This window comes from Saccopteryx bilineata, chromosome 2 (assembly GCF_036850765.1).
Source record: "Saccopteryx bilineata isolate mSacBil1 chromosome 2, mSacBil1_pri_phased_curated, whole genome shotgun sequence".
Taxonomy (NCBI): domain Eukaryota; kingdom Metazoa; phylum Chordata; class Mammalia; order Chiroptera; family Emballonuridae; genus Saccopteryx; species Saccopteryx bilineata.
The window spans coordinates 324969199-325041287 of NC_089491.1; positions in this window are offsets into that span (position 1 = coordinate 324969199).

The following is a 72089-nucleotide window of genomic DNA, read 5'->3' on the forward strand; positions in this document are numbered from 1 at the left end:
CTCTCCTCTCCTCTCCTCTCCTCTCCTCTCCTCTCCTCTCCTCTCCTCTCCTCTCCTCTCCTCTCCTCTCCTCTCCCCTCCCCTCCCCTCCCCTCCCCTCCCCTCCCCTCCCCTCCCCTCTCTTCTTTCTTTCTTTCTTTCTTTCTTTCTTTCTTTCTTTCTTTCTTTCTTTCTTTCTTTCTTTCTTTCTTTTGTGACAGAGACAGAGAGGGACAGATAGGGACAGACAGGCAGGAAGGGAGGGAGATGAGAAACATCAATTCTTCCTTGATGCACCTTAGTTGTTCATTGATTGCTTTTTCATATATGCCTTGACCTGGGGGGCCTATAGCAGGGTGAGTGACCCTTGCTCCAGCCTGTGCCCTTGGGCTGAAACTAGCCACTCTGGGGTCCTGTTTATGATCCCATGCTCAAGCCAGTGACCCTGAGCTCATGCTGGTGAGCCCACATTCAAACTGGCCACCTCAGGGTTTTGAACCTGGATCCTCTGTGTCGCAGTCCGACACTCTATCCACTGCAGCACTGCCTGGTCTGGCCTGGATTTCTTTTAGTAGAAAATAAATCATTTGATTTAAGAATTGAAAGTATCGATGCTGCTAAGCAGAAAAACAAACAAAACTTTATCTGCTAGTATCGTCCTTTCCTACCTGCATCCTCTCTTTAATTTCTCTTCAGCCATGACTGTTAGAATTCTTTTCCTTCTCTTTTCCCACAATCCCAATTTATCTCCTTTTTTCTTTTATGTGAATGAGTTTGTGCTGTTATGATACATGCTCTTTTTTTTTCTCAGGTTAGTGGGGTTAAGAGATTAGAAGGAAATGGGTTCTATTTCTAAACAAACCATTTTATATTTATTTATAAAATCATTGTTTCTAGTGCCTAGACACTGGTTATACAATTAAGAATGGATCCACAACATATACTCACAATGTTCTGAATTTTCTAGTGGCAGATTCAGGAATGTGACATAAAATTATAAGGTGACATGTGCTATGATAGACCTGAGTATTAGGAGAGCAAAGAAGGTATAGATGATAGTGGTGCTCAGGAATTCTTTGCTTTATTACCACCCACTAGTCCAAGTTCTCTCAGTAGCAAAGAAAGAAAAATTTACACCAAATAGTTCAGATAATTTTTATGACACACAAGTAAATAGAACCCAATGGTACAATACGTTTCGGTCTCTTAGAGCTGGTAGCCTGAGAACCAGTCTGCCTTGAGGATCACCTTTCACCTCTCTTCTTAAGACTACATGGTTTCTTTCATCTCCACTTATTTCTCTCTGTTTACATCTTTTTACTCTTTTACCATCTTCATCTGATTTCTGCTTCTGTGCAAGGTGCTTTATAAGGAATCCTCTTTAATTCAACATTATTACAGTTCATCACCAGGATCTACCACTACCTGTGTGCTGCCTTTGTATTTCTCAGAAGAAATGACTCATGTAAACAGAAAGAATGATTTTTAAAAAACACCAAGATTTCATAATATATAATTCATAAATAATTTTTAAAAATTACAAAAAAAACTATATATATTTTATGTTTACAATTTCATGAGCTTGGATATATGAAAACACTCATGAAACCATCATTGCAATCAAGACAATAGATATATCCATCACCTCCAAAAAGTTTCCTTCTCTTTGTCTCTGTGCCTTTTTCTGTCTCTCTCTCAGATGGGCATTTAATGTGTTATCTAACCTCTTAATAACATTTTAAATGCACAATACAGTACTGTTGACTATAGGCACTACTATGTCTTTCATTGTGTTAACATGTTATTTCTTCTTTTAATATTTTCTTATTCTTTCATCCTATCCGTGTCATTTCACTTCGTTTGTTTTTGTAGAAACCTCATAATTGAGTCAAATTTTGAAATCCTTTCTTAAAATCTCTGTCTTTTCTTTGATGTGTTTAGATCATTTACATTTATTAGAAATATTTATATTATTGTTTGAAGTTGGTACAATTGTTTTATTGGCTTCCTGTTTATTTTGTTTTCATTCCTCTGTCTTTTTCAGAGGGGTATTTGAATGTGACTTATTATTCATTTTTGGTTTATTTACAGTGATTTTGTCTATGTATTTTATAATTTTTAATGTTTTTCTCTAGAAATAACAATATTTACTCTTAACAGTACATGAGTCTATCTAGAAACAATGTTTTACCACCTCAATTAGAATAGGAAGAAGTCTTACCATTATATAAGATCTTTTTAAATATATATCTCTCAATAATCACTTTAAATGTAAATGGATTAAATACTTCAATCAAAAGATATAGGATAGCTGAATGCATAATAAAACAAGATCCGTTTATATGCTGTCTTGATGAGACTAATTTTGGATAAAAAAATACACAGACAGAAAGTAAAAATAAGGAAAATGGTACTTTATGCAGATGATAAGATTTTGTTTTTTATGGTTGAATAATATTTCATTTTAACATGTATCACAGCTTTTTAATTTTTATCCATTCCTGTATAGAAAAGCATTTGGGTTGCTTCCATATCTTGGCTATTGTAAATAATGCTACAGTGAATATCGAGGTGAATATATTCTTTTTTTTTAAAAAAAATCTACCTATCAATAATTACTTTATTTTTTATTTTTAAAATTTTTTTTACAGAGATAGCGAGAGAGTCAGAGAGAGGGATAGACAGGGACCAACAGACAGGAATGGAGAGATGAGAAGCATCAATCATTAGTTTTTCGTTGCATATTGCGACCCCTTAGTTGTTCATTGATTGCTTTCTCATATGTGCCTTGACAGCAGGCCTTCAGCAGACCGAGTAACCCCTTGCTCGGGCCAGCGACCTTGGGTCCAAGCTGGTGAGCTTTTGCTCAAACCAGATGAGCTGGCGCTCAAGCTGGTGACCTCGGGGTCTCAAACCTGGGTCCTCGGCATCCCAGTCCGACACTCTATCCACTGCGCCACTGCCTGGTCACGTGAATATATTCTTTTTGAATTAGTGTTTTAGGTTTCTTTGGATATATTCCCAGAAGTGGGTGATAAGGCAATTCCATTTTTAATATTTTGAGGAAACTCCTGTTTTATATAGTGGCTGTACCGATCTTTATTCTCACCAACAGTGCACAAGGCTTCCCTGTTCTTCAAAAAAATTTTTCCAGTTGTTTTTGTTTGTTGATTTATTGATGATAGCCATTCTGACATGTGTGAGGTAATATATTATTGTGGTTTTAATTTGCATTTTGTTGATTGGTTACATTGAGCATCTTTTTATTTATCTATTGGCCATCTGTATTTTCTCTTGGGAGAAGTATCTATTCAAGTCCTCTGCCCTTTATTAAAATTTGTTTGTGTGTATATGTTAAGTAGTATAAGTTCTTTATGTTTCGTGTATTAACCTTTTATCACCTGTATCATTGGCAAATATCTCCTCCCATTTAGTAGGTTGTCTTCTCATTTGTTGATGATTTTTTTTCTGTGCAAAAACTTTTAAATGTGATGTTCCATTTGTTTATATTTTGTTTATTTCTCTTGCCCAAGGTGATATATCAGAAACAAATATTGGTTGAGAGAGTTCAGAGATTTTATTGCCTATGCTTTCTTCTAGGATTTTTATGGTTTGAGGTCTCACATTGAAGTCTTCAATCCATTTCGAGTTTATTATTGTATATGGTGTAAGAAGGTGAACTAGTTATATTATTTGCATGTGTCTTTCCAATTTTTCCAACACCATTTATTGAATACCCTGTCTTTACTGCATTGTAATTTTTGCCTTCTTTATAATGTAATATAATTGATCATACAGACCTGGGTGACTTTCTGGGCTCTCTTGTTCTGTTCCACTGATCTATGTGTGTGGTCTTATACCAGTCCCATGTTGTTTTGGTTGTTTTAAGCTTGTAGTTTATAGTTTGATATTAAATAGTGTTATATCTCCAACTTTGTTCTTCTTTCTCAATATTTCTAGTTATTTTGGTTCTTTTGTGGTTCCATATACATTTTTGAATTATTTCTTCCAGTTATAGGAAAACACCATTCCTAATTTTATATGGATTATTTTGAATCCACAGATTCAAACTTCTCCAGGGATTTTATAATTTCATTTACTCCAAATTTAATTTATGTTCAGGTACATGTTTTCCACCCATATCAGACTTTTGAGGTACAATTTAGACAAAATAAAACGCATGGACCTTACATGGACATCTGAATACATTTTAACAAATGTTTACAACTATGTAACCCTTCCAATCAAAATAGTAAACACTTTCATTATTCCCAAAACTTTTCTAGCTGCTCTTTTGTCACATTCTTTACCTCCAGTCTTAAGCGAATACTTATCTGCTTTCTTGTCAATATTAGTTTTACCTGTTACAGAATTTCATGCAAATGAGATCTTACATCATTTGTCTTCTTTTATTCCACACTCTGTTTTTGAGATTAATTTACATTATTGTATGCATTAATATTCTACTTTTAGTGTTGTTCTATACTATCTCTGTGTATACAGACCATAATTAGTTTATTCATTCACTTTTTTAAAAATTGGGTTGTTTCTATTTTGAGACTATTCTTAGTAAAGCTGCTATGGAAATTCATTTACAGGTTTGTGTATATGCATACACTTTTTCTTGGAGAATATGTAGAAATGCAAGAGCTGGGTCATATAGTAAGTATATGATTAAACTCATAAGAAACTATTTTCCAGAATGGTTGCAACCTTCCCACAAACAATATAGAGAATATTTCTTAAGTCTCCAGCTTCATTTTTGTAGTGGTGTCTTTTAAAGAGCAGAAATTTTACTTTGAGATTATTATCTAATTTTTCAATTTTTCTCTATTTTGTTGTTAGTGCATTTTGTTTAACCTAATGCTGAGAAGTTGTTTACTATATTTTCTTCTAGATATTTAGTAGCTTTAGCCTGTATACTGGCACCCCATTATTTTAGTCCTACTTTTGAGATAAATCTTCTTTTCCTTAAGAATTCTCTTGATATCTTTCTGCAAAATGAATAAAAGTTTGTTTCCATCTATTTTTGAACTCTGTAATGCTCCCTTTATGTAAATGACTATCTTTACTATAATATTATATTGTCTTCACTGCTGTAATTTTAAATTAATTATTGAAATCAGTTTAACTTTGTTTTTTATTTGCAAAATTAGCTTGACTGTCTAGGTAATTTTTATTTGGATATAAATTTTTAGAAAAAAGTGACAACTTCTTTAAAATTTTTGCCGAAATTTTGATTGGAATTGCATTAAATCGATAGATGAATTTTGGTAAATATAAATACCATAGTGAAACTTTAGTTCTCTGAATATTGTATCTTGCCATTATTTAGATCCTCTTTAATTTGTATTGACAATGTTCTATAGTTTTTAGTTTTTTGGTTTTTCCTTGTTCTAATGCTGCATCACAGACCATCTCAATGCTTAGGGTTTTAGAGCCACATTTATTTTGTTTGGGGATGTGCAATTTGAACAAGGCTCAGAGGTGAGCGGTTATTTATAGTCTTCTCAGTGTGAGTTGTGCTGTCTCAAAGGCTGAAGAATGGAATCATTTGACGCTTCAACACTACCTTGCAGTTGGTGCTAGCAATGAGCTGAGATGTCATCTGTGGCTTTCAGCCAGAACACTGGCTCGCACATTCCCTGCCTGTGCTATTGGAATCCTCATTAACTTGGAGGGGTTTCAAGAGTGAGCTAGGTCAAAATGTAATCCTTTAATTACCTATGTTTGAAAGTCATATAGCATCACTTTTATTATACTCTTGTTAGTGAGAGTAGTTACCAACCACTGCCTGTAGGAAGGCAACACAGATCTGATCTCTTGATGGAAAGAATATCAAAATCATGTGTACAGAAAGCATGAAGAATTAGATATACTGTTGCATTCATTTAGGAAAATATACTTCATCAATGTAGAGGTCTTGTACACATTTTTAAGTACTTTATGATTTGATGTTTCTGTAAATACTATTTAAAAATTAAATTTTCTGGTTCTAGTATCTAGAAATACAATTAGTTATATTTTAGTTTTATAAGACTTTGCTAAATACATTTTTGCACATTTTCAGAGTAGTTATAATAAAGAAAAATATTAACACAACAGTGAAGTATATACAAATTTGATGATTTTAGCAGCCCAGAGAAGATATTTTAGTGAGGCAAGGGCTACTAAGTAAATAGTTGCCTATTTTTCTACATATATTAGGCTCTAGGCACCCATTTAACTATTAGCTGCTTAGTTTGGAAATGAAAATGAAGAACTATTTGATCTCTTACATCAGAAAATCTATATTAATAATCTTGCACATCTTTATGCATTTTATATGCTATAACTAATAGAAAAGTCATTTCACATGGGCTTGTTTTTATAGTTCATCTCAGTAGAATTTTTCTAAAACATACATACACACACACACATATATATAAAATGTAATTAGCATTCAGTCCAAGTATCAACTCCTGAGTTTAAGGCTAGAATGCTTTATCCTTAAGAGGCAAGAAATCGTTATACTTGTGTGAGTTCACGTAGTTTATAATTCTTTCCTCCACCTTCTCCGAGGAAGTCTGTCTCATCTCAGGAAGCAGAAGCTTGCCTAGTGAGTGCCTAAGGGTGGTAGTTTGAGCTCAAGCAAGCCCTTGACATGTCTCAGTTGGGAAGAGTCAAGTCTTCCCAAACTTCTAGTAAAATCAGCTCTTCAAGGTTTCCAAAGATTATTAAACCTTGCTGTAATCAATAACTCTTATTGTATATACAGTGTCTTTCTTGGTCCTCAGCATTTTGCTGTATTAGAAACTTTATCTTTCATTTCCTATTTTATTAAGAGGAGCTTTAGTGAGTATTAGCTCCATACTCAACAAAAATTTTTAAAAATGACTATGTTTCTTGGTACAGTTTCAGAAATTAATTATAGCATCTTGGAACAGCAGATTATTGCCTTATTAGAGACCAGTCTTTGGGGGAAGAACTATATTTTTATGTCTAAAACCACAGCACCCAGAGATCTTTGATTATTTAGGTTAATATTCTTGCCCAAGAGGTAATTTGTGCCTTTACCAAAAGTACAGGGGAGGCAAAAGTATGTTTACAGTTGTGAGTGTGCAAAACAGAATTTATTCTTGTCTTATTGTTTATGAATTATTGTATTATTTTCCATATGAACAACTCTAAACCTACTTTTGCCCATCCTGTAGTATTTAAAGAATTATGAGAGACAACATGAATGCTATGCATATTTTTAAAAAGATGCAAATAAGGACTATTTGTCCTACTAGATATATAAAAATATTAAAAAGAAGAAAATAATAAAACCTTTTATTGACAGCATGTAAGGACTGGTTGAAAACAGAGTGAAAGAGTCTGGAGGTGCACCCTGGTGTATATGGAAAATTAATGTGTGATAAAGCTAAGTATAGGAAATTTATATAAAATAAAGGAGTTGTATATTAATTAGAAATGGAAGAAGTAGATTTAAAAAAATAATGATATTGGGAAAATTAGAATAACATTTGTAATCATATCTACCTTCTGCAAAATGGTATATTTCAAGTAAAGCATAAAAGTAAAGCAAAAACAATGATGTAGATGAATATTTATTTAGTCTTTGGAGTAATAAGTATTTTTAAAATATGTAATCATTTGTTTCTTGAGGGGAAAAAAGATATATTGTAATTACATAAAATTGTAAAGCAGTGTACTTCTAATGTTGTTATTTTAATATATAAATTTCATACAAGTCAGTAGCACGAAACCCCCTTAGGCTGGATAAGTACAGAAATATTAAAGACAATGAATAGGAAAATTACAAAAACTGAAATACATATACCAATATACAAGTGAATATTTAACCACAAATATAGCAAAAGATTAAAATGAACAATTGAAAATAAAAAGAGCCATAAAACTTTTAAAATGTATTGAATTAAAATTAGTTTTAAAATATAATAACAGTAATAAATTTGTAGTGAGATAGGTCATAATATACTGCTATGGGAGTTGACACTCAAAGTTAATTTGAAAAAATTTGGACATATGCACCTATATTTTAGGTGCATCTACCCTTTTACCCAGTGATTGTAAGACTCCAGCCTAAAAATATGCTCAGGATATCCATTGCAAATTATTTATAATGATTAAATCAAAGAAATAACTTGGATGTCCAACACTGGAGTGATGACTAAAGTGTGACATCCTAATATAAAATGTTATGTAGCTTTTAATAAAGATTTATGAAGAATGTCTTATGGAGATGGAAAATATTCATGCAATAGTGTTATATGGGACAAAAAGTATAGAGCATGCCCTGTTGAATATTCATAAACATATTTTTTCCATACATCTCAATTAGGCCAACTTGTAGAAGTATAATTAATGTGTATACATATTTTAATGTTTTTTATTCATATCAGCTGTAAGACCAGTGTCCACCACCATGGCCATGCAGGTTCTCATTGGATTCGGGTAGACAGTATAGGAACTGTGGAGCCAGAAAATGGTGGGCCATTCCATTTATTAGAGTCTCCTAATGGTGGACCAGCAAGCAGGCAGGGAAGACCGCTTCCCTTTCTCCCATCTCAGGACCCCACCAGCCTCAGCACTCCCCAACCAACACAGGCCAGGACAAAATCAGGGCTTCCAATCCTTGACTCAGTCTCCAGTTCCATAACCCAGACTCATTCTCCAGATTCACCCTCCAGACTTACAGACCCCTCAGCACTCACTAGGAAAACAGGCAGGGGCGGGGGGGAGACCCCCTTCTCCAGAAAACAACAACAATCACGCCTCCCCATGGAGGCAGGCAGTCCACAACTGGCAATCTGCTGCCCTGAGGGCAAGTACCCACAGCCTTCCACAGACTACACACACTGTGGTGCCCCAATACAAACAAGCAAACCTAAAAAAACCTTGTTACAAACTTATTTGCCCAATATCAGCAATCTCTGTCCAGAAAGATTATGCTATTATATACTCTTATCAGCAGTGTATGTGAGTATCTTCTGCTATGCATGTCTGTTTCCTCACAATAAAGGTACTAGGAGTCTTTTTTTACGTTTGCAGATGCTTAGGTAAAAAGCAGCACCTTATTATTTTTAATTACATTTAAATTTAAGTTTGCATATTTTCATACATCTTTCTGTGCATTTATGAATACCCTATTTGTGAAATACATTTTGTTATCTTATTTTTATTTTTAAGAACAACATATATTGCAGAGAACACATCTAATCTCAAGTTATTGTACAATTTTGTCAGTCAAAGCCCAAAAAAGGATGTTAAATTTTTTTTTCTAATTGACTCAGCATCTATTTATGAAATTACTTTATCTGCAAGGCCCTCTTCAGTGTGCTATTTGGATCATGCGTATTGTTAATCTAAAAATCAAGGGCCAAAGAGGGAGGCAAACAAGATTTATTTGTTGTCCAAAGAAATTCTGGGACCACTGATTCAGGCAGAACACCAAACAGTGTTCTGATTAGGAGGTGAATGCAAGGGGTATTTACCAAGAAGGTGTTAGGCAAACCAATGTGTTTCAAGAATGAAACAAGTGAGTTAGGTTTGCCCACTTGTATTTTGCATTGGCGAGCACCATGTGTGTGTGGTCTATGGAAGGCTGTGGGTGTTTGCCCTCAGAGTGGCAGATTACATATTGTGGATTGCCTGCCTCCATGGGAAGGGGTGATAGTTTGCTATTATTTGCCAGAGAAGGAATATTTCCACCCGGCCTATTTGACTAGGGAAGGTTGAGGGGCTTGGGAGCCCTGCTGAGGCTGGTGGGGGGCCTGTGAGTCCAGAGGGGGTCTGAGCTTGGGATCCCTGAATGAGAGGAAAGCGGTCTCCCCTGCCTGTTTCCTTGTCCACCATTACGAGACTTTAACAAGTGGAATGGCCCACCATTTTCTGGCTCCACAGTTCCTTTACCATTTGCCCGAATCCAATGTGAATCTGCATGACTGTGGCCATTGGCCTTACAGGAGGGAAGGAGAAGAGTTACATGGATTGAAGGAAGGAATTTCTGTGGGTACAGATATACTCACATAGAGATGCTAATTCTAAAGAATGTCTTTAATTTATAATCTTGTAGTCATAATATCTGCTTTCTTGCTCTCTTGGCAAACTGTTGGTTTTTCCCATTCCAAAGGTCATTTACCCCGATTTTAACATTCAAAAGGATCAGGGAGTAAGCCCTACAGGACAGTTTCTCTAGGATGGCACGTCCTCAGACTCCATTTTGAAGTGGTTCTATTTATATTATGTTTTACAATATGAGTAAGTTATAGTTCTTAGATATAACTGACTACAATCTAAGCAGAGAGATGGATGTAAACAAGGCACCTAGGCTATGCAGGGTCATGTCGTTAATTCTGACTTTGACTGTTAGTGCTGGTTTTATTGATTTGTCCTTAAGCTGAGCCTCAAAGGCAGAGGATGGAGTCTGTTTCAGTTGGAGGAGAACATGAAGGGAAAGAAAGAACAGCTGTGGAAGACAAAGGTGTGACCACTGCAGTAACCTGGTTACTCATTCCCTCAGTCCTAAGGTTGTGTTCACCTTATGCTGTATCACTATATGGATATGGGCTTTTAGGAATCATGATTCAGATACTCCATTATATCAGTGTGCTTAGTAACGGTATGCAGGAAGCTGACTTATTATCAAAGCTCAGAAAGACCTAATCAGAAAAAAAATTTAAAAAAAGGATTTCAGCCTGTTTATTTGTAATAATAAATGTAAAAGCAATTTGCTATTTGTGTTCCTCAAACTACTGCATTTGATAGGGGAACCCTTGCATTTCAGATTTTAGCTTTAGTTGTCCTTAATAGGCCTAATGTTTAAGCATTCAGTTTTAGTCTCAAATTATCAGCATCGGGATTAACACATGTAAAAAGTTGTTGTTCCAGTCACTTAACTATTTGTTTGATAAAAAGACTGAAATCAATCAAAGTGGTGTCTGAAATGCTGAACCTGATCCTGAGGCCAAGAAGTCTATGGGCAATTAACCTTCTGAATTCCAGATGCTTTACTTATAAAAAGGCTGGCTTGAGACTTTTAGCTTACATAACTCACTTTCTTAGATCCCTGACCATCTGAATAAAGTGTGTATGAAGATTCTTTCTTTGTCTCTACTTAGTTGGCTATGTTGTGACAGGACACATAATGGCAGGTTTTTCCAGTTTTACAGTCACTGGCAATAAAGCATGCCACATCAGATGGTGTTGGGCAAATGAGTATGTAAAATTTATATTTTTGAGTTTGCTCAATTTTATTGTTAAAAAATGGCAGTGGGCAGCCACATTTGTGCTTGCCCTCAGAACAGGGCATTTGACTACAAATTGTGGATTACCTTCCTGCTTAGGAGGGGCCATTGCTTTGCTAATGTTTGCAGGGAGAGCAGAGAGAATGCAGAGTGAAGAAGAAGCCAGTTTGTGCAGAGAGAGAGAAGGTGTGCATATGGGGAACCAGAGCTGAGAGGCTTTGGGAGCCCTACTGAGGCTTGTGGGGACCTCTGATTCTAGGAGGAACTAGAGAAGATTCTCTGGTTGTGGAACCAGAGAATGTGTCAGTGGCTTTGGGAGCCCTGAATGAAAGGTGCCATGGACCAGTGTGGTTAGTAATTCTGGGTCCTGAGGGATAATGGTGAGGAATTAAGAAAATAGACTCACTGAGAGAAGAGGATGAGATCTGGAGGCCTCTTCAATGCTATGGCAATATCAGAGAGCCCAATAGCCCCCAGTGTTTATTATATAGCCATATGCAAATAAGGAAGTCTTTGATACAAAGTCACACACCTGAGGCAAAAATAGGAACTCTCTTAAGGCATAAACAGGAATCCTCCCTCCACACATAAGTGAAATCAACCAACATCTGAACAAACAAATGGTGAGAGGAAGGGTATGTAAATTGCTTCCAGCCACTTAAGCAAGTAACTGAAGTGGGGCTATGGGATGACTGCAAATACTCAGCTTCATAGCCAATATGGAGGTGGTGGTAGGGAGAACTTAGCCTTTTGCTAAGCCTCGAACTTACAAAGGCTTTTTGCTACTTCATCTACCACAGAAAGGGAAGTATTTTCCCTAGGTGTTTGCTCATTGGCTGATGCAAGACTTTAATAAAGGAATGACTTACCATTTTTTGGCTCCACTGTTTCTTTACCATCTGTATGAATTTAATAAGAACCTGCATGTGAATGGCCATGATAGCCATGGCCCCTGGCCCTACAGATGGATCGCATATCCTGGGAATGAATGGAATCAGATCAAGGATATTTTTCTTTAGACTCAATATTTAATGGCAGGAGGCTACAGAAGACATATTTCTGCCAGATTATGACCAGTTTGTATTTCTGTGCTAAGCTGTACTTGAAAGATAGTTCACATTTGGCCCTGGTAGAGACTGAATATAGAACAGCAAATAAACTTGCATCCTGAGTAGCCCATAAGTGAACTGGGTATTATTTAATTCAACAAGCAAAGAGGTATTTCATCATCCAACTGGGATATATAAATCATATTTAGGCAATTCTGAAGGTTCAAGTAAGAGTCAAAGGCAGGTAGCTGATATTCTCTATGACCCTCTTCTAACTATTGACATAGTTCCTTTAACCCTTACTTTCCTAAGTAAGGAAATTATATTTTCCAAGTTTAACTGACAGGATTGGGATCCAGACATGACATATAAGAAGTACTGGAAAATAAGTCTCCATGACATTTCTACATGTCTTATATCAACTTTTGTTCTGGATTATGTTTTCAATGATTTTAGTATAGGAAGCAACCTTGGAAAATAAAGATACAGTCTCTCTCCAACTCAAAGGCCAGATTTGATCCCTCACTATGATAACAATGGTAGTATCTTCCTCAAAGACAAAGATCAGAAAGGCTTTCTATCAGGTCCTTGGAAAAAACTGATACTTTCTGTTAGATTCAGGGAGTACTGGTATGCTAGGGCTGCCAAGAGTGTAACTATTGAAAGAACAGGGAGTGCTGATAGGGCCCCTGTGAGGCTGAGAACAAAGAAGGTCAGTGACCCTTATCAGAAGTTTATGTTTGAAATTCGCCACTAAGCTAAAACCAGCCCCTGTTGCTATGCCGGCCCCTGTTGCTATGTTGCGTGCGACCTCCCTAGCCAATAGCTAAACTGCCACATATGCTTCTGTATAATGCTTGCTCACTTAGGATATATAAGGACCTGGCTGTAAGCGCCAGGCATGGCTTCCATTTGCAGCTCCTCATGAGCACAGTGTCTCCAGACATCTTGGGAGTTCACCCCTGCGCAGGTTAAACTGGCCAATAAAGTAACATCTAAACTCCTGAAAGTCTCCGACGTTTGTTCTCATACCTGGTGTATGCAACACTTTCTAACTTTGGAATTCTTCAGCTGTGGCACAAATATATGTGGGTGAATCTTCCATTTGAGTCACTCATTTCTCCCCTATTGTATTTAGAAAGCAAGGACAAAATGTGAACATAAAGCTAATGCTGTTTGCTGTGATGTGAATAATGAAGCTCTTGCCTCTGACTCAAGAGTCCCAAGTTTTCTATTGTCCTTAAAGTTAGGATGACTCATCTTCTGTTATCTTAAATATAAGCTTTAGGCTCCAACCCTTCAACGTTTTTGAAAAGATGAAGGGCCAAGCCCAGGAGAACACTGTAGTTTTATTACTGATGACTGGAAGTTTTTGTTCTTTTGTTCCATGTTAGAAGCAAATTTACAGTGAAGCTATTGATTGAGCCAGAGGCACAGAAATTTGGAGCAAGTTGTAGGGAGATGAAAAGTTAAATTTTGGTTTCTTGAATTTTAAATACCAGTAAAGTATCTAGCTATTAATATTGAAAAAATGTTTGGGATACTAGATAGAAGTGTGGAATGCCTGAATATATATAAGAAACATCTGCATAAAAAATGTAGGTGTTGGGTAAACAACTATGTTAGGCTTGCTCGCTTGTACTTTGCCTGATTGGTACATGAGCATGGGGCAGCACCACATGTGTATAGTCTATGTAAGGCTGCGGGTGCTTCTCCTCAGAGCGGCAGATTGTAAATTGCGGATTGTAAATTCCAAATGGCTTGCTGCCATTTGGAAGGGCCATTGTTTGCTATTATTTGGCACAAAAGGGTTCCCCCCCACCACCTGTTTGCTAATCAGCCTAGAAAGGAAGGAGAAGTTTCACCTGCCTGCTTGCTGGCTCGTTCACTGTTGCAAGAATGTAATAAATGGAATGGCCCATCATCCTCTGGCTCCACAGTTCCTTTACTGTCTGCCCGAATCCAGTGTGAACCTGCATGGCCATAACCACCAGCCTTACTGCATAGTCTGCAGGATTTGGATCAGATCAGTGGAGCTACTAACGCCCTTGAAGTGTGGGATAAAGGAGTGATCGTTGCTCTACAGTGTATGGTTCCCCATGGCTCTCCTTTTGGGGGCCATGGGCTGGGTGTTCTTTGCAACTCTGCTGTGCGGGAAGCTGCCTGACGTTGAGAGCTTCAGAATGAGCTCCAGATTGAGTGGCAACAAAGGCATAAGCTAAAATGGTCACTGGAGAAAGAGCTGCAGGTCCAAGAACTGCAGGTCAGGCTACAGGCTGAGAACCAGCAATGGCTTGAACTGCAGCAAGCACTGGAGAAGGAGGCCAGTCACACTCAGAAACTACAGTGTGAGATGCAGGCTGAACACCAACAGTGCCTGGCACTGGAATGATTTCTGGAGATGGAGTTACAGGTTTGTGAGCTCCAGGTTTGTGAGCTCCAGTTTTCCCTGGAAATGGGACACTGGACTGACAGTTGGAGATGCAACTGCAGGATCAAGAGTTTGAGTCTCAGTTTCAGGCCAAGAGCCAGCAGCTGCTGGAGCTGAAACAATCATTGAAGAAGAAGCATCCATGCCAGCAGAGTGGCTCTGAGCTGATGGGAGCAGATGTTTTCAACTTTTCTGAGGAGGAGGTTCAGGCTGAAGCTGCCATCTGCAGACTCAGAGCCCAGCCAGTGGTTACACAGAAGAGAAAAATCCAGCAGCAAAGAGTCCCTCAGGGGCAGTTACAGCCCCCTCTGCAGGTAATGGAGCACTCTGTGGTCTGGCCCTACACCCAGGCAGAACTGATGGAGTTGGGGACACAGTTCAGTCAGAAATGCACTGAATACGTGACAGTCCATTTGTTGCAGTTGTGGGACATAGGGGTGTATGGCATTATGTGGCATCATGCTCTTCGGAACAGAGATGGAGAAATTGTCCACCATTACCACACACTCCTCTTTAAGGTAGCATCTGAAGAACTGCCATGGCAACCCAGGAAACCACACCCTATTAGAACGGGTGATGGCCACAGTTTGTACTGTCTGGCAGACTTCAGGACAGTTGCTGGGGCAGTGAGTAGGTAGCATTGCTATAGTGAACTAGTTAAGGTCCTTTGGGAACTAGGTATGAAAAATGCTGCTCTTAACCCGAGGTCCTGTGGGCCAGATGAAGAGGTGCTCACGGCAAGGATGAGGGACCTTGTTTTCTGCAGTGCACCAGCTGCCCTTTTTGGGTCACTAGTGGCTAGCTTGGGCCCCTATGTAGGGCAGCCCATCAATGCAGTTATGCAGATGGTAGCGGATTTGGGAGAGCTGGAAACAGCAAAGGATCATAAAGCAATGAGGGCTGCTGCCTGTGCTGCCCTTTCCCCCACAACTAACAAGAGAAATGGGCCTGTAAAGGTTATCTGAATGCAGATGTGGGTAGATTTGATTGCAGCCGGGGCAGATAAAGAGAATTTGGATGGCAGGTCTAATAGAGTCCTGTTAAAACTTTGGCAGCAGCAGGAGAAGCGGGTGGCACCAGCAGCTGCCAAGAAAATAGCTGACATTTGGGTTGCACGGTTGCAAGATTACTTGTTGGAGACAGCTGTGAGAGTGGAGGATCTTGCCCAGGACCCATTGTTCCAGATTGACTAGGACAGTGGTCGGCAAACTCATTAGTCAACAGAGCCAAATATTAACAGTACAATGATTAAAATTTCTTTTGAGAGCCAAATTTTTTTAACTTAATCTATATAGGTAGATACATTGTTATTAACTTAATTAGAGTACTTCTAAGCTGGCCTTTGCCAAAAATGTCCCCAGTCTGAGTGAAATACATTTGCTGAGGTTGACCCCTTCCAACTGTCCCATCCGCACCCATCTTGTATACTTGTTTCGTCTATCTCCTTTAGTTCATCCTCTCTGTATGTCCAAACCATCTCAGCATACCTTTCTCAGTCCTTGACACTACACCCTCTTTCACTCCACAGCGTTCCCTAAAATTAACTTAATAAACTTTACTGAAAGTTTTAAGTTTTAAACTATAGGTATGTTGAATAAAACTTGATATCATACTTAATAAAGATATTATTGATTGATAAAATTAAATTGTAAGATATACATAAAATTAATCATGACAATGACTGACAAACACTAATGTGAACAATGGCCTTGCATCTTCTTGGAAAGTTTAGGTAAGGCAGGTTTGTATGTTTTTGTTTTTAATTTTAGGCACAATTCCAGGTTCTCATCAATAAGACGGCTTCTCAATTTACTCTTGATAGGGTTCATGCTTGAAAATGATTGTTCGCATGAATATGTAGACCCGAATAAGGAAAGAACAGCAAATGCTAGTTTTTTCAGCTGATTATATGAGTCAGAAATACTATTCCAGGTGTTAAAAATCAACATATGTTCCTTCTCCAGGTCTTTCAAAGCAGATCACTTGTGTTGTGAATTAAGTTCAATTTGTTTTCTCCAATATTTCTATATTAGCACAAAGGCGTTCAAATTTCAAGCTCCACAATTCTTTGTTTTTTAACCCAGCAATTGCATTTCAAAGTTGTTAACGTCAATATTAAAGGGAGAAAAATTTAATTCTGTTACAGTAGCATTAAGAGGTTTTTTAACAAAGGCTAATGTCACTTTGCTGTTTCTGAGTTCCTGAAACCTGTTGAGAAAAACTTTTCTCATATTTATTTATTTATGTTTTTGTATTTTTCTGAAGCTGGAAACGGGGAGAGACAGTCAGACAGACTCCTGCATGCGCCCGACTGGGATCCACCCAGCACGCCCACCAGGGGGCGACGCTCTGCCCACCAGGGGGCATGCTCTGCCCCTCCAGGGCGTCGCTCTGTTGCGACCAGAGCCACTCTAGCGCCTGGGGCAGAGGCCAAGGAGCCATCCCCAGCACCCGGGCCATCTTTGCTCCAATGGAGCCCCGCTGCGGGAGGGGAAGAGAAAGTCAGAGAGGAAGGAGAGGGGGAGGGGTGGAGAAGCAGATGGGTACTTCTCTTGTGTGCCCTGGCCTGGAATCGAATCTGGGACTTCTGCACGCCAGGCCGATGCTCTACCACTGAGCTAACCAGCCAGGGCATACTTTTCTCATATTTAAAAGTGTTGTTTTGAAATAGCAAATGTCAATATCAGAATTATTTTCTTGGCGATGTTTCAACAGGCTTGGAACGTGAATCAAAGTTTCTTTTTCAAAATCTTGAGCAAAAAGAGATAATTTTTTTTTTGAATGAAATAACTTCTAACACCAAAAAAATTGTGTTTCCTTTCCCCTGTAGTTTACGATTAAACTGATTTAGATGAGACATAACGTCTACTATGAAATAAATTTTTGGATCCACTGATCGTTCATTAGTTCTGTATAGTGAACACCCTTCTCAAGGATAAATGCTTTAATTTCTGTTAATAAGGAAGCAAAACATTTCAAAATGTTTCCTCTTGATAACCAATGTACCTTCTTATGCAGCGGAAGATCTGTGTACTCTCCATTTCAAATAAAAATTCTTTAAATTGGCAATAATTAAGAGCTTTAGCTATAATAGAGTTGATAATCTTTTTTTTTCTATTTAATTTTTTTTTATTTATTCATTTTAGAGAAGAGAGAGAAGGGGGAGGATCAGGAAGCATCAACTCCCATATGTGCCTTGACCAGGCAGGCCCAGGGTTTTGAACCAGCGACCTCAGCATTCCAGGTCAATGCTTCATCCACTGCGCCACCACAGGTCAGACTCGAGTTGATAATCTTAATCACCAATTCTATATCTTTGCAAATTTCTTCTGGAAATGTCTGCATACAAAGCGCTTCTTGATGAATAATGCAATGGTAAGTAAGTACCTCATGATTAATTTTTTCTTTCAAAATAGCAACAAGCTCATTTCTTAGGCTGGTCATACTTTTCACCCCATATGTTGAAATTGAGACAATTATATCAAGTGGAATATGATGTTTTTCAATGCACTCAATTACAGCATTTGCTATATCCTCTCCATTGTGTTTAACTTTTGAGTGGCAATAATCCTAAAAGTTCTTCTTTAGGACCTGTAGATGAAATAAATCATACAAAAAGTGAAACTTGTGCTGTATCATTTATGTCACAAGATTCGTTGAATGCTATTAATAAAGCTGAAACCAATTTAAGATCTTCGACTTCCTGGTTGGTTATATTTGAAGGCATTTTGACTGTTCCATTTTTCACTATTTTAGCAGACAATGGTAACTCTTTAAGTTTTTTTAGAATATCTGCTTTGTTCTTAAAATCCTGAAATAGTTCTTTGGATGCATTTATAAAATAACTTTTTATGTATTCACCATCTGTATATGGTTTTCCTCTCCTAGCAGTCTTTTGACTAACCACAAAACTTGCAATATTAACATTGTTGGAAGATTGCATCCAGTAATTAAATACAGAACTTGATTTTTCTTGACTCCACTGAAGTTCCTCAACTGCTTTCTTCCTCCATTAATGACAGGATATTTAGTACTAAATGACACATGTTTAGTTGTAAAATGTCTCTCCAAATTTGATTTCTTGTTATGTGCTGATTTTTCCTGACAAATAAGACAGGTCAGAAGGCCATTTAAGTTTTGAATAAACTCAAAAGTCTCGGTCCATTCAACTTTAAATTCACGGTTTTCGTTGTCTGTTTTCTTTGCTTCTTCTTTGTAGCCTTGTCAGACAGGGTACCTAAAAAATGTTTCATTTTATAATAATAAAGACACCAACAAAAAATAATTATAATTCTTAAATTGATGGCAAAAATACCTGTAGGATTTGCAGCTGGTTAGAAAAATACAGGTAACTTTATGCTTCGAATAGGTACTTATGTCACCTGTGCGTGACTTGCGGGCGGGACTAGCACTGACCACTGCACATGAGACTGCTGACTGACGGGCTCACTCAACTTGTGCATGAATCGCACGTGCCTCCTCCACGCTGCATACCCTGTGGCCTGCCAGCACCTGTCTCCCGTCGCCCGACACCCCTGCGCGTACCTGCGCACCCACACATGGTATTTTGTGGAAGAGCCACACTCAAGGGGCCAAAAAGCCACATATGGCTCATGAGCCATGGTTTGCTGACCACTGGACTAGCAGGAAGACCAAGAGACCCGCCTAGCAGGTATGTGCGGGGAGGCTATATGCCTTATATGGAACTGACAATCCATTGACCACCTTATAATGTGCAGCAGGTGTTGATATTAAAAGATAATAGGTGTTTTTGTTTTTTGTTTTTTTCAGCAGCAGCAACAGATAAGAGAACTATCAAGGTGGCACAGGTCTTGAATATGTTTGACCCCCACCAGGCCCTGTAAGCTTGCTAAAGGGTTTGGATGGGGCTTGTGGCAATGGACAAAGTGCTTATGGAAAGGTGCTGCTGTCTGTTAATAGAGAGCTGTATGGGTAGTTGCCTGTAATGGACCATTACGTTGGTGACTTGCACAGACAGCTGGGCTGTCTATCGTGGACTGCAACCAGAGGGGGGCACCGGCTCCCTTATTGGATGGACATGCCGCTTTTGGACAGTATGAGAGACCCTGATGGAGGGGCCCAGCTCCAGTGGAGGCCCTCCTATACCGGGAAGCTGCTCTCATCCATTTGCAGAGACACACCAAGGACACTTTATGGTTTTCATGGACACAGCCCTGGACTCTGCAGGTCCTCCCACCTACCGTGGAGTAGGGGGCTAGAGATGGGCCTCCAGTTAGCGCTTTGGGCAGAGTGCTCAGGGAGATATTGTGAAGGACACCTTTGTAATTATTATAATTGTATAACTTGTGCTGCTGCTGTAGTTGGTTTGTTTATATAATGTACCTCACTCCTCACACAGGGATGATTGCAGAGATTCCTGTCATGTAGGTTGTGAAGTGAGCAGCCCTAAACGGGTGGAATGTTGGGCAAACAAGTGTGTTATAAGGGTGTCAGCCTTGCTTGTTTGTACTTTGCCTGATTGGTGCATAAGCACAGGGCAGCACCACGTTTGTATAGTCTATGTAAAACTGCAGGTGCTTGCCCTCAGGACAGCAGATTGTAGATTGCAGATTGCCTGCAGCCATTGAGAGGGGCCATGTTTGCTATTGTTTGCTAGAGAAAGGGTTTTTTCCCAAGTTTGTTTGCTCTTCATCCCAGAGAGGGAAAAGGAAAAGTGGTTTTCCCTGCCTGCTTGCAGGTTCGCCATTGTTAGACTCTAAAAGACAGACTGGCCCACCATCCTCTGGCTCCACAGTTCCTTTACTGTCTGCCCGAATCCAATGGGAACCTGCATGGCCATGGACACTGGCCTTACAGTAGGTAAAGCCCATGAAAATAGTTAATTTCCCACACAATACATTTGGTTATAATGTCTATCTCCAATCAAGATGGACATTTTAATGGAAAACGTCTTTATTTAGTATTTTCATATTTCTATTTTACTTGCAAAATTAGGTATTAGCTGAGAGCCGGTAAATAACCAATTGCCAAAACTCTCAATTCTGCCTTTATACTGCCTCTCAAATAACGTCTTTGTCTTTTTATGTGCATTGTTCTGCTATAGAATTAGTCCTTTATTGCTTCTCACTTAGACAATTGAGGGAGAGACCCTAATAACCTTCTTATCTTTTATTTCAACTCTTGTCTCCTCTCTGAACTCAAGATACTTTCATTCTTTTGCAGGATTAGTGCTTTAAAATATAGTTTTGGATTAGTGCTTTAAAATATAGTTTTGGCCATGTCATTGTTTTCAAAAACCTTTAAAATTCTCTCATGACTTACTCATAGAACCCAACTTAACTTTATAAACAAGATTCTTGGGTCTCAGAAATGTGTTCCTCTTCTGTGGTTTCCTGCTAGATTTCTGATTCCATTTATTGCACAGTGCATCTCTGAGCCACTCGTATATGAGCATTTTTTAATACATTTAGATACTAATCCAGTTTTTTATTTTTATTGACTTTTGATTACTTATTAAGATCTCTGTTTATTGCCTCACATTATGGGCTTCTAAAACTTGAGTAACTTAATTAAATGTCATCTATAGTGAGTGCCTATTATTGTGTCTTGTACATGTTAGGCATACAGCAAAATTTATATAGTGAATGAATAAGTGTAATTATGCATTAATGTCTCTGTGTAAACATTGAGACACCAAATTGGTCTTATTCATTAATCGATTGACTATGCCATTCTTAATGTTTACTAGTCATGTTTCAATTAATATACTGATACCTGATCTGCATATGTATTTATTTATATATTTTTATTAAAGTTTCTGGATTTCTAATAAACTCTAACCTTAAGAAACCAACATCATTAACTGCATGAGTCAGTATTTTGTTGACTAAACTAATATAGAAACTAATGGAGAATTAGTTCAAACTTTATTCTGAAGTAAATGAAGGAGAAAAGATAGATAAAAATATGATACCAAATACCAATTTATCTATTAGATGGGAATAAATAATAATAAAGAAATTTAGGAAATCATACATGATTTAAATATGTGAAAACCTAGACAAACCATAAAAATTGACAAGAATATATCTGCACACATTTAATTTGAAAGCTAAATGGATGAGATGATCTGTAGTGTTTATAACGTGTGTTGCTTCACCACACTTTTAGCAAAGCAGTTCATAAAGATGTGTCTCTAACTATGCTTTTAATCCTCAAATTGATCACATAAATCTCAGAGGAAGCTTGACTAAACCTTGAGCACAATGGATAAATCATGAAAATTCTTTTGATGTAAAACGTGAACATTCAGCAGTTTTGGAAAACTTCTGAGAGTCTCAATTACACTATAGAAGTGCTCAATTATAATAATGGCAAAAATTTCTATGTAATATTATCAAATGCTTAAACAAAACTGTTTTATCATTACTCTTTTCTTTAGGTCAGTGAAGTTAATTATTATATTTTCTGAAGTACATAGACACTGTTCAATTTTACTTCAGAGGCATACGATGTAGAGAATACAAATATCTGATATATGCAATCTTCAATCAGTGTTAATTCTGTATAAAAATTCTTAGGTTATAAATTCTGACTGATTATGTAGAATCTGAGCATAAATATTTTCTCTCTGTGGATTGAAAAGCAATGCCGTATTTACGGACTAGGATTTGGAGATTTTGCCAATGTAATAATTCTATGATTAAACTAATGCATAAAATTTACAATTTGTTAGCCCACTACTAAATTTCAGGGTCTTTCAATACATAATGAACCATCTTCAAGTAAACCATGCAAAGCATTGCTTACTCTCATCATTTTACAGATATAGAAACCACAGCTCAAAATTTCACTCATCAATATTATGTAGCTAGTAAGTGTTCAATCAGGTTTGCCTCTAGTGTCTTCCAGACCATTTGTTCTGTTTTTACACTTGATTCAGACTGTGCATAGTGATCAGTGGGATGCTGATATTCTGAAAAGAAAGGCCCTTTTAGAAGTAAGTACATTTGAAGGTTTTACAATTTTATTTAGGTATAGATGTATTGGCCAGGTATGTTAGTCAGGATTCTTCAGAGAAATAGAACCAGTAAGATATATAACTGTGGTCATTCAAGTGGACATATAAAATTGTGGTCATTCAGGTGGACACATAAAATTAACCATCCTACTAAGACCTACAGATACTCATGACAAAGACCTGAGGTCATTTACCTTAAAAGAGAATAAGTTTTGAAGGAATAAATAAGAGGAAAAGTTAATAGATAATAAAAATAGACAATGTGATATGTGGTGTAAGTAATTTACAATAATATGTAAATGACTAACTTGATTAAATTAATACTGATTAAAATATTCCCCCCAAAATTTGTCATTTAAAATTATCAGCCTGACCAGGCAATGGTGCAGTGGATAGAGCATTGGACTGGGATTTGGAGGACCCAGGTTTGAAACTTCAAGGTCACCATTTTGAGCACGAGCTCATCTGGTTTGAACAAGGCTCACCAGCTTGAGCCCAAGGTTGCTGGCTTGAGCAAGGGGTCACATGGTCTGCTGTAGCGCCCCCCTTCAAGACACATATGAGAAAGCAATCAATGAGAAACTAAGGTGCTACAACAAAGAATGGATGCTTCTCCTCTTTCCCTTCCAGTCTGTCTGTTCTTATCTGTTTCTCTCTCTCTCTCTCTCTCTCTCTCTGTCTATCTCTTTTTTTGTCACACATACACAAAAAATATTACAAACTAAATCACTGCTCTGAAATGTTGGATTCATAGAATTTTTTCTCATCTCTTACATTAGAATAATGTCCTAGCATCATGGTCTATTATCCATTTGGCTTCTGAATTTAATATACTTGTTGATGCACAGCCTCAGTGATTTTCAGTCATCACAGTGAAATGATTTAAATAGAGAACTCTTTGAAAAAGAAGTGAATGCATTTAAAAATTAGTTTATTAAAATAATTGTAATCAATGATTTTTGTCCCTCTTGCACCATAGTTCAAAGCATAGTGTCTTATAGCAGTATCTTTGCCCTTAAGACCCTTTTAAAAACCCTTTTGCAGACTGAAATTTTCTTCCAGTTGACAATTTTCCAAACAGGTTGGATAATTTCTATTTATCATGTCTGATGAGGAAAGAAAAATTCTTAGTATATTGGATGTATCATTTGGCTTGTCTAATGCAAGGATTGTATTTATAAATATTGCTGAGATATTCATGTCCAAGAGCACTTTTAATTAGTGCATTGACTTTTTGGAAGGTGTTTTATAATTATGAAATCACATTTAAGTTCATTCTTGGTGGATCTGTTCTTGTCTTTTGATCTGTCTCTTTTTGGTCAGTATGCAATCTTTTTTTTTTTTTAATTCATTTTTAGAGAGGCGAGAGAGAGAGAGACAGAGGAAAGAGAGACAGAGAGAGAGAAGTAGGGGAGGAGCTGGAAGCATCAACTCCCATATGTGCCTTGACCAGGCAAGCCCAGGGTTTCGAACTAGCGACCTCAGCATTTCCAGGTCGACGTTTTATCCACTGCGCCACCACAGGTCAGGCCGGTCAGTATGCAATCTTGACCTTCAAACTGGCAGTAAGGACAATGAATGTTGAAATTCCAGTGATGATTTACATCTGGTAAAAACTTGAAATTTTATTCCTGTATTCCTTAGGAGATCTGCTAAATTCCAGTTGTTTTGAAGCAGACATTTAAAAAACGTTTTCTATGTATCAGGTTTATTTATCTCACTCAATACCTGTGTCTCTGTTGGCTTTCTGTATGCCATTGATCTGGTGACAATTTATCATCTCATTTTTCTTCAGTGGAATAATAACTTCACTTATTAGCATTCAGATGTTCTTTAAAAGCAATACTGAATTTCCCCTTAAAATAACACTACAAGGTATTCAAAATAGTGGGAGGTGGAGTGGTAATAATCCTATGTCATTAGGGTGAGAGAAGGAGACAAATATATATGAAAATACTTTTATATTGAATTTTAAATTATAGTATAATGAAACATATGTTTATTAAACACTCCTGATGGACATAGCATTGTATTTTATGTAAAATAAGAAAAGGAGAAAAGGTTCATGTTTTTATGTGTTTTTTCTTTTAAGATTTTTATTTATTCATTTTAGAGAGGAGAGAGAGAGAGAGAGAGAGAGAGAGAGAGAGGGGGGGAAGGAGCAAGAAGCATCAACTCCCATTTGTGCCTTGACCAGACAAGCCCAGGGTTTCAAAGTGGCAACCTCAGCGGTCCAGGATGTGGTTTTAACAGCTTTTCTATAGAATAAAAAAATGAATTTGAGTACATAACTAATGCACTAGATTGGATTTAATGATTCCAAAAATAAGATACAAATAATAGGCCATGAGAATTTGGGGGGAGGAAGAAAGAAGGCTCTTTTTGCTGATATGTCTAGGAAAGACTTTACAGTTACATTAAACATATAACCACATTATGTCCCAGCATCTCTGTCCCTAGATATTTATCCAAGACAGAACAAAAACTTATATTCCTAAAAAAACATATACACTGCTGTTTACAATAGCCAGAATTATATCATCCAACTCTGAAATCAGTGCAAATGCCCATTAACAGTGAATGAGAGTGCTGACCCTAACACCTTTCCAGTAACGTAAGACGAATAAGTACTATGGAACTGCTGTACTGCATGGTGCCTATACTTTAATGCAGGGGTTGGGACCCTATGGCTCGCAAGCCAGATGTGGCTCTTTTGATGGTTGCATCTGGCTCACAGACAAATCTTTAATAAAAATAATAATAATGTTAAAAATATAAAACCTTCTCATGTATTACAATCCATTCATTTCCTACCACTCATGTTCACAGCTGTCCTAATCACAGCTGGAGCTAATCACAGTTGTCCTCTGGGACTATACCAAATTTTTATTGGATAATGTGTAATGTACACGGGTCGTTGTATGGCTCTCACCAAATTACATTTTAAAATAAATATTTTGTGTTCATGGCTCTCTCAGTCAAAAAGGTTCCCGACCCCTGCTTTAATGGTATTGTACTTGGCACTTAAACTTTTAAGTTGTGTTCTTACCATAGTGAAAAAAGTAACACTTACCCTTTACTCACAGAAAAAGGAACACTGAATGAATAAAATAAGCACAATAAGAGGAACAAATTTCTGGTAAACCTGAACAAAGAAATGAATGTCAGAATCACTATATTGAGTGAATGAACCCTGAAAGAAAGGATTATATCCTGCTTGATTACATTTATATTAAAAAAAAAAAAACAGTCCCCTATGGTGACAAAGGAAAATGGTTGTGTCTTAGGGCAGGTGGTAGAGGGAAGGATGGAGTATACTGGGGAGGAGGGAGCTGGTCTCTGTCTTGATTTTGTTTGTTTCTTCTATAGTGTCCACAGGCGTTGACTTTATTTAGGTGCAATACATCATATATAAATTATTCCACAATTAACTTGAAAAAAATGGACTTAAATTTTTTTAAAAGTTTAAATTCCATTTAACCTTGTTCAACAATTATTGCCATAGTTTCTGAACACAGAAACAAGTATCAAATAGAGATTTTCCCAATTATCCAAAATAGAACATTCCCATGAAACCTTTTGTAGCCAAAATTGTGTAAAGCCAAGAAGCATTACAGTAGAACACATTCTGCCAATAGATACACAGAATGAATCAAGATAAAGCGTAGGTGCGCACAGACACAGTTCAAAGCTATGGCAGCTTGATGCTCAGCTACTGAGTGAAGTCCTGGAAAGTCCCTGGAGAAGAAGCATGGTGGGGCCACTCTTGCTGTTCAGGGTGTGTGCTGACTCTGTTTCAGCTCACTGCAAATCAAATGCTGAATGCTGTTTACACCTTTTTTTTTATTTGTAAAAGTAAAAATCTTGGGTTTCTTTTGGTTAGCTAAAAAATACTAATGTCAGTATTTTGTAATGATAAAGTGAAGTAAGGCAAACTTTCAAAAAGCAGAGAACAACTGTAATGTAATTGTGTATTTTTTGTATTTTATAGTTTTTTGATGGATAATTTATATTGAAGCAGGGATAAGTTATATATTGTCTATGCTAGTTTTTATTATATTGCATAATATATATTTGTACCACATCACATTGTCAACTGTGGTAAATCATAATGAAGAGTCAATAAATACTATTAATATGTTGTTTATAAATTTAAGATAGGGCTTTTTTAATTATATTCCCTACATAATATTAAATAATAATGTTATAAGAATAAAGTGAGTAAATACACTTACCATAAAAGATGAGTGAGAAATTCAAATAGTAATTTGTGCAACAAAATTTGTTGTGTTTATAGTTCAATATATTTCTTAATGTAAAAAATTAAAAAATTCAACACAAAATAGCTAAAATCACATAAAACATTAAAAGTAAGTAAAAATAAAATGCATATCTGAATAATATTTCCACTGATAGAAAATTAATAAGAAATAGGTTAGCCTGACCTATGGTGTTGCAGTGGATCAAGCGTCGACCTGGAACACTGAGGTTGCTGGTTCAAAACCCTGGGCTTGCCTGGTCAAAGCACATATGGGAGTTGATGCTTCCTGCTCCTCCTCCCTTATCTCTCTCTCTTTATCTCTCTCTCTGTCTCTCTTCTCTAAAATGAACAAATAAATTAAAAAAAGAAATAGGTTGAATATTGAACACAGAGAATGCAATAGCTCAAAAATAACTTTTCTATAAAAAAACACAAAGTATGTATTTCTGAAGATGCTATTAAAGGATTTTTATTAGGAAAAAATTTAAATAGAAGTTTAGATTTAGGAATGATATACATGTACGGAGACATATTCTCAACAAACTGGCACATGCTCAGTAGTCGATGCCAGTGACTTAATGGCCAATCTTAATTTAATAATTTTTATAATTGCTATAGCATTAAAAAATGGGGGGCATGAACTCCTACAAAGAATTCTGACTTTAGAAAAGTGGTTCATTTTATGACCTGAGATGATTAATCTTTTCTGCTTGTAAACTCAGCGCATGTCCTTTAATATTAACATTAAAGGAATTGATGGGAGTATGGTGATGTAAGTTTCAAAGGGTAAAGAAATAGTGACTTAAGGGTGAGATATTAATCTCATGTTTACTCAGTATTAAAAAACTATTATTTTTACTCTCAGAAGCTTAATCTATAGGCTTATCTCTCTCTTCTCTCCTTCCTTGTTTTGATTAATATAAAATACTTATTAAATAATTACCTCATATCTAATTACACCTTATCTTCTGGATCATTCATCTTTCCAGGAGATGGCACTATAGCACTTTGTTTATTAGATCAGATAACAAATCTATAAGCCAAAGGTTATTTTAACAATGCATTATATAATATTGAGTTAATTAAACATTCTTTTTAGTCAACTATATTATCTTCAATTATTTGTCTTGCACATTAAGTTTAAGAGATATTTCTTTAGGTCTATATTATAAACAAAGTGTTCTACCTCAAGGTTATAATATATCATTTTAATAAATGACCTACTTTATTTTGCAATTAAATTTAAGAAATAATGTTACCTGAAAAAGAGAGCATAAAAGTGTGAATATTATAAGTTATAGTATTTAATAAGTAATACTAAATTGCGACAGTAGCAGTGCATATCAAATTCAAACTGATTTAGATTTGTGAACATGTTGAAAGTATCTGGAATTTTATCCATTCTTGTATAATTCTGGTAGTTTAGTAGACAAACATTTTCATATAAAAAAATTTTGATACTACACATCAGTAAGGTATGAAATAAACCCTTTCATTATTTAGTACTTAAAACTTACTTTAATATTATGGGTTTTTTCTTTTTGCATTCTAATGTATTATATAACCATATATAGGTATTTACTTGTCAAAGCATCATGAATGAAATCGACCACTTATTTACTAGTGTAGTTCAGAAATATATTCATTAGGTGTAAGTTCTAGTTGCTGATGATATGATGATAAAATAAATCTTTGACTTTGAGGAGTTCAAAGTTTTATGTTAGGCAGTTGTGTGAGGTTATATTAATTTGTTACTATTTTGTGTTTGAACAGATGAAGAGCTCGTGCTTTTTAAGAATTTAAAAGGTATCTACAAAAGCACTTAAGGAGCTTCTATAATAGTGGCTATGGTAGTCACGAAAAATAACCATTGAAACATACATTTATGAAGAATCTTTTCCATGAATAAAAAAAGTCCTGAAAAAATATCTCGAGAGTAATGGCGGAGTAGGAAGCGATACCGATAAATCTCCCCCAAAACTCAACAAGATCTTCAACCAGAAACAGAAAAACCTATACTTGGAGCTTCCAGATTCTTCACAATACACCCAAAGGTATGATTGAGTGAAAAATTGGCTAAATATATAACCAAACCCCGAAGGAAATAGGGAGTAAGAAATGCTCCGCCTTCCTCACTAACCTAAACAGGGCGGCTTTCTCTGGTAACTGTGAATATAGAAACTGAGGCGGGCAAAGGGGGTGAATAGATCCAGGCCGCCGCAGCAAAAACGGCCGAACCAGGCTGTGGCTCAGAGATCCAAGCCGAGGAAAATCTGATCCTGTGGCAACCCGGGCAATACAAGCTAACACTCGCGCCAAACCCAAACAAAGAAAGACAAGCGGAGCGGCCATTTTACCCGGTCTCCTGGTCGGTGCGCAGTTAATGGGAGAGAGATTTCTTCCTAAGCCGCGGAAGTGGGTACCCGTGTTGCCCCACGGAGAGGCAGGGTCAGAGGCCTTTCTGTGGGCTGAGGGCAGAGTCTCTGGGCAGCCCCAGCGCCCTGGGAAAGCCACGCACGGGAGGGAGTGAGAACTAATCCCAACGGTGGAGATTTTCCGTGCTGGAGGCTGTTTCACTCAGAGCGAAACGCGGCCGGCCTCATATCCTGGTTTGCGCGCGCAGATAAGGAGTGAGCGATTCCTCCGAGTGCCTCGGCAGTGCGCGCCCGTGTTATCGCGCAGAGGGGCAGAGTCAGGGGCCTTTGTGTGGGCCAAAGCGGAATCTCGGGCCGCCCCAGCGCCTTGCAAAAGCCGCACACGGGGACGGAGCGAGACTCAATTCCAACGCTGCAACTTTTCCCTGCGGTTGGGGGTTTCACTCAGAGCATGAGACTGCTGGCCGGATATCCTGGTTGCAGACAGTGAGTGAGAGTTTCCTCCAAGCGCCCCGGAAGTGGGTGCCCGCTTGTGTTACCGGATAGAGTGGCAGAGCCAGAGGTCTTCGAGTGGGCGGAAAGCCCGCCTGATTATGCTAGCAGCTCTGACTGACTGAGCCTTACCCAGAGCCCTGTGCTGAGTGGAAATAGAGTGGGGAGTTGCCAGCAATTTGAGCCTCTTACTATCCAGGCAGAGGCAGCAGCAACCCCATACCTGGACTATCAGGCTACTAATTGAGGAAGAAAAGACTAGGAGAAAGGCTCCAGGAACACGGACTCTCTCACTGTCGGAGCCTATAAATGCTAATGAGCCTCGACTCCCAACGAGAATAAAGCACGATACATGACATTGCCATAGAGACTTATCAACTGCAAACCTCTACCTGAGCGTGCCAAAGGGGCAGAACCCGGGGTACAGAGTCACCGACCAGGAAGAGGGAGAGAAAAGAAAAAGCAAGAAGATAACCTCTCAAAATCAAGAATAATCTGCAGACTTTATAACCTATCCCATTTTATTATATTTGTTCGTTTGTTGCTATTATCTTCATTCTTGAGACTTTTTTTTCCTCCTCCAATTTGGCCGATTAACTCTCTACCGGTCTTACTCTCTCCTCTCCCTGAACTACACTACCCATAAGTGTTACATCTCCCATTATCATTTCTCTTCTCTTCCTTTCTCTCTATGAGGGTTGCACTCCAAAACCCTTAACTCTCTCTCTCTCTCTCCTTTCTTTTTTCTTCTTTTAGTGGTTCCCTCTTTTTTTCTCTCTCTCTCTTTCTTTTCTCCCTCTATATTAGTTTCTTCCTTTCTCCTTTACATCTCCTCTCATTCAAACCTCAATAACAAACAAATTATCTTATCTGGGACTCAAACCTATGTTTGTGGCATTTTGGGGGGTTTTTACTTCACCTTTTTAACTCACTAGCAGTGCTCCCATCCCTGGCTCTCCATATTATCTAGTTCTTGTTCCATTAAATACAATAGTAAGTTTTTAATTTGTCCCCCCATTTTTCCATTTTCCTCTTATTCCTCTCATCATAACTCTTAGAAAACCAACACCTAAAAGCAAATCATTTTATTCTTGACCCAAATTTTTTCCTTATTTGCTTTTTGTGGGTCCATACGCTCTTTTTTTTTTCTTTTTTCTTTTTTTTTTTTTTCCTTTTTTTTTTTTTTTTTTTTTTTTCTTTCTCGCTTTTTTGCCCCTTTATTACTTTTCCCCAATTCAGGCCCTCCATCACAGGCATTGTTTGTTATAACTCACAGTCCACCACAAGATTTTCTCAAGAAAGAGGGGAGAGGAGAGGAAAAAAAGAGGGGGGGAATAATTTCCTTTTTTAAAAAATTTTTATTTTATTTTATTTTTCTTTATTTCATTATTAATTTTTTTTAAAAAAAACAACTCTTTTCGATTTGTTATTTTTTTATTTTTTTTAACTTTTTATTCTTTATTAAATCTCATTAATACTATCAACAAAACCACCCTCAGATGCCATTAAGGAAGAGAAAATCGAATATCATGGATACAAAAGAAAGAGAGGTAACACAGCTAGATGAGGAAAAATCTATGGAGAAAAAATTTAATATATTGGAAACCTTGGAGCTAAATGACAGAGAATTCAAGATAGAAATCCTAAAAATCCTCCGAGATATACAAGAAAACACAGAAAGGCAATATAGGGAGCTCAGAAAACAACTCCATGAACACAAAGAATATATGTCCAAGGAAATTGAAACTATAAAAACAAATCAAACAGAGATGAAAAACTCAATTCACGAGCTGAAAAACGAAGTAACAAGCTTAGCTAATAGAACAGGTCAGATAGAAGAGAGGATTAGTGAAATAGAAGACAAGCAACTTGAGGCACAACAGAGAGAAGAAGAAAGAGACTCAAAAATTAAAAAAAAATGAGATAGCCCTACAAGAATTATCTGACTCCATCAAAAAGAATAACATAAGAATAATAGGTATATCAGAGGGAGAAGAGAGAGAAAATGGAATGGAGAACATACTTAAACAAATAATTGATGAGAACTTCCCAAGCCTGTGGAAAGAACTAAAGCCTCAAGTTCAAGAAGCAAACAGAACTCCAAGTTTTCTTAACCCCAACAAACCTACTCCAAGGCATATCATAATGAAATTGACACAAACCAACAGCAAAGAAAAAATTCTCAAGGCAGCCAGGGAAAAGAAGAATACAACATATAAAGGAAGGCCCATTAGATTATCATCAGATTTCTCAGCAGAAACTCTACAAGCTAGAAGAGAGTGGACCCCAATATTTAAAGTCCTGAAAGAGAGGAACTTTCAGCCACGAATACTATACCCATCAAAGCTATCCTTCAAATATGAAGGAGAAATAAAAACATTCACAGATACAGAAAAGATGAGGGAATTTATCATCAGAAAACCCCCACTCCAGGAATTACTAAAGGGGGTTCTCCAATCAGATACAAAGAACAAAAAAAAACAGAGCCACAAGTAAAAGCTCCAAGAAGAACACAATAAAACCAAATTTAAACTGTGACAACAACAAAAAGAAAGAGGGGGAGAAGACGGAGATTAACAGTAGCAAAGGACGATGGAGTGCAAAAGTACTCACAAAATAGTTCGCTACAATGAACAGGGTAGGGACCCTTTTCATTACTCAAAGGTAACCACCATTGAAAAAACCACCACAGAAGCACATGAGATAAAAAAGATAGCAACAGAGGAAAGATGTATGGAATACAACCAAATAAAAACAAAAGATAGAAAAACGAAAGAGAAGGATCAAACAAGACACAAAACTAACAGAAAGCAAGATATAAAATGGCAATAGGGAACTCACAAGTATCAATAATTACACTAAATGTAAATGGATTAAACTCACCAATAAAAAGGCACAGAGTAGCAGAATGGATTAAAAAAGAAAATCCAACTGTATGCTGCCTACAGGAAACTCATCTAAGTAACAAGGATAAAAACAAATTCAAAGTGAAAGGCTGGAAAACAATACTCCAAGCAAATAACATCCAAAAAAAAGCAGGTGTAGCAATACTCATATCGGATAATGCTGACTACAAGACAGGAAAAGTACTTAGAGACAAAAATGGCCATTTCATAATGGCTAAGGGGACACTGAATCAAGAAGACATAACAATTCTTAATATATATGCACCAAACCAAGGAGCACCAAAATATATAAGACAGCTACTTATTGATCTTAAAACAAAAACTGACAAAAATACAATCATACTTGGAGACCTCAATACACCGCTGACGGCTCTAGATCGGTCATCCAAACAGAGAATCAACAAAGACATAGTGGCCTTAAACAAAACACTAGAGCACCTGGATATGATAGACATCTACAGGACATTTCATCCCAAAGTGACTGAGTATACATTTTTCTCCAGTGTACATGGATCATTCTCAAGAATTGACCATATGTTGGGCCACAAAAACAATATCAGCAAATTCAGAAAAATTGAAGTTGTACCAAGCATATTTTCTGATCATAAAGCCTTGAAACTAGAATTCAACTGCAAAAAAGAGGAAAAAAATCCCACAAAAATGTGGAAACTAAACAATATACTTTTAAAAAATGAATGGGTCAAAGAAGAAATAAGTGCAGAGATCAAAAGATATATACAGACTAATGAAAATGACAATACGACATATCAGAATCTATGGGATGCAGCAAAAGCAGTGATAAGAGGGAAGTTCATATCGCTTCAGGCATATATGAACAAACAAGAGAGAGCCCAAGTGAACCACTTAACTTCCCACCTTAAGGAACTAGAAAAAGAAGAACAGACAACCCAAAACCAGCCGAAGAAAGGAGATAATAAAAATCAGAGCAGAAATAAATGAATTAGAGAACAGAAAAACTATAGAAAAAATTAATAGAACAAGGAGCTGGTTCTTTGAAAAGATCAACAAAATTGACAAACCCTTGGCAAGACTTACCAAGGAAAAAAGAGAAAGAACTCATATAAACAAAATCCAAAATGAAAGAGGAGAAATCACCACGGACACCGTAGATATACAAAGAATTATTGTAGAATACTATGAAAAACTTTATGCCACTAAATTCAACAACCTAGAAGAAATGGATAAATTCCTAGAAAAATACAACCTTCCTAGACTGAGTCAAGAAGAAGCAGAAAGCCTAAACAGACCTATCAGTAGAGAAGAAATAGAAAAAACCATTAAAAACCTCCCCAAAAATAAAAGTCCAGGCCCTGATGGCTATACCAGCGAATTTTATCAAACATTCAAAGAAGACTTGGTTCCTATTCTACTCAAAGTCTTCCAAAAAATTGAAGAAGAAGCAATACTTCCAAACACATTTTATGAGGCCAACATAACCCTCATACCAAAACCAGGCAAGGATGGCACAAAAAAAGAAAACTACAGACCAATATCTCTAATGAATACAGATGCTAAAATACTAAACAAAATACTAGCAAATCGAATACAACAACATATTAAAAAAATAATACATCATGATCAAGTGGGATTCATCCCAGAATCTCAAGGATGGTTCAACATACGTAAAACGGTTAACGTAATACACCATATCAACAAAACAAAGAACAAAAACCACATGATCTTATCAATAGACGCAGAAAAGGCTTTCGATAAAATACAACACAATTTTATGTTTAAGACTCTCAACAAAATGGGTATAGAAGGAAAATATCTCAACATGATAAAGGCCATATATGATAAACCATCAGCTAACATCATATTAAATGGCACTAAACTGAAGGCTTTCCCCCTTAAATCAGGAACAAGACAGGGTTGTCCACTCTCTCCACTCTTATTTAATGTGGTACTAGAGGTTCTAGCCAGAGCAATCAGACAAGACAAAGAAATAAAAGGCATCCATATCGGAAAAGAAGAAGTAAAGGTATCACTTTTTGCAGATGATATGATCCTATACATCGAAAACCCCAAAGAATCCACAAAAAGACTACTAGAAACAATAAGCCAATACAGCAAGGTCGCAGGATACAAAATTAACATACAGAAGTCAATAGCCTTTCTATATGCCAACAATGAAACAACTGAGAAGGAACTCAAAAGAATAATCCCCTTCACGATTGCAACAAAAAAAATAAAATACTTAGGAATAAACATAACAAAGAATGTAAAGGACTTATATAATGAAAACTATAAACCATTGTTAAGGGAAATCGAAATTGATATAATGAGATGGAAGAATATACCTTGTTCTTGGCTAGGAAGAATAAATATAATCAAGATGGCTATATTACCCAAAGCAATATACAAATTTAATGCAATTCCCATCAAAATTCCAATGACATTTTTTAAAGAAATAGAGCAAAAAATCATCAGATTTATATGGAACTATAAAAAACCCCGAATAGCCAAAGCAATCCTAAAGAAAAAGAATGAAGCTGGGGGCATTACAATACCTGACTTCAAACTCTATTATAGGGCCACGACAATCAAAACAGCATGGTATTGGCAGAAAAATAGACACTCAGACCAATGGAACAGAATAGAAAGTCCAGAAATAAAACCACATATATATAGTCAAATAATTTTTGATAAAGGGGCCAACAACACACAATGGAGAAAAGAAAGCCTCTTCAATAAATGGTGCTGGGAAAACTGGAAAGCCACATGCAAAAGAATGAAACTGGACTACAGTCTCTCCCCCTGTACAAAAATTAACTCAAAATGGATCAAAGATCTAAACATAAGACCCGAAACAATAAAGTACATAGAAGAAGACATAGGTACTCAACTCATGGACCTGGGTTTTAAAGAGCATTTTATGAATTTGACTCCAATGGCAAGAGAAGTGAAGGCAAAAATTAATGAATGGGACTACATCAGACTAAGAAGTTTTTGCTCAGCAAGGGAAACTGATAACAAAATAAACAGAAAGCCAACTAAATGGGAAATGATATTTTCAAACAACAGCTCAGATAAGGGCCTAATATCCAAAATATACAAAGAACTCATAAAACTCAACAACAAACAAACAAACAATCCAATAAAAAAATGGGAAGAGGATATGAATAGACACTTCTCCCAGGAAGAAATACAAATGGCCAACAGATATATGAAAAGATGCTCATCTTCTTTAGCTATTAGAGAAATGCAAATCAAAACGGCAATGAGATACCACCTCACACCTGTTCGATTAGCTGTTATTAGCAAGTCAGGTAATAGCAAATGTTGGAGAGGCTGTGGAGAAAAAGGAACCCTCATACACTGTTGGTGGGAATGTAAAGTAGTACAACCATTATGGAAGAAAGTATGGTGGTTCCTCAAAAAACTGAAAATAGAACTACCTTATGACCCAGCAATCCCTCTACTGGGTATATATCCCCAAAACTCAGAAACATTGATACGTAAAGACACATGCAGCCCCATGTTTATTGCAGCATTGTTCACAGTGGCCAGGACATGGAAACAACCAAAAAGCCCATCAATAGATGACTGGATAAAGAAGATGTGGCACATATACACTATGGAATACTACTCAGCCATAAGAAATGATGACATCGGAACATTTACAGCAAAATGGTGGGATCTTGATAACATGATACGAAGCGAAATAAGTAAATCAGAAAAAAACAGGAACTGTATTATTCCATACGTAGGTGGGACATAATAGTGAAACTAAGAGACATTGATAAGAGTGTGGTGGTTACGGGGGGGAGGGGGGAATGGGAGAGGGATAGGGGGTGGGAGGGGCACAAAGGAAACAAGATAGAAGGTGACAGAGGACAATCTGACTTTGGGTGGTGGGTATGCAACATAATTGAACGACAAGATAACCTGGACTTGTTATCTTTGAATATATGTATCCTGATTTATTGATGTCACCCCATTAAAAAAATAAAATTATAAAAAAAAAAAAAAAAAAAAAAAAAAAAAAGTCCTGCTCTCTATTAAATAAGAATGTGGCAGAGCTCAATTCTTCCCATTATTCACAACTTGAGGAAGAGAGGCCTTCTCAGTCTAGCACCTGCCACTTTTCCTGTCTAACCTAACGAAGAAAAAGAGAAATACATGGTCAGTAGTAGGGAGTCAGGTCTTTAAGAATATAAATCAAGAATGCTGGTGTCATAGAAGTGAGCCAGAGGCTGGAGGAAAAATAAAAGCAATACCTCTGGACAGATACTCGTGAGAATCACAGCCTTAAGATACAGGCCCAGTGAAGGACAGAGATTTAAGCAGAAGACTCTTGAAAACTTTTCTCCTCCAACAACTTAGGGGACTCCAGTGTCACAGTTGCAGCAGTTGCAGCTGGAAAAGCTGAAAGATGTAGACCTTTCCTGAAAAGAATACAAAGGGAAGCCCAATATTTTAGCAATACTTACATAAGAAAAATACACTTTAAAACAAAGACTGTTACAAGTGACCAAAAAGGACAGTACATAATGATAAAGGGATCAATCCACAAAGGATATAACCCTTGTAAACATGAACACATCCAGTGTATGAGCACTTAAATTTATAAGGCATATCTTGATGGATGTAAAGGGAGGCATTGACTGTGATATAGTTATTGTAGGGCACTTCAGCATCCCATTGACATCATTGGATTGATCATTCAGGCAAAAAAAAAAAATCAACATAGAAACAGTGGCCTTAAATGACACATTAGATCATAATGCATTGAATTGATATTTTTATAGCAGTTTATTCTAGAGCAGAAGAGTATACATTTTTTTTTTCAAGTGCACATGGAAATTTTTCCAGGATAGACTACATGTTAGTCCACATAGAAATGATATGAAGCATTTCCTCTCACCACAGGGCATGAAACTAGAAATCAATTACAAGTAGAAAACTGAAAAACATACAAACATATGGAAGTTAAATAACATATTACTAAACAATGAGTGGATTATCAATGAGATCAATAAAGAAATACAAAAATACCTTGAAACAAATGATGAAAGTAAAAACACAATGACCCACATCTATGGGATATAGCGAAAGCAGTTCTAAGAGGGAAATTCATAGCAATACAGACCTATCTCAAGAAACAAGAAAAATTTCAATATGACTATAAGAATGAAGGAACAAGAAAAAAAAACAACCAATAAAGCCCAAAATGAGTAGAAGGAAGGACATAATAAAGATCAAGGTGGAAATAAATGAAATAGCATAAAAATATGTAAAAGTTCAATGAAACCAAGAGCTAGTTATCAGAAAAGATAAACAAAATTGATAAACCTTTAGCCAGAATCACCAAGAAAAATATAGAAAAGAGCTGAATAAATAAAATTAGAAGTGAGAAAGTAGTGACAACTACAAAAATACAATGATTGTAAGAAAATACTATAAAAAATTATATGCCAATAAATTGGAAAATCTAGAAGAAATGCCAAAGGTTTTAGAAACATACAGTTTTCCAAAACTAAGTCAAAAAGAAACATAAGAAAACAAATAGATAACTACTAATGAAATAAAATCAGTAAACAAATCTCAACAAAAAACAGTGATGGCTTCACATGTTAATTTTACTAAACACTTGAAGAATTAACACCTATTCTTTTCATATCATTCTTAAAAATCCAAGAGGAGGGAAGGCTCTCAAGCTCATTTTATGAAGCCAGCATTATATTGACTCCACAACCAGAAAAAGATATTACAATAACAAAAAAAAGTATTTAATATCAACCAATATCCTTGAAGAGCATAGATGAAAAAATCCTTAAGAAAATATTAGTAAACTGGATTAAGCAATACAATAAAAAGATCTTGCATCATAATCAAATGGGATTTATTCCTGGTATGCAAGGTTGATTAAGTTTTAGCAAACCAATTAACACAATACACCGAAATAAAAGATAAAAGTCATATGATCATATCAATAGGTGCAGTAAAAACATTTGACAAAATTTAGCATCTATGTATAATTAAAAGTCTCAACAAAGTGGAAATAGAGGAAACATACCTCAACATAATAAAAGCTGTAATGTGACAAAATCCACAGCTAACATCATACTCAGTGGTGAAAAGCAATAATTATTTTCCTTAAGATCAAGAATAAGACAAGGATGTCCACTTTCACCACATTTGTTCAATATATTGTAGTATTGGAATAAGACCACAGCAGTCAGAAAAGAAGAAGGAAATGGCCAGTTGGAAAGGAAATAAAACTGTCATTGTTTGCAGATGACATGATTCTATATGGGGTGGGACAAAAGTAGGTTTACAGTAGTTCGTTTGGAAAATAGTACAGTAATTAATAAATAACAATACAAGTATAAACTCTGTTTCATTATTTACAACTGTAAACCTACTTTTGCCCTGTCCTGCATATAGAAAACCTCAGATATTTTGCCATAAACTAGAAGAAATGATACATGAATTTAGTAGAATAGTAGGATACAAAATTTCTATTTAGAAATTGGTTGCTTTTTTATACACCAAAAACAAATTTTCAAAAACTGAAAACTAAGAAAATCCCATTTAAAATTGAATCAGAAAAATTACCTGGGAATAGATTTAACCAAAGAATAAATGATCTGTACTCAGAGAATTGTAAGACACTGAAGTAAGAAATTAAAGAAAATGTAAATAAAAGCAAGGCTATACCGTACTCAAGGATAGGAAGAATTAACATTAAAATGTTTATACTACCCAAAGTCATCTACAGCTAGTGCTCAACTTACAACCACAATTGGTTCTGACAGACGGGTCCACAATTTGGTTGTAAGTTGAGTAGGCTATATGTACAGTACTGTGAAATGATGTTATAAAAATCTTTAAGTCATATTTTATCATAATTTTCTTTCATTATTGTTATATATCATAATTTTCTTTGTTCATTTTATGCCATTCGTATCATCTCTACACCATTTTGTTTCTTATTTTTACATTCATCAGGTTTAAGGAAATACTGCATTACCAGTACAACTGGTTTAATATTTACAAAGATAATTTCCTCTTGGTAGACATCTTGGGAGGGGTTTGATGAAAAATATCCAAGACACAAAACACAAATTGCTGTACCGAGTCTGGGATAACAGTTGAAATGGTGCACGTGGAGATGGTAGTGCTGCCAGAAGCTGGTCCACACTGTCGTAAGCCCAGCTGGGCAACACTTGCACTGCCAGACGTTGAACAGTTGTGGCTAGTGGTCGTCAAGTCGAATGAACGTAAGTTGTATAGGTTGTAAGTCAATCAATATTTGTATAGATTTAATATAATTCCTATCGAGATACTGATGGCATATTTCACAGAACTAGAACGAATAACCTACCCCCCCCCAAAATGTGTGTGTGTGTGACAGAGACAGACAGACAGAGGAACAGATAGGGACAGTCAGACAGGAAGGGAGAGAGATGAGAAGCATCAATTCTTCGTTGTGGCACTTTAGTTGTTCATTGATAGCTTTATCGTACATACCTTGACCAGGGGGCTACAGCAGACTGAGTGATCCCTTGCTCAAGCTAGTGACCTTGGACTCAAGCTGGTGAGTCTTGCTCAAACCAGATGAGCCTGCACTCAAGCTGGTGACCTTGAAGTTTCAAACCTGGGTCCTCTGCATCCCAGTTCAATGCTCTATCTGCTGTGACACTACCTGGTCTGACAATAACCTAAAAATGTATATGGAACTACAAAAACCCTGAATAGCCACAACAATTTTGAGAGAGTAAAAGAAAGTTGAAGCTATCTTGCTATCTCATATCAAACTATATTATAAGACAATAGTATTCAAAGCAGCGTAGTGATATCATAAAAATAGATACATAAACCAATGGAAGAGCATGGAGAGCTCAGAAGTAAACTCATGCCTATTTAGTGAGTTTAACATAAGACAAAGGCATTGTAAATATACAGTGGTGTAAAGATAGTCTATTTAATAAATGGTGTTGAGAAAATTTTACAGATACATTAAAAATATGAAACTAGACCAACTTCTTACACCATATACAAAAAAACTCAAAATGAATTAAAGACTATAAGACTTGGAACCACAGAACATCTATAAAAAAAAAGCAGAGGGAATAAACTCTGACATTACTCTTAGTAGGTTTTTTTTAATATATATATCTCTTTGGGCAAGGGAAACAAAAGAAAAAAATAAACAAATGGAATTAAATCAAACTAAAAGGTTTCTTGCACAACAAAGGAAACCATCAGCCAAACAAAAAGACAACCTACAGATTGGAAGAAGATATCCACCAAGGATATATCCAATTAGGTGTTTAATATCCAAAATTCATAAAGAACTCACACTACTAACACCAAAATAGTTAACAATTTAATTAAATGATGGTCAGGGGACCTGCATACACACTTCTCCAAAGAGGACATGAAGTTGGCTAATAGATATATGAAAATATGCTCAATATATATATATATTTTTTCCTTTTGTATTTTTCTGAAGCTGGAAACGGGGAGAGACAGTCAGACAGACTCCCGCATGCGCCCGACTGGGATCCACCCGGCAGGCCCACCAGGGGCGATGCTCTGCCCACCAGGGGGCGATGCTCTGCCCCTCCGGGGCATCACTCTGCTGCGACCAGAGCCACTCTAGCGCCTGGGGCAGAGGCCAAGGAGCCATCCCCAGCACCCGGGCCATCTTTGCTCCAATGGAGCCTTGGCTGCGGGAGGGGAAGAGAGAGACAGAGAGGAAGGGGGGGGGGTGGAGAAGCAAATGGGCGCTTCTCCTATATGCCCTGGCCGGGAATCAAACCTGGGTCCCCTGCACGCCAGGCCGACGCTCTACCGCTGAGCCAACCGGCCAGGGCCTGAAAATATGCTCAATATTACTAACCATCAGAGAAATGCAAATTGAAACCACAATTTCATATCATGTCACACCAGTCAAAATGGCTATCATCAATAAATCAACAAACAACAAATGTTGGTGAGGATGTGGACAGAAGGGAACCCTTGTGCACTGTTCTAGGGAATGCACACTGGTGTAGCCACTATGGAAAACAGTATGGAGTTTCCTCAAAAAATTAAACATGGAAATTTTTTATGACCCCATGATTCTACTTCTGGTACTATTTCTCAAGAAACCTGAAACACTAATTTGGAAAAGCATATTCACCATTATGTTCATTGCAGCATTATTTACAATAGCCTATAAATGGAATTCAACACAAGTGCCCATTGGTAGATGAGTGGAGAAAAAAGAGTGGGATATACACAATGGATTATTACTTGGCTATAAAACATAATGAAATCTTACCATTTCCCACAGTCTGGATGAATCTAGAAGGTAATATGTTATGTGAAATAAGTCAGTCAGAAAAGATTAACACCACATGATTTCACTTATATGTGGAATCTAAAATAGTAAACATAATTTAGTAACATTTTTGATAATTAATAATTGATAATATAATAATTTACAGTTTTTAAAATATTATACCCTCCTGAGAAGTTTTAAAATACTTTGCAATTATTAATTGAGATTTGGTTTTGTTTGAAATAAATTCCTTTGATGTGTAGGAGATAAAATTTAAAGAGAGCTTTTACTTTTTAAAAGTTGGTTTTACTAATATGGATGAGTGGTAGTGATGGAATTTTTTTTATACATGTGTTGGGCAAACAAGTGTGTTAGCCTTGGTTGCTTGTACTTTGCCTGATTCGTGCATGAACACAGGGCAGCACCATGTGTGTACAGTCTACACAAGGGTCCCCAAACTTTTTACATAAGGGGCCAGTTCTCTGTCCCTCAGACCATTGGAGGGCCGGAGTATAAAAAAAACTATGAACAAATCCCTATGCACACTGCACATATCTTATTTTTAAGTAAAAAACCAAAACGGGAACAAATACAATATTTAAAATAAAGAACAAGTAAATTTAAATCAACAAACTGACCAGTATTTCAATGGGAACTATGCTCCTCTCACTGACCACCAATGAAACAGGTGCCCCTTCCAGAAGTGCGGTGGGGGCTGGATAAATGGCCTCAAGGGGCCGCATGTGGCCCGTGGGCCGTAGTTTGGGGACCCCTGGTCTACAGCTTGCCCTCAGGACAGCAGACAGTAGATTGCAGATTGACTGCAGCTACTGGGAGGGGCCATTATTTTGCTATTGTTTACCAAAGAAGGCTTTTTCCCCTGCTCTGTTTGCTCATCAGTCCTGAGAGAGAGAGGGAAGCTGTTTTCCTTGCCTGCTTGCTCGTCTGCCCTTGCAAGACTCTAATAAACAGTATGGCCCACCATCCTCCGGCTCCACAGTTTCTTTACCATCTGCCCGAATCTAATGGGAACCTGCATGGCCACGGCCACTAGCCTTACAACATGCAATTAGATTTTAATCACATGGATTCACTTTAGTTGTTTTACAAATAAATCTTCTAATGTAATGTTTTCTCCTTAGTATAGTCTTTGTATTAAACTTGAGGATGAATAAATTGAATAATCAAGTGAACTTAACTTTAATCTCTGATTAAGTATATTATAATTAAATGTACTTTTAATACTTAAGGAATTAATAATATATGCAGATTTCATACATTAGTACTAAGAACAGATCTTATTTACATACTTTAGAAGAGTCTAGTGGCATATTCATTTCTTGGATCTCAATGAAGTAAGGGGAAGGGTCACCTTCTTTTTTTCTTTCTTTTTTTTATGTGAGAGGAGGGGAGATAGTGAGGCAGGCTTCCTCATACACCCTGGCCAGGATCTACTCGACAACCCCATCTAGGGCCAATGCTTGAGTACTAAGCTATTTTTGGCACCTGAGGCTGACACACTCAGACTAACAGAGCTAGTCTCAGCACTGTGGGCCACACTCAAACCAATTGATCTACTGGCTGCAGGAGTGGAAGAGGGAGAGTTGGGGAGGGAAGAGGGGGAGAGAAGGAAACGGTCACTTCTCCTGTGTGCTCTGACCGGGAATCAAACCTGAAATGTCCATATGCCAGTCTGATGCTCTATCTACTGAGCCACTGGCCAGTACCATTTATTTTTATACATAGTTAACAGTCTTGACCTTAAATATATAGGATATGTTATTTGGGAAGGTAGAAAAGAAAAGAAATTTTAATTCTGAGAGAGTCAATAATGGGGATTTTTCTTTAATAAGTAAAAAGAAATAGCCTGGATATTTTCAAGTTGTAAATTATTTTATGCAAGACACAATTTTTAAAATTTAAATTTACGTTTTATCTAGTTTATAGTGCTAAATACTATGGATTATTTATGCAGGTACTTAGGGGAATAAGTGGGAAATCAAAATGAATTTCAGTTCAATTTGTTAATAGATATTACATTTCATTTGCAGAATGCATAGTGGCACAGTATATATGTAAATATCTAATCGTTATCTACCTATAATAATTATCTGTCCTTTCATCCATTCATGCATCCATTCATCTTCCCATCTAAGAGAGGAAGTTTCTCAGGGCATATCAATTTTGGTCTAATTAGGAAAGAAAACACACAGTACTCTACAGGAATGTTAAAATAGAAGTCTTAGGTTATGAGAGGGGAGTGATGATTAAAATGGAAAGAGAACTGTAAGAGGTACCCTAGGGCTGAAGGAGAGGACACAGCAAAGGACAGATTTAGAAGGGGGATTCAAACTTGATTAGAGAACCTGCTGTCACAGCCCACTGGGTGGCTGAGGGTATCACTAGGTAGTTACTGTCAGTGCTACTTCATCGTCATCAGGCAAGGCTTGAACAGTCTTCTGGGACTCAGGTCAATTGAGGCTGACACAGGTGTTGGACTGGAGTCATGTTACTGTTGCAGGTACTGTCAAGAACTGCAAGTTAGAAAAGCTTCCCTCTCTAGGACCATAGCATCCTTTTCTATGTGGCTTGTGCAGGCTGACAGGCAGGACACAAGTGGGTGGCTAGCTCTTCTTAGAATTTATTTTTTTCAGCGAAGGACAGAGAGAGTGCGAGCAAGAAAGAGAGAGAGAGGGACAGACAGGGACAGACAAGAAGAGAGAGAGATGAGAAGCATCAACTCATAATTGTGGCAATTTAGTTGTTTTTGATTGCTTTCTCATTTGTGCCTTGACTGAAGGGTTCCAGCTGAGCCAGTGACCTCTTGCTCAAGCCAGCAACCGTGGGCTTCAAGCCAGCAACCTTAGGCTCAAGCCAGCGACCATGGGTCATGTCTATGATTCCATGCTCAAGCTGGTGAGCCTGTGCTCAAGCTAGTGACCTTGAGGTTTTGAACCTGGGTCCTCAGAGTCCCAGGTCGATGCTCTATCCATGGTACCACCACCTGGTCAAGTATGTTTTTGTGATTAAAATAAATCATCACACAGTTTCCTAATATCTAAGAAGTTATATTGTTAAAAAAGGAATATATACTTTTAAACAATATAAACCTATTGACAAGCATTTTAAAAAATTGTGTCTAAACTAGACTAATATTGATTGTAATTATCTAGATTGAAAATACAAAATTGCCTTTTAAGTCACCTCAAAAATAATAAAAGTGGTTTACGCTATATCTTAACTAGGTTATACAAATATGTAAATTAATGTCACAATTGTCAAACACCCTCATTGACCACACTTAAGATGGCTCCTTTGAGCCTTGTTCTTTGGCCTTGTCTTTGGCTTGTCTAGTTTAGTTGCAGCAAGAATCATGCTAAGTCAGTTTCCTTTACCCAAATACCTGATTCCCTTTGATATCTGATCAGATTCCTTATATGCCACCATTGACATGTGATCATCCTGTTTTGCCTTCAGAAAGAATTTTAAGTCAGTTTTCCTAGTAATTTTTTATCTGCTGACCTCACACTGTGATCTTTGGATATGAGTCTCCACTTTCCATACTGTATTTGGCATTGAGTTTTGTTTCTCTCCTTTATTGTGATAGTCTAGAAACCTGTCAGAATAATCTTAAGTAAAGTCTTTCTTACCACTCTAATGTGTCCAAATAATCTATTCTTAAATACAATTCAATTATGTTTACTGCATTTAGAAAAAAAACAGTCATTTCAGTTCATCTTCAATATTCACCATATGGTAAGGAATGGATTTGGAATAGGCTATCCATTTAATAAACATTAACTGAAATATAAGATCATTGAGTATCCCGAGGACAAAATTATATACCATCTTCATCAACTATTTGGAATTTATTCTAAATCTCATAACATTATCTAATTAATAATATGCCAATGAGTAGTTTGCAATAATTCACTCAAGCTATACAAAAAGTCTGTGTTGAATGAGGTGTTCTATTCATCATTTATTTTGGGCAGAAAACACATGGCAAAAAATTTTCTGGCAAAAATACTGGTTACTGTCTTTAACTAAAAAACCTTTGGGGAAATTTTAATATTACAGTTGAAATTTATCTAAAGTAAATTATGCATCTCCATATCCCTTCAAACACAGCATATAGGAAATTTTATTGATGACTTTGTCCCACTGTTATAAACATTAGTTACTCGGCAGGTCTGTGAAACAAGGATGTCCGTGGAATTCTCCCAGGCTCCCTGCAACCATCGATAATGGACTCTACTTTTATAGATTTTATGAGTCTATTATATCTTCACGTTTTTCTCTTCTGGTATCCTTTACTTGTTTCAGGATTTTCCTCCTTATAATCTGTTGCTTTTCTTCACACATAATTGTCAACTGAATAAGCTTCAGTTTTTACATCAGTTTGGAGGCTATATTCCAGGTAGTTAATCTGGAAAAGGTATAAATCTGAAAGGGAGAGTAAGTGAGGCATTACAAGCACCCATTAGGAGAATCATAAATGACATCTTACAAATCAGATTTCAGTCTTTCGGTGATAAATGTTGGTAACAGTTTTCATCAGTACATCAATCACTGGTAAAGCTGAAGCCTCAGGTTCAATTCCTTTTCTCTTTTTTTTTTTTAAAAAAATACGTATTCCAGATATTTTGGAAAAATTTCATTTTTCATTGGAATTTTTACAGCATATGCAGTAGTTACCTGACTTCACTTTTGTAAAAAATTATACTTGGGGGTGACGTCACGGAAATGGCGCCGTGAGAAGCGCGTCCGACAGCTCTCCCCTAAATCACAACAAATTTATCAACTAGAAACAGAAAAATTTATCCTAGGAGCATTCCGGAGTTCCACACAAACTGAAAGCAAAAGGACTGTTATAACTTGAATATGAGAGACGAGGGTGTGGAGGAAGCTACCGCAGCAGCGACGCTCATTCAAGACGAGAGGGAGTGCGCCTGCGGTGAGTCAGCCCATATACTTTGGAACCGCGAGCCGCCGCGAGCCGCCACCGCGAGCCGCCGCCGCGAGCGGCCGCCGCGAGCCGCCACCGCGAGCCGCCGCCGCGAGCCGCCGCCACGAGCCGCCTCCGGGAGCCGCCGCGAGCAGCCGCGCACGCGCCCGGTCAGGTTGAGCATCGCTGACGTTCCCAGCGGCTCGCACACTGCGAGTGGGGGTCGCCGGCCACCGGTGCCTGGAGCGCCCCATTCGCGCGCGTGCCTTGGGCATTCCACACGCCCAGGGCGCCCTGCTGGCCCGCACACCCAGGGGGCTCCATTATCCTGCGCCTGGTGCGGTCCAGCCACCAGCGGCGGGGCGAGCGGGAGAGGCTTGGGAGATTCTCTCCGTGGGCGGGGCACCTCACCCAGCCATTCAAGCTAACAATCAAGCTTTGGGGGAGGGGCATGCGCAGGCAGCCTAAAATACCTTCGGAAGCACAGCTGCGACCCAATCACTGAAATTAGCTTAACCCATAAAATCTGCGCACCCTCGGTTCTAATTGATAAGATCTCTCTCAGTTCAGCGATCCAAGACAAGAGGCGTGATATTTTTTAGTGCCTCTCGCTAAAGGGGTGGGGGCAACTTCTGATTGATAGAGCCTCCATATTCAGGGATAAACGCTAACAAGAAGGACTTGGCAGATAATAAGGTCTATACTACACTAGTCGTAAGCAGAGACTAGTGCCTCTTCTTCCCTGCAAAAACAGGCTACAAAGTGTGGAAAGCCTGGGTTGAGAGGTCCAACTAAATGATAGGCGCTGAACAGTCACCTTGACAACAATTGACTCCCACCCCCGCCTGATTACACTGGAGGCCCTGACTACCAGAGCCTTTCCCAAAGCCTTGCACTGAGTGGGGATAGAGTGGGGATTTCCCAGCTCTTTGAGCCTCTTACTCCCCAGGCAGAAGCAGTTGCAGCCTTATAGCTGGATCACCAGGCTGCTAATTCAGAAAGGGGGGACTAGGAGAGAGAATCCAGGAAAGCAAACTCTCTCATCGTTGGACCCTGCAAACGCCAACAAGCCTTTACTTTCAGCAAGACTAAAGCCAATTATATGACATTGCCATAGAATCCCATCAACTGCAAATCCCTACCTAAGCGTGACACAGGGGCAGAGCCTGGGGTACAGAGTCACCGACTAGGAAGAGGGAGAGAAAAGAAAAAGGAAGAAGTTAACCTCTCAAAATCAAGAAAAACCCACAGACTTTACAACTTGATCCACTATTTTTTGTTGTTGTTGTTGTTGTTCTTGTTTGTTTCTTCTATCTTTTTGCCTTTATTTCCTCCACCTCGGTCCTTCTATTCTCTGCCCATCTTATGCTTCCCCTTTCTTGAACTACACTACCCTGAGTGTTGCATTTTATTTTTCTTCTTCATCCTCACCCTCCTTTAAGGTTATATTCCAAAACACTTAACTCTCACTCTCTCCTCTTTTGTTTTTTTTTTTGTCTTGCTTTATTTTGTTTTTTTCTCCTCCTATTTTATTTCTTCCTTCGTTTTTCTCTTTTTCTTATTTTTTCCTTTCTATTCGTTTTTTCTTTTCTCATTTTACTTTCTTCCCATATAATCCTCAATCACGAACAAATTAGTTAATTTGGGACTCAAGGCTTTTTTTTGGCTTTATTTCTCTTTTTTGCTTTTGTTTTTATTTTTTTTTCCTTGTTTGTTTATTTTTGTGGCATTTTGGGTCCTCCCAACCCAAGGTCTCCATTGTATTTAGTCTTTGCTCCACTTAATACAACAGATTTTTACTTATTATTTTTATTTTTTCTTCTTTATTATTCTTTTTTGGTCCTTTTTTCTGATTCCCTCTTATCCCTCTCATTATATCTCTTAGTTGACCATCACTTACAAGCAAATCATCTTATGCTTGTCTAAGATTTTCTTCCTTTTTTTTTTTTTTTTGCATTTAGTAGGTCCCTACTCCCTTTTTTTTGCCCCTTGAACTCTTCACCCCAAATCAGGCCCTCCATTATAGGCACGATATTTCCCTGAGGAGGGGAGAGGAGGGAAAGAGAAGAGAGAAAAAAAGGGGGAAATAAATAATAAATTATTATTGTTTTTTTTTGTGGGGTGTTTCACCTTTTTTTTTTTTTTTTTTTTTTTTTTTTTTTTTTTTACTTTTTACTCTTTATTAATTCTAATTAGTGCTATCAATAAGACCACCCTCAGATGCCGATAAGAAAGAGGAAATCGAATATTATGGATACAAAAGAAAGAGAGGTAACACAAATAGATGTGGAAAAATCTATGGAGAAAAGACAACATATTGGAAGCCTTGGAGCTAAATGACAGAGAATTTAAAATAGAAATCTTATAAATACTCAGAGATATACAAGGAAACACAGAAAGGCAATATAGGGAGATCAGAAAACAACTCAATGAACACAAAGAATATATTACCAAGGAAATTGAAACTATAAAAACAAATCAAACAGAAATGAAAAACTCAATTCACGAGCTGAAAAACAAGGTAACAAGCTTAGCTAACAGAACAGCCCAGATTGAGGATAGGATTAGTGAAATAGAAGACAAACAACTTGAGGCACAACAGAGAGAAGAAGAAAGAGACTCAAAAATAATAAAAAACGAGAAAGCCCTACAGGAATTGTCTGACTCCATCAGAAAGAATAACATAAGAATAATAGGTATATCAGAGGGAGAAGAGAAAGAAAATGGAATGGAGAATATACTCAAACAAATAATAGACGAGAACTTCCCAAGCCTGTGGAAGGAACTAAAGCCTCAAATTCAAGAAGCAAACAGAACACCAAGTTTTCTTAACCCCAACAAACCCACTCCAAGGCACATCGTAATAAAGATGACACAAACCAATGACAAAGAAAAAATTCTCAAGGCAGCCAGGGAAAAGAAGAGTACAACATATAAAGGAAGGCCCATTAGATTATCATCAGATTTCTCAGCAGAAACTCTACAAGCTAGAAGAGAGTGGACCCCAATATTTAAAGCCCTGAAAGAGAGGAACTTTCAGCCAAGAATACTATACCCATCAAAGCTATTCTTCAAGTAAGAAGGAGATATAAAAACATTCACAAATACAGAAAAGATGAGAGAATTTATCAACAGAAAGCCCCCACTCCAGGAAATACTAAAGGGGGTTTTCCAACCAGATTCAAAGAACAAAAGAAAACACCACCACAAGTAACAGCTCCACCAAGAACACAATAAAACCAAACTTAAACTGTGACAACAAAGGAAAAAAAGGGGGGAGAGGATGGAGATTAACAGTAGCAAAGGATGATGAAGTGCAGAAATACTTATAAGATAGGGTACTACAATGAATATGGTAGGTACCCTTTTCATTACTTAATGGTAACCACCCTTAAAAAAACCACCACAAAAACACTTGACTTAAAAAAGGTAGCAACAGAGGAAAGAAGTATGGAACACAAACAAACAAAAACAAATGATAGAAAAACAAAAGAGAAGATTCAAACAAGATACAAAACTAACAGAAAGCAATTTATAAAATGGCAGTAGGGAACCCACAAGTGTCAATAATTACACTAAATGTAAATGGATTAAACTTACCAATAAAAAGACGCAGAGTAGCAGAATGGATTAAAAAAGAAAATCCAACTATATGCTGCCTACAAGAAACACATCTAAGCAACAAGGATAAAAACAAATTCAAAGTGAAAGGCTGGAAAACAATACTCCAAGCAAACAACAACCAAAAAAAAGCAGGCGTAGCAATACTCATATCTAATAATGCTGACTACAAGACAGAAAAAGTACTCAGAGACAAAAATGGTCATTTCATAATGATTAAGGGGAAGTTGAATCAAGAAGACATAACAATCCTTAATATATATGCACCAAACCAAGGAGCACCAAAATATATAAGACAGCTACTTATTGACCTTAAAACAAAAACTAACAAAAATACAATCATACTTGGAGACCTCAATACACCGCTGATGGCTCTAGATCGGTCATCCAAACAGAGAATCAATAAAGATATAGTGGCCTTAAACGAAATACTAGAACACCTGGATATGATAGACATCTACAGGACACTTCATCCCAAAGCGACAGAGTATACATTTTTCTCTAGTGTACATGGAACATTCTCAAGAATTGACCATATATTGGGCCACAAAGACAATATCAGCAAATTTAGAAAAATTGAAATTGTACCAAGCATATTTTCTGATCATAAAGCCTTGAAACTAGAATTCAACTGCAAAAAAGAGGGGGAAAACCCCACAAAAATGTGGAAACTAAACAACATACTTCTAAAAAATGAATGGGTCAAAGAAGAAATAAGCGCAGAAATCAAAAGATATATACAGACAAATGAAAATGAAAATACGACATATCAGAATCTCTGGGATGCAGCAAAAGCAGTAATAAGAGGAAAGTTCATATCACTTCAGGCCTATATGAACAAACAAGAGAGAGCCGAAGTAAACCACTTAACTTCACACCTTAAGGAACTAGAAAAAGAAGAACAAACACAACCCAAAACCAGCCGAAGAAAGGAGATAATAAAAATCAGAGCAGAAATAAATGAAATAGAGAACAGAAAAACTATAGAAAAAATCAATAAAACAAGGAGCTGGTTCTTTGAAAAGATCAACAAAATTGACAAACCCTTGGCAAGACTCACCAAGGAAAAAAGACACAGGACTCAAATAAATAAAATCCAAAATGAAAGAGGAGAGATCACCACAGACATCATAGAAATACAAAGAATTATTGTAGAATACTATGAAAAATTATATGCCACCAAATACAACAATCTAGAAGAAATGGATAAATTCCTAGAACAATACAACCTTCCTAGACTGAGTCATGAAGAAGCAGAAAGCCTAAACAGACCAATCAGCAGGGAGGAAATAGAAAAAACTATTAAAAATCTCCCCAAAAATAAAAGTCCAGGCCCAGACGGTTATACTAGTGAATTCTATCAAACATTCAAAGAAGACTTGGTTCCTATTCTACTCAAAGTCTTCCAAAAAATTGAAGAAGAAGCAATACTTCCAAACACATTTTATGAGGCCAACATAACCCTCATACCAAAACCTGGCAAGGATGGCACAAAGAAAGAAAACTACAGACCAATATCTCTAATGAATACAGATGCTAAAATACTAAACAAAATACTGGCAAACCGAATACAACAACATATTAAAAAAATAATACATCATGATCAAGTGGGATTCATCCCAGAATCTCAAGGATGGTTCAACATACGCAAAACGGTTAACGTAATACACCATATCAACAAAACAAAGAACAAAAACCACATGATCTTATCAATAGATGCAGAAAAGGCTTTTGATAAAATACAACACAATTTTATGTTTAAGACTCTCAACAAAATGGGTATAGAAGGAAAATATCTCAACATGATAAAGGCCATATATGATAAACCATCAGCCAACATCCTATTAAACGGCATAAAACTGAGGACTTTCTACCTTAAATCAGGAACAAGACAGGGTTGTCCACTCTTTCCACTCTTATTCAACGTGGTGCTAGAAGTTCTGGCCAGAGCAATCAGACAAGACAAAGAAATAAAAGGCATCCATATCGGAAAAGAAGAAGTAAAGCTATCACTTTTTGCTGATGATATGATCCTATACATCGAAAACCCGAAGGACTCCACAAAAAGATTATTAGAAACAATAAACCAATACAGTAAGGTCGCAGGATACAAAATTAACATACAAAAGTCCATAGCCTTTCTATATGCCAACAATGAAATATTAGAAAACGAACTCAAAAAAATAATCCCCTTCACGATTGCAAATAAAAAAAATAAAATACCTAGGAATAAACATAACAAAGAACGTAAAGGACTTATATAATGAAAATTACAAAGCATTGTTAAGGGAAATCGAAATAGATACAATGAGATGGAAAAATATTCCTTGTTCTTGGATAGGTAGAATAAATATAATCAAAATGGCCATATTACCCAAAGCAATATACAAATTTAATGCAATTCCCATCAAAATCCCTATGAGATTTTTTAAAGAAATGGAACAAAAAATCATCAGATTTATATGGAACTATAAAAAACCCCGAATAGCCAAAACAATCCTAAGGAAAAAGAATGAAGCTGGGGGCATTACAATACCTGACTTTAAACTATATTATAGGGCCACGATAATCAAAACAGCATGGTATTGGCAAAAAAATAGACACTCAGACCAATGGAACAGAATAGAAAGCCCAGAAATAAAACCACATATATATGGTCAAATAATCTTTGATAAAGGGGCCAACAACACACAATGGAGAAAAGAAAGCCTCTTCAACAAATGGTGTTGGGAAAACTGGAAAGCCACATGCAAAAGAATGAAACTCGACTACAGCCTGTCCCCGTGTACTAAAATTAATTCAAAATGGATCAAAGACCTAAATATAAGACCTGAAACAATAAAGTCCATAGAAGAAGACATAGGTACTAAAATCATGGACCTGGGTTTTAAAGAACATTTTATGAACTTGACTCCAATGGCAAGAGAAGTGAAGGCAAAGATAAATGAATGGGACTACATCAGAATTAAAAGTTTTTGCTCAGCAAGAGAAACTGATATCAAAATATACAGACAGCCAACTATATGGGAACTGATATTTTCAAACGACAGCTCAGATAAGGGCCTAATATCCAAAATTTACAAAGAACTCATAAAACTCAACAACAAACAAACAAGCAATCCAATAAAAAAATGGGAAGAGGACATGAACAGACACTTCTCCCAGGAAGAGATACAAATGGCCAACAGATATATGAAAAGATGCTCAGCTTCATTAGTTATTAGAGAAATGCAAATCAAAACTACAATGAGATACCACCTCACTCCTGTTAGATTAGCTATTATCAACAAGACGGGTAATAGCAAATGTTGGAGAGGCTGTGGAGAAAAAGGAACCCTCATTCACTGTTGATGGGACTGTAAAGTAGTACAACCATTATGGAGGAAAGTATGGTGGTTCCTCAAAAAGCTGCAAATAGAACTACCTTATGACCCAGCAATCCCTCTACTGGGTATATACCCCAAAACCTCAGAAACATTGATACGTGAAGACACATGTAGCCCCATGTTCATTGCAGCACTGTTCACAGTGGCCAAGACATGGAAACAACCAAAAAGCCCTTCAATAGAAGACTGGATAAAGAAGATGTGGCACATATACACTATGGAATACTACTCAGCCATAAGAAATGATGACATCAGATCATTTACAGCAAAATGGTGGAATCTTGATAACATTATAAGGAGTGAAATAAGCAAATCAGAAAAAAACAAGAACTACATGATTCCATACATTGGTGGAACATAAAAATGAGACTAAGAGACATGGACAAGAGTGTGTTGGTTACCAAGGGTAGGGGGGGAGGGAGGACATGGGAGGGAGGGAGGGAGAGAGTTAGGGGGAGGGGGAGGGGCACAGAGAACTAGATAGAGGGTGACGGAGGACAATCTGACTTTGGGCGAGGGGTTTGCAACATAATTTGATGACAAAATAACCTAGACATGTTTTCTTTGAATATATGTACCCTGATTTATTAATGTCATCCCATTACCATTAATAAAAATTTATTAAAAAAAAATTATACTTGGAAAGTTTATCACTTGGTTTACTGTTCTGCTAGTATTTAATGCTGACCAATCCTTGAACTCTGGGTGACTATGGTCAGTCAGTACAGTGAGTTCATGTATTAAAATTTCTAAAAATGACATTTTATGTATTATAAATAGTGCTATTGGTTAAACTGGATCATTTATTAAGCTATAGATTGGGACTCACATAACCAGGATTAACATGCAGCATTGGTTTCTGAGTTTAAATAGCTATTAACAGATAATTTTTTCTTAAAGGTGGCTGAGGTTTGCAAAAGAAAGTTGTGCTCCCCAATGACTATATTAATAATAATTTCTAAATAAAATATCTAAACAGTGAAAACAAAATATGAGCTGTCACCATGTGAGGTCCCTAGTAAGCTTCAGTTCAAGTATCTTCTCCTCTAATAGCATTTCTCCATTTCCTGAAAGAGCCCTTTGCCCCATAGTCTCATAGCTCCTTCTGTCAGCTTTTCCCGTATGTACGGTGATTTGTCTTGTTTCCTCTTTATTTTACTTTTACTGAGTATCTTCTCCTTACTACCTTTTAAGATTTTTATAGGCAGTGTTTAATCATCTTTGTATTTCTGGCAATTAGTCTAATGCCTATCTCACAGTGAGCCCTCATAGGAGATACATTTTTTTGTGGATGACACTTCAGTAATCAGATTTTTAAAATCATTTTAACAACCTTTATCTTGTCTCTCAATAAACTCTCATTAGATAATGACAAAAAATATATGTGCAAGAAAATGTCATATAGATAGTTTATATAGTAGATGCAGATTTCATGGTTAACAAATACCTAATGTAAATTATGTGTCATAGCCATGCAAAACTCCCAGAAGATGATGTTTATTCATTTGCTTTCTCTCCCATCAAAATTTTTTATATGCAGAATGAGGTAGAATATAGTCAAAAGATCAATTTATTATTGAAGTCAATGATAATTTAACATTAACTATACTTATCTCCTTTTTGCAAAATGAATATAAAGCCAAATCAATTTTATTGTTATAGAAGTTATAAAATATAAAGACAATTCATTTTTAGATGAATTAACAAATAATTCTATAATCTTGATTTGGAGAATAAATATAGATAATTTTAAGACACTTTTCATTTCAGAAATTTTACTTTTTTGTTTTCTGTGAACACATGGAGCTAACCAATGTGCAGTAGACCAACTCTTTATTCTTTTCACTGAAAATAGTTTGATAGATTATGGTGAATGAAATATTTAATATTTGTTTATTAATTATATTTGCTTTTGAATAAATTATCATTACTTGTCATCTACAAATTTTTTTGTTTAATTAGTGTTTTCTTACCAGCCTAAATAATATTGAATTATGTTGCCACAGATATAATATTGGTCTTTATTTTTATTTAATATGCTCTTTTCTTCACATTTATGAATATATTAATTCTTTTATCAAGCCTGTAGAACTTAAAGACCCTTTGGCAATAATTTTACTGTAGTGTTTAATATTTCATCAATCATTTTTACTGACATTGTCTCCTGATTAAATAATGGAAGATTCATTGTCTTAGCTATGGCAACATCAACATATTTTTGTCTTCTCATTAGAATTTAAAGAAATTTAAAAAAATGCCTAGAGACTTGTAGAAAGGTAAAAAAGAACTTAAAAATCCATAACTGTAATGTTAACAATTATAATACTCCCCGCCTTTTTATGTGCACCAAGCCATGATGATCCCCTCATCTCAAAATGACACTACTCCTTCCACTGCCCACACTGAGGGCCCCTATCAGCCAGGACTGTATCACAGGATCCTAACACACTGACAAAGATACACTGGGCTGTTTTACTGAACTTAAATTATGCTTGTGTCAGTGCACACTCACCATCTTTTAAATGCATCAACAGGTTAAAAGGAGGGAGCAGGAATATAAGAGAAGCAAAGGAGGAAAGGAGGGGAAAAGAGGAAGACAGAAATAGCCACATCATGGTTCTTGACAGTTTGGGGTTTTCTAGTTTTGTATTCTTCTCTATTTCAGGATAGGTCTTAACCTGGGTACTGTGGATACATACCTCTTGTTATAAAATTTTTATTTAGACCATAATTTTTACAGAAAAAGGCTTTGACAAAGACCATAAGGATGGTCAGGATTCAGGTTACAGTCTTCCATTGAAACTAATACTTCATAGATATTTGTATGTATGTGGCTTTCTGCAGTTCTCTGAAAATTTTTTATTTATGTGATTTTCTATGAAATATATTATAGAAAGAATTCTGTATGTGAGAGTGCTTTTCATTTTGAGTTAGCTTCTTCACAGATAATAATTTAAATCAGATTGCAAAAAATATATAATAGAGATATACATTCCAGGGCCAGGCGGGCAGTTCTTGGGTCTAAAATTATATCAGTTTGAAAAGACTTGTCATGTTCTTCTTACGTGAAGATAATGGGTGGATGCAGGCAAGACTGATTTACAAGTTTATATATATTTTTTCTGTATATAGTTAATGTTCATTGTGTGCTGAATGAATTACTAAATGCATGAAGTCAAGTAAAGATGTGACAAGATTCTAGGAATGAGACACATTGGTTTGACTCTTGCATAATAAAAATCTGTGGTGTTTGTGTAAAGTTCCAGACAAACTATCAAACAAAATGGAAAAAGCCACATAGATACAGAGAACAGACTGACAGCTGTCAGAGGGGGTTGGGGTGGGGGGTAGGGTGATAGGATTAAACAAAGAGAAAAAACTTCACAGACATAGACAATAGTATAGGTTTTACACGAGAGTAAAGGGAGGATAAATGGTGATGGAAGGAGACTTGATGTGGGGTGGTGAATGCACAGTGCAATATATAGATGAATATATAGAATTGTGCACCTGAAATTATATAATTTTATTAATCAATGTGACCCCAATAAATCCAATAAAAATTTAAAAAATAATATGTCTTCTATAAAAAAATAAAGTTCCAGATAAGAAACTCCATTTATTAAGCTGCATGAACTATTTAGTATATTTGCTTTAACTTTGTTAAGATTCAATGATTTTTTATAAATATGTAATAGTTTAAAATAGATATTTTGATTTATTCAACTGAAAATTCATTGAGAACAAGCTATAACATACTTATTTTAATGTCAGTGATTTGCTAAATTTTGAATATTATAATAGAATTATTTATGAATTGACATATTTATTAATATTATTATCTATAACTTTACTCTTAAGTATATGTAATGATTAAATCTGCAGACCCCCAAAATTTAGAATATAATGAGAAGTCTAATGCTAGTGATTGTGTTTCCCAAATTTGTATTCGTTATGGTATTAGAGGCTTTAATTTTATTTTATTGAATATGTTTTGGCTTCCATACTTTCTATAAAAAGTAAACATGTGAAGTTAAAACATCCTTTATTAGCCATCATATGGAAAAAAGACTGGTAATTTTGTGGGATGTAATGTAGGTTAGCCATTATTTAGAGGTTTAAATTTCAAGTGTCAAATCAATATACAAATTGCTATTATGATCATTTTTTAAATGAAAGTTTTCTTAATACCCTTTTATAAGTAGACTTTACAATAAAAATCCCCCAAATTTACCCTTAAATCATTAAGTTCTGATGTATATTATGATTCAAGAAAAGATTCAAGCAAATGAGACTGAATTACAAGGCATCGTGGATATTAGATTAGCAGTTTTAAATTCAAAGGTTGGCTAAGAAATTGAGACAAGACTCTTCACAAGATCAGGACAACAAAAACAGCACATTTTTAAAAGATTTTTATATGTTCACCTATCAATTGGTTCAGGAAGGAATGTGCTATCTCAGATACCTACTTAGGGACTTAAGGATGTGGAGCAAGGAGTCTATTTGTAAATATACTCATACCACCCTTTTGAAGGAAGTTATTATTAAGGAACAATCATGGAGAACCAGATTGTTGGCCATCAAGTAATCATGAGGTGTTATATTAAATAAATCTCAGGAGATATATTATAACTAGGATTTAGTGCAAGTTGTCTCAAAGTCTACAGACTTTCCAGTGGTGTTTAATGTGTGTTGTACAGAGTGAAGGCAGAGTTAATCCAGAATAATTTTGTACAATAAAGTACTTCTGACATTTTTATTCACTTAGTTATTGACTCTTCATGCATTTACATATCCATGGTGTGTAAATGAACTGAACAAAGTTTCTGAAGGCTGTATAGAATTTCTACCATGAAATCTGGAATGCCCACTAGTGGGCAGGAGGGACCAGGTTGACCAGCACTGCAAAAGTGGGTGGTTTTTATAAAAAGGTTTGCCATCACGGGTTTAGGATATAGGTACAGTGATAAGAGCTTAATGCTTTAGGGAAGGAATAGTGATTACTTTTTAATCAGGACATGCAGTGAAAACATTTGAGGACTTCTGGTTGACTAGGTATACACACTGGGGGAAAAGTAGGCTTACAATTGTGACTATATGAGATAATTTATTCTTGTATTATTATTTACTAATTATATTATTTTCCATAGAAACAACTAAAAATCTTCCTTTGTTTTCAGCCTGTATACTCTAGTCTTCTGTTTCTTATTTTGGGAGGGACTCTTTCATCCTGATTATACATCATACTACAGACAGGGTGCTAGAATATGATATCAAATATCAGAAGTAAATGTCGAAATAATGTTAAATTTGCAATACTTGTCATTGAGAAGCTTTTCTTAAAGAGAAGTTAAGAAATGTGAAGAAGAGCGGTCTTTTTATTTCATTGACCACATTACCACATATACCAGAGATTAATCAAAATTGATTTAAAACTCTTGTTTATGAAAAAAAAAAGGCAAAATAGAATAGTTGGAAAGTCAAAAGTATCCTCAAAGTTAGCATAAAGATTAATTTTTTATATTATCAAAACTTAGGTCAGGAGTTGAAAAATCCATAAAGATTGAGTAAAGGTAAGATATTCTTTATTGTAACTTAAAACAATTAAAAATAATTTTATAGCCAAAGTTGCAAGAATATTTTTAGATTTTGATGATTAAAATCGAGATTGATCCTCAATGATTATGTCTTACCTTTCACATATATTTCAATAAATAGTAGTAATGTTATGCAGGATTCAACTAAAGGGCATTAATGACAAAGAGCCTTTATTGTACTATATGTATGTAGGGCAAATACTTTTGTTAACATTATTACAGAGGAGGCAGGCTGGGGAGTTGAGGGTTGGGACTTCTCTGCTTTCCTGGATATACCTCAGTCTTAGGTAAACCCCATGTCCTTTGGATTTCGAAGTGAGGCTTTCTCAATCACCCACACCTGCAGCAACTCTACCCTGAATACTGCCTGTGTTTTGGCATAACGTGCATGGGACATGTTTCCTTTTCTTCCCTTGCAGTAGGGGGTACTCATGGTCTGGGAGCAGGACCTTTTCCAGTTCTTTTTTGAGAAAGAATGGGCTTCTGGTTTTTCTTTCATTTTTTTTTTTAATTTTCCATTCAAGAGTCACAATGGATCATCTTTGGTTGGAACAATTGGGTTTCTGATGTTTTCTCTGAGGGACTTAAGGCTTTTGTAGTACAGGGAAGAAAGTTCTGGAAGGGTTTCTTGCTTTTTCATATCTGCAGCCACATCCCTACTAGATGTGCAAGTCCCTAGAAAGTGTCTTTAAGAGGGGCAAATCCCTTTCATGATTCTGCATCCCAGGAGTTCTGTAAGTTTGCTGTAGCCACCTTATTATTTAGAACTCCAGTAAATCTGCTAGGAACTCTCGCCTCCTCTATGGCAGATCCCTGTCCCAAGTGAATCAGTGATCATGGCTTGCCTATCCTGGGAGACACTGTCTTTTCTTGCTTTAAATTTCAGTTTTATTACTTAGCCTGTGACCTCAGCTCTCAAATGAGTTCAACAAAAGTTATATATTTTGTCTGATTACACATCATTTTATCATTAGGTAAGACTGAGAGTTTGTGTTGCTTTTGTATCCTGAATGAAAGCTAGGAGTCCACCAACTTATTATTGCTTTTAAAATTAAAATTATAGAATGACCTAAATATATTTATTCTGCCAATAATAATGGAGCTCTCCCATTGATGGACTTCCCCATAAGGAAGGCAGCAGAGTATTGTAGTTACAGGATTGTACTAGAGACCGAACCCATCCTTGTGTTCAATTTCCTACATTTTTTTACTTTGGCCAAATTTCTTCTGCTTCTCTTCTTAGTTTTCATGTCTATAAATAAAATTGTCGTAGAGTTATTCTTAGGGTTAAACAGACTTATGCACTTAGAATCCTGCCTGTCACATGATAGGTAATTCATAAACACCAGGAATGGAACAATAACAGTGTGGTAACATCTCAAACAATAAGTCTATTCCTATAAATTAAAATCTTACTTTCTCTTTACTCTCTCTATATGCTCATACTCATTTAGTAAGTATTATGGGACAGACATTACACTATTATCATCTCTACTTTTAGAAGAATTTTAAACTTATGCTTTTAATTTTCTTCATTGCACTTAATTTAGATAGAATACTAAAAGTGTCTAAGATAAACATGTTTTCTGAAAAATAAGAATAGGGCAATTCTTTATGTAGATTTTCAAGACTTTTATTTCTGTTGTATTTTATGATATTGAAATAGCAATTTTATGATTAAAATATTGGCAATTTTATATGGAATGTACTGATATGTTTAAAGGCTTTTTAAAATTTTTATTTTTTATTTAGAGGGAGGCAGGGAGAGAGAGACAAAGGGATGGGAACATTTAGCTGTTCCTGTATATGTCCTGTTTATTTTCTGAGTATATGATATTTACATTAGCATTCTTAAACAGGATATAATTTTATTCTTTGCTATGTATGTTTTTGTTTACTTTTAAATAAAATTAAGTATAGTTTAGTAGCTAATTAAATTATATGTCACCCTGTCATTTTATTTGATGTCTTGAATGTTATTCCTGTTAAATCTCCATGTATTACATTTGACACTGCTAATAGATTTTTTTGTTAGATCACTCAGAATTACTGATTTATTCTGAAAGCATACAGTTTGTTAAGAAAAAATTTAAGCAAGGAAAGAGAAGTTTCAATAGTGACTCAACAAGATTGTATTAGCACTGAAGACCATGAATCTACATACCACACACTTAGGCTATCAAAACACAGAGTACCCTGGGAGGCAGAGTATACTGTTTCATGGTTAGGATGCAAAGTTAAAATGAATGCATTTAAGTGCACTCTAATTTAGGGAAGAGATGGAGGTATAATTAAAAATACATTTATTTTTTTTTTCTTTTCCAAGTAACAGGAGGGGAGATAGAGAAGCAGGCTCCTGTATGTGCCCCAACCAGGATCCGCTCGGCAGCCCTTATCTAGGGCCGATGCTCTGCCCATCTAGGGCCATGCTAATAACAGAGCTATTTTTAGCACCTGACGCAGAATCTCTATGGAACTATCCTCAGCACCTGGGCAGTGTGTCCTGGGCCATGGCTTTGGGAGGGAGGGAGAGAGAGAGAGAGAGAGAGAGAGAGGAGAAAGAGAAAAGCAGATGATCACCTCTCCTGTATTCCCTGACCGGGAATCAAACCCAGGACATCTGCCCTCCGGGCGACACTCTATCACTGAACCAACAAGCCAGGGCCAAGAAATACTTTTGATTAATTTGAACCTAAACTTTAAAAAATATATATATATTAATTTAATTTTATACATTGAAATTTAATCTTTAAAAATAAACTGGCAGAGCAGCAGAGTGTAATTATTTATATTTAAAAGAACTACTTGAATGTGAACTAGAATTTGAATATTAAATAGATTTGTTCAAAATGCTTAGGTATAGCTAATGCAAAATGCTATAAAATATGTCTGCTTAAAAAGAAGAAACCCAAAACGTAACGGATAGGTAATTTAGAAGTTAATCTACTTCAGATTCCACCAAATGGAAGGACTTCATCCTATGCCGAAACCCTAAAGACTATTAGTTTACTTTCTTGGAAGGTAGTCTGCATCTTGCTTGTCAGTTCTGGGTCATTTCTGCATCTAATTCCAGTCATCGGTGAAGGGGAAGTGAGAGCAATGGAGCGAGTGTGTGCTCTGCCTTTGTACGCTAGTCCTCCTCTCTCTCATCCATTCATTCATCCATGTGCAGCTAACAGCCAAAGTTCCTATCAGACGCTGAATTTAGAAATGGACATTAAAAATCCCTGCCCTTGCAAAGTGAGCAAGTAAAACAGTCGCCAGTATGATCAATGCTATGAAGGAAATACGTCCAGAGTTGTCACAGATGCTAACAGAGGATTTCTGCTCTCAGCAGTGGGGTTGAGTGTCAAGAAGTCTTCAAAGAAGAAAAGACCTTTGTCTAGAGTAGCTGTTTCGATACAGACAGGAGTATGAAGGCCTGGCACAGAAGAGCAGCGTGAGTCTCAAAGATCGTAAGTGGCATGCAGATCGAAGTGAATGGAAGTGACATTCAGATGTTTAAAGAAGACAGTTATTGCACCCATCCATTTTCTCTTTTCCAGATAAACAGATCTTAGTTGTTTTTTAAAAATATGTGTTTGTGTTCCTGGATACATTTATTAACTTCATCTGTGGCAGTTTATAAAAAAAAATTGTGGGCTTTAAACAGGGCAATGTATCCCACCTATCCAGAGTGTCTTCAGTTTATCTGTGCAAAGAGCTTTACCTATATTTTAAAAACCTAATTGGATGATACAACTGAGGTAGCATGCTAAGACTAGTACACCATAAAGTCCAAATATCCTACCACATTTTATTTTCTGATTATGTAGATATTGCTATTAGTGTTATTTTTAATGGGGATTTAATAATATTAACTGTTGGTCAAATAAGTTTGTAAATTGATATATGTGTTTGTTCGCTTATAGTTTACATTGTGTGTGGGGAACAGGCTGTAAGCAGGCAGGGTGGTTATAGCCTGAGGCTTAGTTTTAAGACTATGCTTTTCCCCACACCCTTGACTGTTGCATGATGTGGGTGTTGCACTCTTATGAGGAATCCCATTATGCCTCAGATAAGTGACTTTGTATAAGAGACTTCCTTCTTTGTGTATTGGATTGATGGTTTTGATTTCTATACTATAAAGTGGGGCAGACCAGGAGCTTGCTCTCTCTCGGTTCTTGCTATCACCATTGCAGGGGCCTCCCTGATCCCCTGCCCTTCATGGGAAAAGCAGGTTTTCTACTTTTCCCTTGTCTTTTCTTATTATTTATTTTATTTTATTTATTTATTTTTAGAGAGGAGAGAGAGACAGAGAGGGAGAGAAGGGGGGAGGAGCAGGAAGCATCAACTCCCATATGTGCCTTGACCAGGCAAGCCCAGGGTTTCGAACTGGCGACCTCAGCATTTCCAGGTCGAAGCTTTATCCACTGCGCCACCACAGGTCAGGCTTTCCCTTGTCTTTTCTTGTGGCTTGCCTGTCTTGGTGAGACACCAATAAGCAGAATGGCTCACCATCCTCCGACTCTGCCATTTCTTTACCGTCCGCCCAAATCCAATGGGAGCCTGCATGTAAATGGCCACGATGGTGGCTCCTGGACATACATGAACTATGATTGGTGGGGTGAAAATTCTTTTTTTTTTTTTTTTTTTTTGTATTTTTCTGAAGCTGGAAACGGGGAGGCAGTCAGAGAGACTCCCGCATGTGCCCCACCGGGATCCACCCGGCACGCCCACCAGGGGGCAATGCTCTGCCCATCTGGGGCGTCACTCTGTTGGGATCAGAGCCACTCTAGCGCCTGGGGCAGAGGCCAAGGAGCCATCTCCAGTGCCCGGGCCATCCTCTGCTCCAATGGAGCCTCGGCTGCAGGAGGGGAAGAGAGAGACAGAGAGGAAGGAGAGGGGGAGGGGTGGAGAAGCAGATGGGAGCTTCTCCTGTGTGCCCTGGCCAGGAATCGAACCCGAGACTTCCGCACGCCAGGCCGATGCTCTACCACTGAGCCAACTGGCCAGGGCCGGGTGAAAATTTTTAAAACCCAATTGAACAACATGTAAATTATATACCATTTTCTACATGAATCTCCTAATGTCATTCTACAGGACAATGTTAAGCGGACATTCAGCAGCATGCATCTATTATTTTACTGTATTTCTCACCTGGTACACATCAACCATCTATCTGGACAGCAGAGAACTTGACACCTTTGTTTCAGTTTGCAGTGCTTCTGTCATGGCAAAACATAAAGACTCAGAAAATAGTAGGTAGTTGAGAAAAGAGAGGGAAGTCAGATGAGAAAACTCATGCTCTAGTGATAAGCAAATTCCAAAGAGCTGAGAAGCTGCTGGGAATTTATACCAGCATTAGTGATAGGTCATTTAACTTTATCCTTCATCACGTTGGAAAATGAAAGAAGGTAGTCATTGAATGCTGGAGTTTACAGTAAACCCAGAATTGACCATTAGCTTCTGGCTTTTTAAGATTTCATCTGCCTGCCTCTTGAATAGCCAAGTCAGAATAGATATTTAAATAGCCTTTATACATATATTAGACAATATTTTTTTCTGCTTGCTAAACAGGAAAAGCTTATATATATTTACCCATATAAGAAAAAAATCACATGCATAGCACAATTCTCAAAACAAATGTTTTCCATGTCCCTTATTTGGTAGCTAATTGTTTATCAGTAGTCAGTATAGCTGAGTGGTTGGAGGCAAGGGCCTAGCTGCTTCCTAATATGTACACTGAGTTTGCTGCTTTGTGCCTTAAGCATATTGCTTAATCTTCCTGGGCCCCAGTTATAGATTAAAAAATATACCCTGGCCAGTGGCTCAGTAGAGCATTGACCTGGCATATGGACATCCTGGATTTGATTCCTGGTCAGGGCACACAGGAGAGGCGACCGCTTGCTTCTCTCCCCACTCCCTTTCCCTCTCCCCTTCTCTCCCTCTTCCTCTTGCAACCAGTGCCTCAGTTGGTTCCAGTGTGGCCCTGGGTGCTGTGGATAACTCTAATGGAGTGTGTCAGCCTCAGGCACTAAAAATAGCTCAGTACTGGAGCATTGGCTCCAGATGAGATTGCTAAATGAATCCTTGTTGGGGTGCATGCAGGAGTCTGCCTCACTATCTCTCCTCCTCTTAATAAATAATAATAATAATAATAATAATAATAATAATACAAAATTTCCAGTTTACTGAGTTACCATTTTTGATTAGGTATATAGAAAAGATAAAACTCTCCTAGGCACATATGAAAGTTCAAGTATTTGAAACTATTATTGTATATTGACTTGCTTGACTATTTAATTTCTGCATGTGTTTCCCTTCCCTTCTTAATGAGGTACATGGCCAGTATGGGAAAGGACAGTGGTGATTCTGTGGCCTCAGCACACGTGTGTGTGGTGTTCCTTTTATGCGTGGGCTGGCTTAGAACCTTGCTTTGCTAATTAGCAAAAACAAAAACAAATTATAGTCTGATGATGTGAATGAATTATTGGTTACCTGCCTGATGGGATCCCACTTGCCTGTTTTAGCTTTTTCTGTCTGTGCTTTGATAGCATATTTAAGAAATTATTTCAAGACCAATGTCAAGAATTCTTTTTTCTGTGTTTTCCTCAAGGTATTTACCCTTTCAGGTCTTACTTTAAGTTTTAATTCATTTTGAGTTGATTTTTGTGTATGGTATAAGATAAAGGTTCAATTTCATTATTTTGCATGTGGGTATCTAATTTTCTCAGCACCATTTGTTGAAGCAATTATTCTTTCCCCATTATGTGTGCTTGGCAGCCTTGTTGAAATCAGTTGACTATATACGAATGGCTTTATTTCTGGGCTCTGTATTCTGTACCTTTGGTTATTTGTCTTTACGCCAGGATCATACTTTTTGAATCACTGTAACTTTGTGATATGTTTTGAAATTAGGAAGTGTGATGTCTTGCTTTGTTCTTCATTTTCAAGATTATTTTGGTGGTTTAGGGTTTTATGTGCTTTATATTCATGAGTTTAATGTAATTACATAAGTCATTTGGAATGATTCTGCAGTAGTAGAGATCTGTCTTTTATTCCTCATTTATTTATTTGTTCAGCCATTTATTTTTGTTTGTATGAACTCACAAACATTTATCTTACAATTTTAGCTCTAATCCAATATGGCTTTACATATTTTGTTGCTCAGATTGTTTCAGTCTCTGTGTCCCTGAGATATAATCCCATCATTGTGTGTCTTTGTTCACTTGTTTTGTTTTGCATTTAGAACATCTTTACATTCTAGTCCTATAAGAAGCTCCAGAAACACCAGACTTAGCTTTTATATTTCTCACTGTAGTATTGGAATCAGCCATTTAGCCAAAGATCTCTGGTTCCCTTTACTGGAGAATTTGGAAACTAAGAAGTTCTTGGCAGTAGGTGTGCTTGTTATACCATGTCAAGTTGTTACAACATATTATACTGCATGTAGACTTTTCAATAATAGCTGTTCTACCTGTAAAAATTAAGCATAGACATAAACTAAATTTATACACTTATATTCAGATTTTTCTTCAAGAATGTAAAACACAAGTTTTCATTCACAAAAAGTTGAACAGTAACATGCTTACTAATATTACTGCGAGAGAAATACATGTATATCAAATAGATGTTATTAATAACATCATTATTAATAAATTTAGTGAGAAAAATTCTATACCATTAAAAATAAAAAATAAAATATTTTAAAACATTTTGTTTATTTCATACTTCTAAATATCCATTTTATATGTATTTTATAATGTGCAAAATATATTATTATAGTTGTATCTCGGTGGACATTATGAACATATGTTTACATTTTAACCTGTTGTGCTTAGTTTTATACATTAATATTTATGGCAAATAATTTTTGTGGGTTTTTTTTGTGTTTTTTTTTTAATTTTTTACCCCTTCTTTTGGAGCTATTGCTGACAGTTTTACTTCAGTTATACTAAATAAAAATGCTTTAAACTTCAATGAAAATGAGAATCCAGTGGGATGGTTATTAAATATGCAGTTTCTGATTTAGTATGTGCATGTTTTCTATTGCTTTTATTTTTAATTTCTGTTTATTCTCAAATTATACTTGTTTTATTCTAGGTTTAATTTAAATTTTCCATTGTACTTCCCATCTGTTCATACAAATTGTACATCTTTTTACCAGTGTCTTTATGTTAATTATAATTATGTTAAACTCCCTGTCTGGTAGTTATAACAATTGGGCCATATCTAAATCTGGATCTGGGTTCTTTCTGTATTGATACAAGACAAAAGCATCCCTGAGTCCCTGGATCTCTGTAACTGGGACTCTCAGTTTCCCTTCCTGGTAGGAGTTATCGTGTGATCTGAATGAGGATGTTTCATGCTCCTTTTCTGCTTGGAAGCAGGTGTGTTCCTTTTTCCTGACTTGTTTCCATTTCCATGGCAGTTTAAAGCTTTTATCTGGCAAGTGCCATATTTCCCCATGTATAAGATGCTCCCATGTACAAGATGCACCTTAATTTTGGGGCCTGAAATTTGAAAAAAAACGTATTACATAAAGTTATTGAACTCAACTCATGTTTTATTCACCTACAACGAGTGCAAAAACAAGCGCAAAAAAGCAGGAAGTGCAAGTAAAAAAAATCTACAATCACTGTTAAGACGCACCCCATTTTTAGACTTCACATTATTCGGAAAAAGCTGCATCTTATACACGGGGAAATAAGGGAACAATCTAGAAGGGCTTTCTGCAGGGCTTTATGTATTTCCTGAAGTAGTGACCATCCCCGCCCACCCAATCTGGCACCACAGATTAGACTTTATTCAGTACCCAACCCACCTACAGTCTTTCCCCTGAGCATCCAAGCTATTCTGTGGAGAAGAGCCTGTCATTGGTTAAAAATTACCCTTATGTGTACAGGTCCAAGGGATTCTATAATACTAATCCCCCTAATCCATACTCAACTGTTAACAATTTGTTAACAATATACATTACAACTGAATTAGCTCCTGGCAAGGTGGCCTGATCTTCTTCCCATGCCTTGTTCAACATGATTCTCTGTCCATGGGCCATTTTTTTTCTTGGAAGTACCTGTGTTTCCTTAAATTTTAAGCAAATTGGTTGACTTCCTATTTCACCTCCAAGAAATTTTCCAGAAAAGTTATGATTTTGTAGATTATTGAGTTTTTTTGTTGTTGTTATACTGATACTTCTTATACTTTTTAAGTAGAAGCCAGACATTTGTGCTTAGCTTTTGTTGTTATTTTGCCTCTACCTGTCAAAACTCCACTGCAAACCTGGTGTCCATTCAGGACCACCACTGTGTCTACCCCAAACACTTAGGGATCCAGTCTCAATATAATATGTGGGGACCCCACTTTATCTGAATTAAAAGGAAGAAAATCATCTGACAGTTTCAATTTCATCAAGATTCAGAACTGATTCTCAGAGCTTCATGTCACATATGTTTGTTTTGTTTTTTAGAATCTCATTTTGGTTGTTCTGTTATTGTAATCTAAATATACAAAGGGCAAACTATAGATATTTTACAATATTTAAAAACCAATCCTTTTTTTTTAAGCACACCTATATGCATTATTATGTTGATGGTTCTGAAAATGATGTAAGGAGAAAACCCATCCCAGTGACCCCTCAGAGATTAGGGCAACCAAATGCTTATCGGTTCTTCTGGTTAAGAAACAAATTAATCTTATGACACTAAGTTTGCCTGGTTCTGTTTTTTGCATGAGCTGTATCACCATGTAAGATTTATGTTATTAAAAGCAAGCCTGAAGATAGTGTTAATATTCAGGTCTTCTGAACTATGTCTGGAGGATAGAAGAATGGATGTAAAAGTCATTTAAAATTCACCACCACCTTTAATTAGACTAGTTTAACCTTGCAGGCTCAACAAATGAGCATAGCTAGATCAAGTAGAGTTTTTATTAGTGTTTCTATCATCTGAGATATTAATTGAAGGACTGTACATAGACTGAGAATTGATGAAGCATGTGATATGGGTGCCTTGTGGCTCTAGAGAAACTATGACATCTTTAACAATGAGAAAATTCATTAAGGTTATAGGAGGATTATTTTTTTAGCATTCTGGAGGAATTTATCATAGAGTTGCTTAGACTTTTTTCTGGCTTAATAGTCAGTTATGACTTCGAGAGCTAAATTATCTGACATACGCAGAAGTTAGTTCTCATTAGAACAAACATTCACTGTGAGCTATTCTGCTTTGCATTTGATTATCATGCTTATTGTCTCTGATTAAAAATAATTCCAATGTTGAAGTTGAATGGGAAGGAGGAAATCGTATAGCCTGGGCATAATACAGGCGGATGTTAAAACTTCTGTTTTGTAGGTGGAGACTAGGCCTCCTCAGAAGCATCTAGAAACATGCTGATTTATTCGCTAGTTCAAAAAAAAAAGTGTTTAAAACATGCTAACTTGATCACATAATGTTAAGTGTCTGCACTGGTGATTACAAAAATACTGAGAAGTCACATTAGGAAGAGCTATTAGAGCACATTAGTGTTCCTCTCTAGCTGAATCACTTTATAATGGCACAGCACTCTTTCAGGCATTCGTCAGGACTGAAGAGTGCATTACTGATTTTGAAACTTTCCGTGTCTTTGCAAAAATTAGAATTTAAAGTCTTAATTGAGACATCAGTGTTTCAGAATTTGCAGAAATTTAGACAAGCATTAGAATAATGCTTAAACTCATAGTATCTATAAAGTGTTTGCTATTGCATGTTGTAATAATGATTAATCTACTTAAGAAGACACCTTCAATTTCTTCAGAAAATCAGATTTACTTAAAAGTAACATGTAGGTTTACTGATTTTTTTTGTTTATTATAGAATTTTTATGTTTATTGCAGAAGACTATTAAAGACTTACAGAGGTCATGCTTTTTAAAACAGTTTTGGAGACAATTGGTAATTTAATGTGCTTAAACTACATTTCTTTTCTTTAGAATATACTATATTTTAGCTTTTCAACAATGTAGGTTTTTCTTCCAAATTGGTCACAATAACTGAGGTTTAGTTTACTTTTATGTTAAATATGGAATGCTTTGTAGGAATAAAGAATTAACCACTCCCTCTTTTTTTAAACCCCATGACTAATTACATGCAAAGTTATTAGAATTCATTTTTATATAATTTTTTAATTTTTGGTGACTTCTCTTTTTGAAGAGAAGTGTAGTATTTTTGGTGTAGTATTCTTATTTTATATGCTTCTCTGTGTGAGATTTCCACTGTCTTCATCATACTGGATTCAAGGAGTGGCAAAGTTGAGGTGATGGTAAGCAATTCTTTACGGTGCTTTATATTTCTAGATTAGCATTCAACTACACTAGGGGTAGTCAACCTTTTTATACCTACTGCCTACTTTTGTATCTCTGTTAATAGTAAAATTTTCCAACCGCCCACTGGTTCCACAGTATGGTGATTTATAAAGTAGGGAAGTAACTTTACTTTATAAAATTTATAAAGCAGAGTTATAGCAAGTTAAAGTATATAATACTAATTACTTACCAAGTACTTTATGTTGGATTTTCACTAAGTTTGGCAGAATAAATCTTTATAAAACAACTTACTATAGTTAAATCTATCTTTTTATTTATACTTTGGTTGCTCAGCTACTGCTCACCATGAAAACTGGAACTCCCACTAGTGGGCGGTAGGGGCCAGGTTGACTACCACTGAACTACACTGACATTTTTGGTCTCTCTTCCCACTCAGCTATTATGTAATTGGTGAATATGGTTAAGATTCTCCATAAATTCTCTCTTGTAATATTAAAAACAGATCATAAACTTTATCTCAAACATCAATGTGTTATAACTAAAAGACTAAATTTACCAGTTTTTATTACAGTAGTTGTGGCCAGGTAACTAAGATTTCACTGATTCTGTGGAAACTGTTGGGTGGTGTTTTAGAAAGTCTCCTTATAAAGAAGCTTGAGCTGTTTTGTTTTGTCTTTCTTTTTTTTTTCTTTCTCTTTTTTGCTGCTAGCTGATGCAAATGAGGTGGTGGTCCTGCTGTTAATCATATTAGGCACTCATGACTTCTTCAGGATGGCAGACAGCAAGTCATGGAACACTCCGACCTGCTATGATGGAGGAAATCTGTTTTATTTAGCCATTGTTATTTTGTATTGGTGACAAGCAGTCCACCCATAGCCACAGGATTCTGTGACTTCGGGAGACATTGCGCAGCAGGCTAGGCGCAGCACTTCCTCTCTCTGTCCTGCATCTGTGGGTTTGCCAGTTACTGGGCAGCTGTGCTCCACACTGATTGCTCAAGAATAGCTTGCAGATGTCAGCTAGTTTGGGACCAGGGGTGACTCTAATTATGCATCATAGGACTAGAAAACTCATTTGGCTGCAGATATAAAAGCAGCTTCTGAAAACAGCTTCATCATTATTTTTATCTCCATCTGCCTGACTCATCTATCTGCTGTGTTGTTGTTATTGACATAGTGGTCTTTGAGAATTAATGAAAATAATCATGAA